General features: G+C 41.2%; 1 pseudogene; it reads right to left on the reverse strand.

Annotated features, from left to right (window-relative positions):
• Positions 1–14,776: 14,776 nt before the first annotated feature.
• On the reverse strand, positions 14,777–47,053 carry LOC127096409 (transcription factor bHLH139-like; annotated as a pseudogene).
• Positions 47,054–72,089: the final 25,036 nt, after the last annotated feature.

The raw sequence follows: 72,089 nt of genomic DNA on the forward strand, positions 1-72,089 counted from the left end.
TCTTATTTGTTTCAACTCAACAAATGTTTTGCATGTTTTAATTGATAAAGTATCATTGTTTTCAAAATAAACAAATTTTTCAAGATTTGTTCTTAAACAAGTGAACATTCACGATGATGGAAGGATACTTAGGAGACCCGCAGTGCTCTCCCGAGGGTGGTATGATTACCAACAGGTAAGACTTTTGTTCGTATCTCGAGCATAACTGTATCTTTCTCCTGTCGAACCTCTTATGGTTTCTCCTCAGCGAGGTTGCTCAGTGCAGTGTTGGTTGAAGTTGTTCATCTTCACGTTCCCGGCAGTACAACTTTCTTCCTCCAGGTCCCTGTGAGCCCTATTGTGGGGCATCTCCAGTAGAGGATTGTTCGAGCCCTACCGTGGGGCATTCCCAGCAAGGTTGCTTTTGGAATATTTTGTGGGGCAGTTCCCTAAGCAGAGCGTTTACTGAAGACTTTAACGTTCCTCTCTCCAGCAGAGCAGTCTTCATCTCCCCCCAGCATGGGTGCTTTTCTTGGAAGATTCAGTATTTGGAGGATCGACATCCCCGTAATCCGGCATTCCCTCAGATAGATCCCTCAGTGGAGTTGTTCGCGTAAGGAGCTTTATCAATGCTTTTGTATTTCTCATCAGAAATCTGGTTGCTTCTCGGTATCTCTGATTTTCATCACGAGTTGTTGTGGCGTGTCCGCCTGTATGTTGAACTCTTTTCTCCGGTTATGACTGACGATCCCTCCGGAAGCCTCTTGTGGCTCTTCCTCCCCTGCAGGATGATGACTTTGGTTTTCTCTCCGGACGGTTGATTCCCGGACCTGCGTGTTGAGCATGTCTGTTTGTCAGCATTCATCATACATTTTTAGATATACTGCATACATGCATAATCATAGCATTCAGATACTCATGTTGCAGCTGTTGCCGGGTATCTGTTGATTGTTACCTCCTGCTATTTGTTGATACAGATCTCTCCAGTAGATTTTCCTTAAGCAGATATGGGTGTGTCTGATCTCTCCATGTAGAGCCAACCCTTAAGCAGAAAGTGTCTATCCTTTCCTGCCATTTCCCCACTGAGATACATCCTCGTGGATGACGGTTGCTTCCGTTCCCTCCCTACACGGGATGGGTTTTCCCTATTGAGTTCTTTCCTCATTAGGATGAGTCTTGTTCAGTCTGCCTTTTTGGATCAATCCTAAATTGGCTTCCTGTTGGCTGTCTCCTGTACTTCCCTGGGGCATAAATGAATAGTTGCTCACTAACCGGCGCTCATTCATCTTATCCTCAGCGGAATTTGTTGGCTTCTACCTACGAACCGGTAGTTGTAAGTCCTATCTTTGTGGTTTTCTACCCACAGGCTGGTAGTTGTAAAATCCCACTTTCATCCCCTTGTTGGAATTAACCCTTTGTGCTCATCCCGATGATGACTGGTTACTTTTCCGTGGTTTTCTGCCTACAAACCGGTAGATGTAATCCCCTCTTTGCAGTTATCAGTATCCGCTTTGCGGTATTGATATTCTTTCCCCTTTGGATACTTGCCTTGATCAAGCAGTATTGTCCCCATTGGGTCTTCACCTTCTTTTTGGATACTTGCTCCGAGTTAACAACTTTATCCTCTTTTGATTGGTCATCTTTTGCATACCTAGTCCTGGTACCCTGATGCCTTTCTTTTCGGTCGATTATTCATTTAACAACCTACAATCCGGTTATGGATAATTTTCCATGCGAGTGTATTATCTACGTTTTGACGGCTATAGATAATATATCTCATGCACTCTTTGGTCAATCTTTCGATTGTTATCACCAGCAGAGTAAGATTCGTATTCCTTGTGGAATCGAATGTTCATCCTTTAATAAGTTTGCCTTCGCTCTCTTCAGGATGTTTTCGGTCGTTTGTCCATTTAACAACCTACAACCCGGTTATGGATAATCTTCCATGCGAGTGTATTATCTGCGTTTTGACGGCTATAGATAATATGTCTCATGTCTTTCCGGTATTCAGACCGAAGGAGTTTCCGACGATCAGGTCGATGTACTCATGGCACTCAGGCCAATTTTCCGGTATTCAGACCGAAGGAGTTTCCGACGATCAGGTCGATGTACTCATGGCACTCAGGCCAATTTTCCGGTATTCAGACCGAAGGAGTTTCCGACGATCAGGTTGATGTACTCATGGCACTCAGGCCAATTTTCCGGTATTCAGACCGAAGGAGTTTCCGACGATCAGGTCGATGTACTCATGGCACTCAGGCCAATTTTCCGGTATTCAGACCGAAGGAGTTTCCGACGATCAGGTCGATGTACTCATGGCACTCAGGCCAATTTTCCGGTATTCAGACCGAAGGAGTTTCCGACGATCAGGTCGATGTACTCATGGCACTCAGGCCAATTTTCCGGTATTCAGACCGAAGGAGTTTCCGACGATCAGGTCGATGTACTCATGGCACTCAGGCCAATTTTCCGGTATTCAGACCGAAGGAGTTTCCGACGATCAGGTCGATGTACTCATGGCACTCAGGCCAATTTTCCGGTATTCAGACCGAAGGAGTTTCCGACGATCAGGTCGATGTACTCATGGCACTCAGGCCAATTTTCCGGTATTCAGACCGAAGGAGTTTCCGACGATCAGGTCGATGTACTCATGGCACTCAGGCCAATTTTCCGGTTTTCAGACCGAAGGAGTTTCCGACGATCAGGTCGATGTACTCATGGCACTCAGGCCAATTTTCTGGTATTCAGACCGAAGGAGTTTCCGACGATCAGGTCGATGTACTCATGGCACTCAGGCCAATTTTCCGGTATTCAGACCGAAGTGGCGTTCAGGCCAATTTCCGATTTTCGAATCGAAGTAGAGTATTCCTCCTCTCCGTTGGTGTCGATAAACGTCGAGTTTTTCCCGATCATCCGTTGATGATTTGGTTGTGTCCTTCTTCCCTAGTGAAGTATTCCTCCTCTCCGTTGGTGTCGATAAACGTCGAGTTTTTCCTATTCGTCCTATGACGTCTAGTTGTACCTATCCGCATGTGGATTTACCTCTCCGTTGGTTTCGATAAACGTTGAGTTTTTCCCATTACGTCCGCTGACGTATGGTTGTATATCTCTTTCCATTCATCCGATGATGATTGGTTACCTCTCCGTTGGTTTCGATAAACGTCGAGTTTTTCCTATTCTTCCTATGACGTCTAGTTGTACCTATCCCCATGTGGATTTACCTCTCCGTTGGTTTCGATAAACGTCGAGTTTTTCCCGATCATCCGTTGATGATTTGGTTGTGTCCTTCTTCCCTAGTGAAGTATTCCTCCTCTCCGTTGGTGTCGATGAACGTCGAGTTTTTCCTATTCGTCCTATGACGTCTAGTTGTACCTATCCCCATGTGGATTTACCTCTCCGTTGGTCTTGGTAAACGTTGAGTTTTTCCCATTACGTCCGCTGACGTATGGTTGTATATCTCTTTCCATTCATCCGATGATGATTGGTTACCTCTCCGTTGGTCTTGGTAAACGTTGAGTTTTTCCCATTACGTCCGCTGACGTATGGTTGTATATCTCTTTCCATTCATCCGATGATGATTGGTTACCTCTCCGTTGGTCTTGGTAAACGTTGAGTTTTTCCCATTTCGTCCGTTGACGTATGGTTGTATCTCTTCCAGTCATTCATTAATGTCTGGTTACCTCTCCGTTGGTCTTGGTAAACGTTGAGTTTTTCCCATTTCGTCCGTTGACGTATGGTTGTATACCTTTTCCAGTCATTCATTAATGTCTGGTTACCTCTCCGTTGGTTCCGGTAAACGTTGAGTTTTTTCCTAGTTGTCCGTTGGCATCTAGTTGTGATTTCTTTTCCCATTCATCGTCGTTGCGATGTCTGGATGTGGCCGTACCCTTTGCAAAAAAAACAAAAAAATACCCAGTAATAAGTATCAAATCCCAGTGGACGTTTCCATTGGTGGATCCCAGTTGGTGCAAATTTCTACGGTTCTTTGGTATTCAATCCCTGTTTACCCTGAAAGTCTGACAGCCATTGCTATCATCCGTTCGGGTTCCCAGCTGATTGAATAGGGGAAGCTGTAGCACCTCAAATTTGCACCTATCATTGTACATACATTCTCATATTAGGTCATAACATAACATGGTCCACTGCATAGCATTGCATTGTCCCTTTGCCTCAAGTGCAAGCCAATCATCAGCCAATTAGGTCAAAGTCAGTCAAAATTAGGCATTGCAGTGGATGGTGGCCATTCTTGCAGAATTTGGGCACCATGATCAATAATCAAGAGTTCATACATGTTGTGATATCATTTGGGATCAATATCTCAAGGAATTAGGGTTTGGAATTCATCAGAAGGTGCTTCAGTCAGGCAAAACCCTAGAAAGTCAAACTTGGTCAACTGTCCATTTAATCAGTGATTTGGTGATGGGATTTGGTCTGGGAGGTCTCATTCATGCTTATACAAGCTTCATATATCATGTCAAGCATCCACAATGAAGAAAATAAAGTCAGGCAGGAAATTTCCAGAAATAGAAACTTGACCTGTAATTCAAATTTGCCAAAAATGGAAACTTCTTGATCTTAATCTTGCATCATGATACAAGCTCCAAATTAATTTTTGCCCAACATGAAAGTTGAAGATTTTGTTCTCCCATTTCCAAAAAGTCCAAGAACTCTCAATTCCCATGTATGGTTGGCAAGATATGATCAATTCATTATCACAAATTTTTGAACTTCAAAAGGCCATATCTCTCAAACCATTTGGCCAATTTTGGTGGGGTTTTTTCCTACAAGTCCTATTTGTTCCCCTCTTTCCAAAAATGCATTCATCATTCATCAAAACCACACCATGCAAAATGGCATTTTTGGACTTTCCTTAATTAATTTCAAGTATGTTGAAAAATTGACTTTTTGATTTAGCCATTTTTTACACATTTGGCCAATTGGAACTTGCTTGGAATGTTATTTGCAGCTTGCCCAAAGCCCAATTCGTGCAGAATTACACACCCCATGTGCAAGTGGATGAAATTTAGCAAATGGCAAAACCACTTCATTTGAGCTAATCATGTTTAGTACTCCATTAACCAATGTTAAACAGAAGTATTTAAACATATTTTCTGTCATTTCAACCCTAGCTGCAGCCTGATATCATACAGAAAACTCTCATTCTCTATCAATTTAGCATTTTCACAAATTGCAATTTCTGAGCAAAACCTTCAAAGGACTCAAGCTACCCTTTGCTGTTTCATCATCCATCATCAATATTGAGCTCATTTCAAGCATAAAGCACTAGCTGGAACAACATTTCCGTGTTCTGTTTTTCCAAGTTTCAACAATGGCAAATCACGATTTGGACTATTTCAAGGAGAGCTGAACTTTAAACCTTCCTTCATTCACCTCCTGGACACCTCTTGAACATCTGTTTGAGCTTACAACATCCAAACAACACTGTTTCATTGAGTTCTTCAAATCAAGTGAGTTTTTCGACTTCTTTATTTTTCCAAATCTTGCTATACATCATGTAGGTCTTACTTAGCTGGTTGTTTTAAGCTTTGAATCATGTCAAATGGTTGGCTATTTAGGAAGATATGCTGTTTGTAAGTTTGGTGTATGAACTTGTTCTTGCTCGATTTGCCTTGCTTGAAATGATTTAGTGAAATTGGATGCTACATTCTTGTTGTATGTTGTTTGCTGACTCTATTGGTATGGCTAATTTCAAATTCTGGGCGATTTAATTTTTCATGATTGAATGAAAGTGATGAAGTTATACTGTGGCTGTTGAAACCCTAAGAACCATTTTCCAAATTTCCTTTAAATCATGTTTGGTCTTTGCTTTGGAATGATGTTGCATGAATCTACTGTTTCATTGCCATGCTGTTTATGAAGTTCTGGTTGAAATTTGTTTTATGATGATTTGAATGAACAAGATGAAGGTGTTGTTCTAAAACCCTAAAGTTGCCCAGAATTCGTGAATGCTGTTGGCTGTTGTTGGTATCGTGTGTGCATGAAATCTACTGTTCCATTCGCATGAGACCATTCCCAGCGTGCCACATTACTAGACAATACTCACCGTTTCATTTAATTGGTAGCATATTTACCATATTGCCACCGTGCCTAATTGTTTTTAATTAATCATATGCTATTTCATTTATTTCTTTTTCAATAATCATTCATTTTATTACTCAACTTCTAAAAATCATAATTCACTCAATTCAATTCCAAAATTCATGAAAATTTTTGCATCATGTTCACATGAATGTCTATTATTTTATCATGATTTTTTGGATGGCTGGATTTTTAATGGCATTAGGGTTTTGCTCATGTATGCATGTTTTGTACATCTTGCCAATTCAATTGTGAAATGATGATGATATATCCATTTGATCTGAAATTTTTGTGCTTAATCTACACTCATTCATGTTTGTTTTGATGTAGAGTTTTTGAATTTATCATGTTTGGTTGTTGAGATATGATTTTTTGAAATAGGGTGTGACAATTTGTGTCACACCAATGATATGCAATTTCATGATTTTTGTTGACATGCTTCCTGGCCTCCAATTAATGTGAAATTTTGCATGAGCCTTCTCTCATATGTCTAGTTTATGTGTGAATTTTCTTGGATTTAATTATGCCATTTCCTATTTGTTTGAAGTTTTTATTCCCTGCCTAGTCAAATGTTGACTTTGTGTGACACATCTTGCCATTCCATTTGGGAAATTCTCATATCTTATTGGATGATCATGAAATTTTACATGTGCATACTAGACATCTTAAGCTTTGCATTGGTATTGATCCCATTCATTTCTCATCTGTTTTCATTTAGTTATGATTTTTTGAAGTTGATACATGTTTGTTTGACTTCTTTGTGCATGCTTGAAATTGTTTTGACTTCCTGATTTTAATTGACCATCTTCCCATGATCCAATTGAGCTGAAATTTTATATGCATGTCATGTTATGGATTGTGATTGAGCATGAATTATTTGATGATTTTTGGAAATGTTTATGTTTGGTTTTGAGCTAAGTCTTGCTGTTGACTTCTATGAGCTCTCATTTGCCTTGCTTTGACTCCTTTTGCTTATGAAATCATGATGATGAATGATATGAACATGAAATCAATTGGGTTTGCTTCTTAAATGTTTGAACTTGATTTTGGTTGACTTTCCTTTGCTGTTTTGACTTTCTCATTCATTTTTGACCCTAGGTTTGTCCTAGGGGTCTCCTGGCTTATGTTTGAGTTCATTGTTTCAGGTTGAGCAACCAATGCTTCAAAGAGATCATACAAATTTGATTAAGCTTGATTGTTTATCATGAGCTAACCTTTGTTTTGTAGGTGGCTTGACTCATGTGACTTGAGTCTTGTGCTTTGCACATTCATCTGATTATGATTGACTGTTAATTCTATTCTCATTTTTGCTTTGACTGTTGAACTGTGTACTGATTTGTTTGACTATTTCAGGTACCTTTAGTTGCTTAGTTCTTTGAACTTGCTTTGCTTTGCTATTTAGCAATTTGCTTTGAGGTATAATTCCTTTTTCTTCATGTAGTCTGGAAGACCTGGCCTGTTATTTGGCCAGGCAACTGTCTGAAGTCCTCCTTAAGAGGCAATGTTTGTGTATGTTTAATTTGTCCTTGTACAGAGTCAAAGACCTCCTAAGTGAAGAGGCAATGGGCAGAACCAAGGGATAAGCAACCTATCCCCTGCTATTCAGTGTGTCTTCTGTTTTGCTCACACCACTGTGTTGATGCATTACAGATAAAAACCCAAGATCTTGTGCAATTGCACAGTTGAGTCAGTATCAAATGTGTAGAAGGGTTCCCACTTTCTGAACCCACACATTCTTGTCAAATGCTCTCCCTGGCCAGGGATAAGAGCAATGAGGCACGCCCCTCATCTCCTTTCATCTGCTTCACCTTAGCCCTTCAATGGCAAGGTTAAGAGCACCATCACCCATTTCCAGAGGTTTGTTTGTTGAGGTTGATATGACCCCTCGACTAAAACCTAACCCTTGTGTGAGCCCCTTGTGTGTATATAGTGTGTGCTACCTGTGCTTGTATGTTTGCCCCAGCCTTGGGCATTACCAGCTTTAACCACTTCAACAGCATTAATCCCCTGCCCTCCATGGGCTGGCACCGGGTTTTGGATAACATTAGGCACCAGGGAAAAATTGATAGCCTGGGCATCTCTCAAATCTTGCACCTTTAGCTGGAGAGCCTTGCAATTATCTGTAGTATGGCCCGGTGCGTTGGAGTGAAAAGCACATCTGGCGTTGACATCATAACCTCTAGGCAAATTATTGGGATCGATTGGTGGGGCCAGAGTTCTCAACGTAACCAGATTCATGTCAATCAGCTTGGGAAGTAATACAAAATAAGGCATTGGGATTGGCTCAATGACCCGGTCCGTCTGCCTCGGATGTTGTTGATAGTGTCTTTGCTGACCCGGATTACCTCCTTGTTGTTGATTGTTGTACCTGGGTTGCTGTTGCGGATGATACTGCGGTTGGTGTTGCTGTTGAGGAACAAATGTTGGAATAGTGACTGCGGCCACTTGATCTTGATAATAATTAGGGCGTCCTCTGCCCCTGCCTCTGCCGGCATACACAACGCTTGTTTCACCTTCTCTTCTTCGCTGACCGTTACCAGCAAACGGTTTCTTGGAAGCACTATTGTCTTGAATTCGGCCCATCTTCAACAGACTCTCGATTCTTTCTCTAGCAATTACTATCTCTGCAAAGCTGATTAACGGGCAAGCAACCAATCTCTCAATATAATTGCCTTGAAGAGTGTTAATGAACATGTCCGCCATCTCCCTTTCAGACATAGGGGGTTGGACGGACACAACAATTTGTCTCCAACGCTGAGCATATTCTCTAAAGGTCTCCTTGGCAGTCTGAGACATTCCTTGCAACAAGGTCCGATTTGGAGCCATGTCCAAGTTGTATTGATATTGCTTGACAAAAGCCTCTGCCAAGTCTTTCCAGCTCTTGATGGTAGTACGAGACAAATGAGAATACCATTCACGAGAAGCTCCAGTTAGACTGTCTTCAAAATAGTACATCCACAACTTTTCATCTTCCGTGTGAGCTCCCAACCTTCCCAAATAAGATTGGAGATGAGTGCGTGGGCAAGAAGCCCCGTTGTATTTCTCAAAAGTAGGGGATTTGAACTTGTGAGGAATCCTCACTCCCTGAACCAGACCAAGATTTGTGACATCAAAACCTAAGGAATTTTGAGACTCCAAAGATTTGAGCTTCTCAGCAAGCTCATCCATACGGCGAGTGGTCTCGTGAGCTTCGTCGTGCAAAGAGAATTGATCATACTGATAATCTTCAGTAACGGGGCGCCCGTTAATCCGAATTCCTTGATTCACATTGTACCTTCCGCCAATACCATTTCCAACATTCCCTGTGTTGCCAACATCACCCGGGTTTCCATCAGCATTTGCGTTACCCGCGTTACCAGTGTTCACAGGGTTATCAGTGTTCCCAGGGTTACCATGGTTTCCCTCAGCATTTGGTATCTCCATCTCTGGATCGGGCCTCGGTTGCTCAACCAATTCCCTCAGCTTCTCCTGGCCTGCTGCCATACCAGTCATCAATGTCATGAACTGATCCATCCTTTCACGCATATCAGCCAACTCTTTCTGTACCTGGTTCATTTCTAGTCGTGGACGGTTTTCCTTTGTCGGGTACCTGTGGACTCGCTTGGGACCAATAATGCCCGAAACAGGGAACAAACTTTAGACACTACGGTGACACCTGCAAAACAAACAAGGGTTAATATGCATTGTATGCGATGCGCTGCTTATTCAATTTTAAGGCACCCCCCTTTTGAAAGGGAATACCCTGCAAATGAATAAGCATGAGATGTTGGATGCAAATATGCAGATGATGTTATGCAATGCAAAGGTATGTCAATCAGGATTGCCGTATCTGCTTGAACATCTGTCGGGTTGCACTGCCTGGAGAGAAACCCACTAAGGAATATAAAAGATCAAAAGTCTGCTCCAGAAAACCGGGTTGGTTGGAGGTTAAGGTTTCCTGAATTTAGCCCGCCCCTCACTGGTTGGTTCTAAGAATAGAAGTTTGTCAGCTTTGGCCCTTCAGTCGAGAATAATACGTTTACCACTGAAGGTTTGGCATTATTTCGGGATAAAAGACCTCCACTGACTCCCTTAAACGGGACATCCTAATAGCAAGTTCCTAGTCTCGGCGTCCTCGGATTGATCAGCGAGAATTCTCCCACCAGAGCTAACATAATCACGTCTCGGAGGAGAGGCCTCGACTGAGTTCTTGGGAAATGGTCACCAGAGTCGACGATTTCTAGAGGAACATCATGTCGTTACGGAACACCCGTAGGACAAAATATATCCAAAAGAAACCTCATTTGGATGTGGGTTTTCATGAACGACTTAATGTAGCAACACGCCACGCAAGCCTCATGACTATCCACTCTAAAACCTGTGTGTACACTCAAGCCTGGGTAATGGGCTTATCTCTCATAGAACATCCCATCCCACAAACAGAACCAGCAGATATAGTAATCATACGTACACAATGCAATAAGATAAAGCAGGTAAATAAATAACTGTACAAAAGCATGAACACCCAATAAACAAGCAACCTACAAAAGCTAGGAGGGACTCGCTTAGGGAAACCGGGTCCCCAGCAGAGTCGCCAGCTGTCGCAACCTACCTGCGAAAAAATAACCGGCGAAAAAGAAATGACAGAAGAGTCGCCACCGTGCGTTATTTATCCCAAAGGGGGGAAAGGAAACGCTCGAAGTAAACCTGGAAAAAGGAAAGGAAAAGAAAAGGTCTCGCAACCAAATCTCGGGTTCGGGAGTCGATTATGCGAAGGGAAGGTATTAGCACCCCTACGCATCCGTAGTACTCTACGGGATCCACTCTTGTAGTTCTTGTCTAAAGGGTGTGGGTTTACCTAATGTACTATTTAATAAAAAAAAGGGTCAAAAGGACATGACTCGCACGGATGTCGCATCCATTGCATACGTATCCCATCTGAATATGAGAATCAGAGTCTTCGTAGCTCGGCTGCCTAAGGGTTAGGGGGAGTGTGCTCGGTAAGACATCGCGTCTTATGCCTACGTATCTCATCTGGAATGAGAATCAGAGCAAGCCGTAGTTCGGCTAACTACGGGGTTAAGGGTGGTATTTGGGGATGAACGATGTTGCGTGCGCAATCTACCAGATGCTCGACCTTTGGAGACTTACTCGCCTGTAGTAGAAAGAGTAAACGTGTTCTTAGGAGAAGAAAAACCAATGGATTTGTTTGCGTTTTAGGAACGCGCATGCAAAAGGAGTCCTGGGCGAAGGAACCTGCGTAAAGTAAACACGCAAAAGCATTGCCTCCTATCGAGGTCTTCCAGCTAGGAAAGCGGTAAAAAGCGGGAAAGAGGTAAAAGTACCACACGGATAACGATCCGAAGTAACAGCAATTAAGGGGGTAAGAAACCCAGAGATCCTTCCAAGCTAACACCATCAAAGAAAGCCAGTCAGTACAGGTAATCGGAATAAACCTCCAGGGGGTATCCCACAAATAAAGTGGAAAACCACGCCAGCTATCTCTGCAAGAGTCATGTGAGCTCGCACAAAAACTCGACAAAAGGGTTAGAGCAACAGGATGGAATCAAAAGAAAACAATGCCATGGTGAACACACAACAGGTTAGAGCAAAACAGAACAAAAAGTCAATTACTGTCACGCTCGCGACTGCTTCGCCTAGCGAAGGCTTAGCGAAGCTTCGCTACAGGCTCGCCTAGCGAAGTGGCTAGCGAAGGCCTGCGGGTTTTGGATTCTTCCTTGATAACAGTTCGATCTCCATAATCCGAAACCCTGTGGTATCTATCTCAGAAACGAAACGATTAAACATTCAGGGTATTGCTACACATTCATGCATATTTGAACCCGTGGGCGAAACATACGTTCATGGAATTCAAATTGAGAGCATAAGAGTAATGAGAATAAGGGCAAACCTGATCGGAGAGATCGATTGAAATCGAAGGGCACGGTTGGGTTTGCAAAGCAGTGTTAGGGTTTGCGTGAGGATGGAGGTGAAAAAGTGTGTGAGTCCGAGTGAACCTTTCAGAGCTGTCTGAAGGTTGCTGCAGATTGGCTCGTAGGTCTTTCTCTCTCAAGCTTTTTCACCCTTTTCTCTAGTGAAACTCCAGGGTTTTTTCTCTACTGAAACTTTAGTATTTATAGACTGATTTTCGTGGGTGGTGGGCTCAAAATGAGGTCAGCTCAAGCCTATGACTTTCTATTATTTTCTGAAAATGCGTGGGCTTCGCCTAGCGAAGGATCTGCTCGCCTAGCGAGCATGACAGTTCCTTTCGCTAAGCGAACCAGTCTGCTCGCCTAGCGAGCATGACAGCCCAAGCTCTGCTTTTTGCTCCTTCAAGATTAGCGTTCTGAGCGATGAGTAGGCCCCATTTGAACCTGTTGGAGGTAACTCAAGTCTTTTCCTCGTGTTGACTGATCACCCGGATAGAACCCACAAAGTGTCTCGGATGATGTTCAAGCTTCTAGGATCTGATCATGATTGACATGATGAAATGCAATATGAAATGCTAAATGACCAAAAAATGAATGTATGAATGAGGAGGGCAAATTTTGGGGTGTTACACATTCCACCCAGGCAGTCTGTTTCTTTCCAATATTGCTAAGAAAATGATTCGAATATTTACGAATGTTTTGGAGGGAAGAGGAATATTTATGGCTTGCAAGATCTTACAGCTTGAGCCTAATATTCGGGATTATGATTGGATATTCCATCCAGGATAATCTTTTTCTTCATATTTTACTTAGAAAAAGATTTGAATATTGGAGTGTGGAAGAGAAGACGAATATTTACGGCTTGCGAGCTCTTACAGCTTGAGCCTAATATTCGGGATTATAACTGGATATTCCATCCAGGATAATCTTTTTCTTCACATTTTATTTAGAAAAAGATTTGAATATTGGAGTGGGGAAGAGAAGACAAATATTTACGGCTTGCAAGCTCTTACAGCTTGAGCCTAATATTCGGGATTATAATTGGATATTCCATCCAGGATAATCTTTTTCTTCACGTTTTATTTAGAAAAAGATTTGAATATTGGAGTATTAATGGAAGAAAGGCTTGAAATTGTATTTGAAGGTGTTGAGGAAATGAAATTGAATGTTGAAACTATGGAAAGTTAGTGAAATTAAAAATCGAAAATTTAGTGAATTTGAATGTGATTATTTACATGTGTAAAAGTATGGACACGGGTACTAATAACCTAACTAAATTAATTAACACACAAAAATCGACTAATCGAATAAAAAAACAATATCGGAAATTTGACCATTAATTAAATCTAAAAGGTAAATATTTAAAAATACAAACAACTAAATAACGATCAAATTAAATTGATAAAATTATAAAGATAAAATAAATAAGATATGAAAAAAATTAAATTAAATAGTAAGCATTAAAAACAAATATGGAGATATGCTACTCCCAAGTATCGACCCACCCCACTAAAGACAATGAAACTGCCCTCTCTCCACTAGACCACTTATGGTTATTTATTACTTCAGTAACAACTTGGATATATAAACCAGAATAGATTAAAATAAAAATTCAAATAAAAATTCAAATGAGGTGGTCTGTTAATGGACGATTAATCAAAATAATGGAGGAATCCCAAACGTGACCCTAGCCGCCTGGCTGTTGGGTTTGCAGAAAAACATTAATGGGTGGGGAACATAGCACAACATACTAACAGACTCTAATTAATAAAAAAAAATTGGAAGACTAAATAATAATAAGTTTTAAACTGCTTGGTTTTTAAAAAAAATAGATAAAAGAAATAGGAAATGTGAGAGAATACTTAGTAAATCCCAGAAGCTCATCCTCTACCTCACGAAGACCTCACTCTCACTCGTCCTCTCGATCGCTCATCTCCTCCAACCTTCGCGCCTCTCTCTCTCTCAAACGCTCGTTCCCAATCCGTCTCACTCTAAAACTTTCGCACCTCTCTCAATCGCTCGCGCTTCCCTCTCTCACTCTGAACATGCAAAAATCCATGGCATCAAAAGAGAATCAAGTAAGAAGCTCACCTTCGGCGGTGACGACGGCGACGGCGAGGTTTGAACCTTCCTTCTTTACCTCTTCAATCTAAGTTCTTTCGCCGTTTCTCACTTAGGGTTTTTCTTCTGTTTTCGAATTAGGGTTTCGTGGTGGTCGCCTCAGATTTTTTTCGTCCGTCCTCCCTCTTCTCAATCTCACCTTCCCTTTTATATTCAGCAATTAGGGTTTTAGGTTGGCTTATGGAGATCGAAACAGGTATCTCTGTGAAACCCTTTCGGTGTGCTCAGTTTGGATTGCCCTGTTTGATGCTTGTTCTGGAACGGTAATGTGAACCTACCCTTTCTCGCTCTAACTTTGTCTCAATTCCGTTTTGGGATATTTCTTGAAATTTTACTGCCTTGCTGATTTACCTTGCTTTCACTGCAGTGAAAATTGGAACATTCATGGGTAGCTTCGGCTTTCATGGCCTTGATGGTGCGACTCCATTATGAATTTGTTGCAGATGAATTCGTTATGTTGCTATTATGGCAGTGCAGGTTGGGTTCTCTTTGGCCATTATGGTGAAGCCAAATCCGTAGCAGTGAATGAAAAGAGAAAACAGGTTGCCTTGGTTCTGAAAAAAGGTTAGAGGTTAGTTACCGTAAGTTAGAACTTGTTATCCTCTGTGGTGTAGTCGTATTGATTGTTTTGAAGCTTGTTAATTCCCTGTGGTGTGCTGTTGCAGGAGTTAAGCCTTAATAGAGGGTTAAAAACTTGATGAGGGGTCGAAATTAGCTATATTTGCCATGACAGTTTGATTCGAGATGCTACCTTGTTCTGGAAAACTAAAACTAGGCGGCGCAAAACATTCATCATTTGCAGATGAGGCAATTGCGTTGACAGAATTGTGAAATCTAGTATTACCCTCATCAAGATTGAATAAATCGGTTTGAGAAAACGTCGTAGGTCACGATCCTCCTGATAGAGACAGCAGATGCAGGCTATAACCATTTCTTATCATTAACATCTGCAGAAATGATCACCAACATTGCACTTGAAGTTGAAGCTGCTTTAAATATTCTATAGCCTCATCAAGCATTGAAGCTTTGTCTGTCTTATTAGAATTCAGAATAAAATTCTGCAAAGCTTTCAATTTCTCATTAATCTTACTCCTCCTTCTCTTTTCAGATAAATTATGAAACTCTGCAGCTCTGCTTTTCTTTGATGAAGAACGTGATGGTGGGGTAGCTTTTGATGATGGCAACTCTGAAGCTTCATCATTCAATTCCTGTTATGGAACGAAAGGCGTCACCGTCATAGCTTATTGGAGAACTGTTTTGGAGTTGTTATAAGTTTAGGATGAGATTACTTGATGTCTTATTATTTGTTGGCTACTGCAGCTTGGATTAATGTGAATATGCCTGGGACTGATACAGGTTATTGGCCGTTGATGTTTGTGCAGGATCCTTTGGTTTGCACTTGCAGGTGTGATGCATAATTGGTTAATTACTGCAGAATTTTGGACATACTTGCTTCAGGAATGAATAGAAAGTCTGAAGGTTATTGGTTAGCTTGGGAATTGGTTGTAGTGTAGAAGTTAGTTGTAGGTTGAAGGTTCTATTAGGAATTGGAAAGTGATGTTGAAACCTTCTGTTATGATATTGATTTGTTATCATGTGTTGTTGAACTCTTTTTTTTTTGGAATGAATTATTGGAATGCTTGAATTTGGATTCTTGATGGAGCTTTGAGCGCATGGCTTGGCTTGTGAATGGAGCTTTGATTGTTCATTAGGATTGTACTTGTAGGGTTTATGTAATATGATGAACTTGTAAGAAAATGTTGTGAAATGTAATTTGGAACATGACTTTGTAATTTATGGAAATGTTGTAATGCTTGTGTAATGTCATGGTTTTGTGATTTATGTGCTTTGAGCGCAAATGTATTTTGGAATTGGAATGAAATTGGCAAATGCAATGGTTATCTAGTGTCGGAAACTTATGACATTTACATAAAAAAATGGTTGTAACAAACTTGGTTTGAATGAAATGAATTTGTGGTTATAGAAATGGATATGGATTTTAGAAATAATCTAAGACTCATCTAAATGTCAATTTAAAATAAAAAAAACCAATAAAACCAATTAAAATCAAATTAATCTATAATTTGTTAAAATTACTTTGATATCAATTCTAACATTTATTTGAAAATTAAAATCAATTAGAGTTTGAATCATTAGTAAAAAAACAATTAAGATTAAATTGAAATTTGGAATTAGACTTAATTTGAAATTAAAAATCAAATTGAAAATTAAAAAGTCAAATAATTAGAATCCATTTTGTAATTAAAAGCACCATGATCGAAAAGGCCTAGATAATGACCAATGTTTATCAAAATCGAGACAATATGGATTTGGGAATGGATGGTTGACTTTGGTCAACTAATTGACCAGAAAGTCAACGATTGACCTCAGACATGAATTAGTGTTTATATTAAAATGAATGCATGATGCATATTGGATGAATGCAGATGGATCTAAAATCGGGGTATGTGTTGATTCCTTAGGATTGGCATTAATTTTAGAAAACAAATAATGTAATCATCTCTGTTGTTTTAATATGTTGGGTTGAAGAAATTCAACATCTGGACCAACATGTCATGTACGATGTCACGACATCAGGTCTGTGACATCGCACATGTGTAGGAAACTGAATTAATTAATTCAGTATGTGTCATGGGATCAGCAAGGATATCTGGTGAATATCCTAACTCCTATGTGGAGGTCTTGAAGACTAAATCAGAATATATATAGGCTCTAAACATGGAGATATATATGGAGAGAGTTTAGGAACTTGAAGACCTTGTTTGTAGCAGAATTTTTCTGCTGAAGTTGCAACAGCAAAGAACAAGTCTGCTGCAATTTTCTGAAGGCCCAAATCCAGTTGGGTGATTAGGTTATAAATAGGTGATTGTAATCTAGTTTTTGTAAGCCTCTTAGAATGAATTTTTAGGGGTGTGTGTAAGGTAAACCTCCCAATCTGTGGGAAGGTTACCATGTGTTTCTCAGTGGTAAACCTGAGAGTGTTTGTTACTCAAAGCCTGTAGGCAAGAGTAATTATGTTCTTGAATGAAGCTGTGAAGCAAGTTCAAGGTGTTTGCACATTACATTGTATTTATAGTGATAGGAATGGAAACTGGAGGTTTCTATCTAGGAGTTCCTAGGTATAGATTGCATTGGGTAGGGATTAAGTGATGAGTTGTAAACGGGGGAGTTTAACTCTGAATTGATACTACTAATAGTGGATCTTCTTCCTGGCTTGGTAGCCCCCAGATGTAGGTCATGTTGGACTGAACTGGGTTAACAATTTCCTGTGTTTGTTTTCCTTCTGTATGATATAATCATGTCTGCCAAACTGAGCATGTAATTCAGTCTGTTCAGCAAGATAATAGCAGACCTGATACATAGCCTTCTGTTGGAATGTCAAGCAGAATGTTTTGACATTCATCAACAACAGCACATACTGTATAATAAGCTGAGGATCTCAGTTCAGTATGTAGTGAAGTCTGGATTTCAAAATCATCACAGACCTGGCCAAAAGATCATTGTGAAACTGTCAAACTGGGTGTCTTGACAGTTCGTCCAGTAAGCTGATACTGAAGTAAAGACTGGTTGGTCTTTTACAGTACAGCTAATTTAGCACAGTCTGTTTTCAGGAACCAAACAGACTTAGCATATGGTTCTGGACTTGGATGTCAAACGGAATGTTGTGACATTCACTCTTGACAGCATAGGCTAAATTGTTGGATGGTTAGTTTTTCTGTTTCAGGATTTTTCTCAGGCTATTCTTCAGGAATCCACCAGCTGATCTAAAATCTAGGAAACTAACAACTAAGCTACAATTAATGAACCTGGCAAATAATCTATTTGTTAGCTCCTTAATAAGTGGAGATTAGTTTAACTTGTTACAACCTTTAATTTAGGAAATACAAGTACATGACCAACAAACTGGAACAATGTAACAGATGATGCTCAAAACAGGATTGAGACATCGTGCTGATATCTGTGTAGGAAAACAACAGAAGAGAAGGTTATGGTGCACATAACTAAGTGTTCCTCCTTCCTAGGATGACATAGAAGGAGAGGTCGTGACACTGTGAAAAGGTGCTCATTAGTACAGAGTGTAATAACTGTCTTGCTGTAATAAGTACAATGTTAGATCAGATGTCATGACTTGGAGTAGAACATCTGAATACTGACTACGCCAGAATTTCAGTATGACACCACTCTTCGACCTGAAACCACTATGGACCCTAGATGTAGAGTCGAGTGCTTTATTGCTGATCCAACGTTGTCCGTAACTGGATAACCATAAAGACGGATGATGGGTACTCCACAAAGCATGCTGAGGGACATGAGTGACCTAGATGGAATTTGCCCATCCTGCATAACAGGATAAATGTCTATGGGCCCAATATTGAACTGGACAATGATGACACGGTCTATGCCTTGTGTTCAATATAGACATAAGGGCAAAAGGGTAATTATGCACATAAGTATTATCACAGAAGGAATTGTCAGATCACATGACATTTTCGTGTCTTGGGTAGCAGTGATGTGTTGCTAGATACTGCTCACTGTTTATTATGTTAAATGCGTGATTTAATATAATTGTCAACGTCACGAAAACCTACAGGGTCACACACAAAGGACGGATTGATGAGAGATAGAGTAACTAAGGAACACCGTAAGGTACGGTGCTCTTAAGTGAATTGTAGAACATCGTAAGGTACGGTGTACTTAAATAGAATACGAAATATGGTAAGGTATCATGGGCTTAAGTGATTTTGGGCATATTATAAGATATGGGCCAAAATACACTTAAGTGGGCTTTTTAGCTTGAAGCCCACACAAGTGGTTCTATAAATAGAACCCTTGTGCAGAAGCATTCATAGCGGTTGCATTATTTTCGTTTTCTCTCTCTCTCTCTCTCTCTCTCTCTCTCTCCCTCTCACTCAAAGCCTTCATTCGTACCAGCTAGCACTGAGATTGAAGGAATCCGTTCGTGTGGACTGAGTAGAGACGTTGTCATTGTTCAACGTTCGTGATCGTTCCGGGGATCTGCATCAAAGGTTTTGATCGGCACAAGAGATCTGCACCAAAGGTTTCAATCGTCACAAGAGGTAAATATTCTATCACTGATCATGACCATTCGTAAGGATCTCTAAAGGAGAAATTTTTAATTTCCGCTGCGTTTTGGACCGCAATTCTCCTTCAATTCCAATGCCAAACTGAAATCAGGCAAAGTCTTGGATGGGGGAGCTAAACACAGATAATATCTATCGTAGAAGCAACTCTACTGGGGAAATTATCCAGGGGAAAAATGAAACTCTGTGGGGAATAACCACCAAACAAAAGTTCCAAAGCCAACCTATTTCCTCGTACCGCTGGAGAAACAATCTCTGCCGAGGAGAAGAGAACCAACACTCTGTTGGGGATAGAAAAAATAAACCTTTTCAACACCCGCTCTGCTCAGGAGGAATCAACAAACAGGCTCTAATCAGACAATTTCACTGGGGAAACACTGCAGATGGCTGAACCGGGAACAACCTTTAGGCGATCAGCTGGGGATAACCTGCTGGTGACCGTACTGAGGAGTTTTAAATGGGATCAACCCTGCTGAGGATGAACAAAAGCCAATCCTGTTGGAGATTAATGTAGACGAGTCCATAGGGGATAAGTTACAAACTAAATTGTTGAGAATTCCACTCATGCTGGGGATTTCATGCTCACTCTGCGGGAGAATTCCGATCTGAATGAGGGAAGACCAACTTCCTCAAAAGGATAACATATCAATTTATCAATCTATAAGGGATTTTAGGTCAATCCACACAAGGGATGACAACCATATAATCGATAACACAAATGCTAGATCTGGCCTCAACTGGGGAGCCATAAAAACTGAGACCAAACTCCAGACTCTCTGGGGATTTGATGATGCTCAACTTTCTTCTGCGCTTTGTTGAAAAGTATATTTTTGGCAAATATTTTTATATCGTATCCACAGAGATTGGTTGTTATTACCGCCATTCTATAATCCAAATTGTTATAAGTTTAGAAAGTAACAAAGTTGTTTTGTTTGGAAAGTTATCTTATGAGTAAATGTCACTAAAAACAGTAAATTGGTTTTAATCAAATGTAAAAGCTTGGCAAGATTGGGGTTCACTATTCCAAGTGCTTATGATTCCTTATGATAACTATATAGATTTCAGATTATTGATGATGTTCAAGTATCCTCTCAAAGTCATTTATGTCTAAATGATATTGTGATAATCACTATATTGATCCTTAGACGATCTCTCCACCTAACTATCAATATAGCAATCTTTAACGGTTGATACAAAAGAAGAGTAATGAATAAATCTATCTCTACAACTTATTCACTACTTGAAAATCTATTTTATGTCAAGACTCAAATAATCTCTTTCCACAACTACTCAAATCTGATTTTCAACTTAGGGCAAAAATAGCATCCAATACATCAACAATCTTTTATCATATATATAAATCAAATGGAATACATAAACAAATGAGAATAGCTACTACCTCCAATCTTGACAAAATGGGATTTAGCTCCTCATCATCATTTTTCAAAGCAAAATGCAATGGAAGAAAACTCTGTTTTTCTCTCTTACACCATATCCAAGTATCAATGTATGAAAAATTAGAATGTTAGAATCTCATATCAATTTCCATTCTGAATTTCTAAAAGGGTTGACATTTCCTCATTTGATCATTTTTCATCTAAGGCAGAAAAGCTCCCCTAAGGCAGACACCAAAATGGCAAAACTAGCTGGCCTTGAAAACAACACTCTTGACCAAAATCAGCTTGCTGGATTCGCAGCCTTCGCGGCGCGAACTGAAGCTATCTCAGCTTCCTTGCTTTGCAAGCTTCAACCAAGGAGTCTTCCAAGTTAGGCTTCCAAAATTGGATTCAACACCTCTTCCAAATTATGATGTTTCATTCCAAAAGCTCTCTTATCCAAAAATTCTACAAAACTAACAAATATGTGAAATAACTATTCAAAACAAAATAAATTAAACCTAATTGAATTTATACAAACTAGTGAGAATAAAAGTGTGTAATTACATCAAAACTTGGTAAAAGGGACCAATAAAATGATATAAAAAGTAGTACTAATTGGTCCCTAACAACTCTCCCCAACTTAGCATTTTGTTTGTCCCTAAACAAAAGTTTCCACCCTCACAATCAAAGCAATTACACAAAAGGTTGAAGCAAGGATTTACCAAGGACATTCAAATGGTTCAAAAGTGTTTGGCAATTTCTCAATCCACCTATCTCAATTCTAGAAAAAACATGAATAAGAGAAATGGTTGAGTGCAAAAATCATTCCAAGGAATTCAAAGTCATATATGTCAAAATTGAATCAAACTTACACACACATCATAATAATGATGAATAATATGAAGGGTTACTTTCACTCATCCAAACAATTAAATCAACAACAATTCAAATCATGCGGTTATCACAACAAATACCAAATCATGTGAAAAATAAGAATCAAGAGGTCTTTCAAAGGTTATAATGTGGCTTAGGTTACAAGAAAGGATATGATTAAGAGAATTCAACAAAGTTGCCTATCCTAAGGGAGCATTCCCAAACATTCAACTCTACACAATTTCCCTTTCTTTTATCCCTATCTTTTTCTTTTTCTTTTTCTTTTTCTTTTCAAGTCCACACAACCATGAGCATTTTCTTTTCTTTTTTTCTTTGCTCTATGGTTTCAAGGGTGATTTCTTTTTCTTGTTTCTTTTCATATTTGTACCCTTTCATAAAAACTCACATTTCCAAGTTTCTAATCAACTTTTCACTTTACTCTCCCCAACTTTAGATTCCAAAACCAAATTTATTCAATACTGCTCCCTACTTAGACATAAGCAAAAGGCAAAATTTGCAAACAACTCGATTTGAGGTTTCAATTGATACGAAAGAAATTAGGATTCATTTATTCCAAAATTTTCAATTGATTTTACAATAATCAATCAAATGAATCCTAAAATAAGCTCAAAGGGGTTTAACTAAGGATTACTCCTCACAAGGTTAGTTGATTCAAACTTTTTGGTCAAGTGGTTTTTCTCACAAACAATGCCTCTATCATTTTCAAAATTTTCACACAAAAATGGATTGATGCATGATTTAGCATGATAAGAATGAGTTGAAATAATGCTCGGTTTCCCGCTTTTTAGTGTATAATGGAAAGCTTCCTCACAATTGGTTAAGTCCTATTTTGATTCAAAAATGACATATACTTCAATGAATTTATGATATGGAATTTGCACATACCATCAACTACTCATGTTAAGTCTAGAAAGCGATAAAGTGTACCTTGAATTGCCGACACTAATTCTTATCATCACCATTCGAAGTGTCCTATGCTTCTTTCTTTGCGATCATTTCTTGGTTGCTTTAAGCTTGACTTAAGAGTAAGAGCAATTAAACAAAAATGTTGGTAAGCCAATTTGATTGTAACACACTTAAATTTCAAAAAGTCTTCATGCAATTATCAAAACAACTAATCAAACCAAAGTTTTGGTGAACTAGAGCCACCCAAAAGTACATCAAAATTTTTCAAAGAAAAAAAACTCAACATAAAACAAGCTCCTCAAATTCACCAACTCCTCAATCCTCCTCCTCTTGGCCACCACCAACAGATCCAAGGACGTCCTCCATCTCATCATTCTGGTTTGCACCACCTCCTGCACCCCCCATAAAAGCCGGCCTGCCCTCAGGCCAATTAGCATAAGCCACATATTCCGCCTGTGAAGGAAATGTGCGGACTTCGGGTGCAAGGAACTGTAGCACCTCAAATTTGCACCTCTCATTTTGTACATACATTTTCATTTTAGGTCATTAACATTGCATTAACATTTGCATAGTCCATCACATGTCATCAGGCAAGACTGGTCAGGAGATTCAGTTGTGCAAGCAAGCAAGTGCATTTTCTATGGAATCAAAGCCCTAGGGTTGGTTCATTGAGTTCATATGACCTAGGGATCATTTTGAAGTGGTTTGGCCAAAGGTTGGATGTTCAAAGCTCATCAGTCAAGATGCAATTCATCTGAAACCCTAGAAAGTCAACCAAAGTCAACTGTCAATTCAATCATGGATTTGAAGGTGGGAGATGGTTAGAGAGGCCTCATTCATGTCCATACAAGTCTCATTTGACATTTCAAACACCAACAATGAAGAATTTGAGGTCAGTTGAAAAGTTTCCAAAAATAGTAAGTGACCTGTAATTTGGAATTGCCAAAAATGGAAAGGTTTTCTCCTCAAGATTACATCATCAAGGAAGCTTCAAATGAAATTTTGTCCAACATGAAAGTTGAAGATCTTGTTCTCCCATTTCCAAAAAGTCCAAGATCATGAATTTCTCATGTATGGTTGAAAAGATATGGATCAATCATGGCCAAGTGAATTTGAACTTCAAACATGCATAACTTTCACACCAAATGTCCAATTGGAGTGGCTCTTTTTGCAACATTCATGTCTTGACATGCACTATCCAATTCATGCATCATATGTCATGCATTTCCATCACAAAAATATTTGTATTTTCATTTGAATTTTGGAGGGAAATTCCAAATTTGAAAATTAAGCATTGTTTTTCATATTGTACCACTTGCACTTGGCTCCAAACAGAATTTGAATTGATTCCAAGGCAAATTTCGTGTACTGTTCCATTGAGCATTCATGCATAGAGGTGCATTTGCAAATTTGCATCCACACCTCATTCTCACTAATTACACTTGCATTTGTTAAGCATGATTAACAAAGATCATTAACAGATCATATATAAGCCAAATCATAACAGAAAATGGGATTAACACATCACAATTTCCAGATCTGAAACTTTCTTCACTTTGTTCTCTCAAACTTTTCATCAAAATTTTGCAAACACATTGTCTTTTTCTCGATTGATTCATCACCTATGAGTATAAGTGAGCATTGTTGAAGCAGGATTCGAAGGATTTCATGCAGATTTGAAGCTGTTGAAGCTTGCATCCATCCATGGCAGTTGGTAATTCAAGCAAGATCGTGCAAGATTAAGTCACAAACCTTCCTCCATTCATTCATCCAAGAGCTTAGGAAGATCTATTTCTGCTTTTCAAGACCTAAATCCATTGATTTCACTTCTGCATCTTCTTGAAGGTTAGAATTCGATTCCATCAATTCATGAAATGGTTATGTGCTTATTGTAGATCATGCATCCCTGAGAAATCTGAGCTTTGTTTCATTAATTTTCATGAAGAAATGAGTTAGATATGTTAGATTTAAGATTGATATGTGAAACTTCATGGCTTCGATTCATTCATAATATGAGGAATTAGGTTAAATTAGATAGGGATTAGTGATGTGTGATGTGAGAGGAACACGATGATATATTCATTTTGAATTTCTGTACACTTTTGTTCTTGAGCGTATGAACATGATGAATGTTGATGAAGCTGTTAGGGTTTTATTTCCAGAATCCTATTTGATCCATCCCAGCGCGTTTCTGCATGCGTTTAGTTGTTTCTGGACATGTACTGGTCCACGTGGCCTTGGCGTGGCACAATGATTGGACGATAACGCTTTGCCTTGCCACGTCGTTTAAGTGAAACGGCGCGTTTCACATGTTAGCGCCTCAATTCAAATCCAGCCTCCCTTTGATTCTGGCCTATAGCAAATGTTCCACATATTATTTTCTTTTCTCCATCCATTCATGTATATGCTTCATTCATGTTTTTTTAATTTTTCTTCCACTTAAAAAATCATAACTCAATAAATATTGATCCAAATCATGTGTGGATTTTTGAATCTTGCTCCTTGTTGTGTCTAGAATTTTTTGGTTATTTTTCCAGAATTTGTGCTCGGATGGAAATTAATTTGTCTTAGGGATTGTGAACATGTATGTGTATTTGTACCTTGCTTGCCATATGCTTTGTGAAATGATGAGTTTTAATCCAATGCTTTTGAAATTTTGTATGCCTAAACTAGACATCTTGATGAACATTTTGGTGTTGAGTTTGCATTTTTCTCATTTGTGGTTGTTGAGATATGCTCATGTTAAGGTAGGTGTGACAATGTGTGTCACACCTTTGCTTGCTCAATTTGATGAATTTCTTTTCCATGCCAAATAAATGCCAAATGATGTGATTTTTTGTATGATGCTTTGTCTGGATGTTGTGATTAATCCTGAATTTTCTTGGAATTTTTGGATCCATTTCTGATTTGTTTGAGATTTTTTCTTTCTGGATTGCCATTTGTGAGATTTTGAATAGTCTTGAACTTCCATGATTTGTGAAATGCTGGTTGTTTATCATATGGATATGGAATTTTGCACATTGTTTCTAGACATATTGAAGTTTATTGTGGCTTTGGTTTGAGGTCTTTTTCATTTGCCAATTCTGTTTTAGGCTTGTGCTAAGTTGATGTATCAAATTGTGTCCTATTTGAGCTTGTTTGTGCTTACCTTGCCTTATGGAATTTGGTTACCATGCTTAAACTTGTCCAAGTGCCTTGATTTTTGGTGTGTTGATCATATTTTGTGTGCTCTTTAGCCATGATTTTTCTTGAGATTAATTGACCCATTTTTGAATTAATATGGATTTGTTCATTCTGTTGCCTCAATGTGCTTCCAACTTGCATGCCTTGCCATGATTGATTTGTAAAATGAATTTGGTTGATGATATTGACATGAGACCTTTTGGATTGTGTTCTTAATTGGTTGAGTTTGATTCATGTCAATTTTCATGTTCTGTTTTGAATTATTTCTCCCTCTTTGACCCTAGGCCTTGTCCTAGTGGTTTGTGCTTATGTTTGAGCTTTGTTTTCAGGATAAGAAGCATATGGCCATGAGGGGATTGATTCACATTGCTTGAGTTGGATTATTTGGTTGATATTGACTAACCTTGACTTGTTTTGTAGGTTGGTGTTAGCTCATTTGAGTTGAGCTTGTGCATTGCACACTGTTGCATTGCTTGTTTGACTGTGCACTGTTGACTGTTGACTATTAACTGTCTGTTTAGTTCATTTGAGTTGTATACTGACTGAGTTAGATTGTTTTCAGGTACATAAGTTGCTTAAGTTCTTTTGAACTTGCTTTTGGCTTTGCTTGGTTGCTTAACCATCTGAGGTATAACTCTCTGACTGCATGTAGTCTGGAAGACCTGTCCTGTTACTTGGGCAGGCACCTGTCTGAAGTCCTCCTTAAGAGGCAATGCTTGTGTTTGTTTATCTTTGTCCCCTGTACATATCAAAGACCTCCTAAGTGAAGAGGCATTGGCAGATACAAGAGATGTGTAGTCCATCTCCTGCTACTCAGTGTGTCATCCCTTTGCTCACACACCTTGTGTTGATGCATTGTGGATATTAACCCAAGATCTTTGTTGTGTCAGTCATATGTGGATAGAAGAGTTCCAACTTTCTGAACTCCCACACTTTCATACTTTCATTTGTTTGAAGCTCTCCCAGACCAGGGATAAGAGCTGTGAGGTCTTATCCTCACTTCCCATTTCATCTGCTTCACCCTAACTCTCAATGTTAGGGTTAAGAGCTAACATCACCCTGTTACAGTGGCTTGTTTGTCGAGGTTGACATGACCCCTTGACTAAAGTCTAACCCTGTGTGAGCCCACTTTGTTTGTATATAGTGTGTGCTAACTGTATGTATGCTTGCTCTTGTGTTTGCCTGTGCTGTTTAAGATAGCTTGCTCCCTATGCAAGTTAGCTAGAAACCTTAACCTAGGACCATGGTGAATTTGCATGATAACTATTAGGCTCGAGTCAGGATCCCTTCTAGTTTGTCATTTCCCAGTCTCTGGTTAGGTTAGGAGTTCTTTCCCTGCGTAGGGGAACTACGTCGCCCTGATCCTCATACCAGATGAGGTACGTAGGCAGGAGATGAGCTGATCTCTCCGGGCGCCCTTTTTCTTTTGCAACCCCTCTTGTGTGTGTTTGGAGTCTGACATAAGTCCAGCGATTGGCCGTCGGTTTCCTGTGTCTTGTTTGCTTGTTGGAGTCTGACGTAAGTCCAGCGATTGGCAGTCGGTTTCCAGTGTGTGTTTGTTGGTTCGGAGTCTGATGTAAGTCCAACGATTGGCATTCGGTCTCCAGGTTTGCCTGTTTGTGTGGAGTCTGACGTAAGTCCAGCGATTGGCAGTCAGTTTCCTGTGTGGTCTTGTTTGGCGTGCGTTAGCCGAGCTACGAGTGCTCTGATTCTTCTCTAGTCAGAGAAGATACGTATGCATAGGATGCGACATCCTAGCGAGCACATTCCCCCTGTCCCGAACTACGTCGACTCTGATGTCTGTGTTTGACAGACTACGTAGGCCCAGGATGCGATGTCCTGCCGAGTTAGTTTCGCTTGTTTTCCTGTGTTTCCTTCCAGCCTTGTGTGATGTCTGAGCAGTTTCTAGCAACCTTATTCTTCCTTTTGTGCGTGGATCCCGTCGAGTACGACGGATGCGTAGGGGTGCTAATACCTTCCCTTCGCATAACCGACTCCCGATCCCATCTCCCTCTGGTCGCGAGACCATGTCTTTTCCAGGTTTACTTCGAGCGTTTCCTTTCCCTCTTTTGGGATAAATAACGCACGGTGGCGGCTCTGTTGTTTTCGTTTCCCGCAGGTTTTTCGCGTAATGCGACAGCTGGCGACTCTGCTGGGGATAAGAGAAGTTGACCTCTTGCTGGTCCATCTTCCCTATGCGAGTCTCTCCTAGCGCTCTCTAGGATAGGGTTTAGGTTGCTTGTGCTGCTCTATTTATTGCATTTATGATTATTATGTTGTATATATTTGCATATGTGTTTGCATGCATCATACTATCATTTTGTTGTCCTCTGTACAGGTGGTTTCTCTGATTTGGGGTGGGTGTTCTGAGTGAGGCCCAATACCCAGGCCTGAGCATACACCTAGGATTAGCGTGGTCTCATGTTTCTTCACATGTTGTACGACATGATGAGGAGACGTGTCACCACAGCCGGACGAGGTTCATTTGAGAGGGTCCTTCCGGGTGGAGTTATTCCGCTTAGGTTGGATTATCTCTTTTGGGCTATTGACTTCGGTGACCGTTCTTTCCCGGATCTTTGATTTAGACGATCTTAAGAGAGCTACAACGGCACACCCGAAAGGGCAAACCCGTTGAGTATCTTTGCCCGATTGTCGAGACCATTATCCGCCTTAGGATGACCTTGTTAGAATTCACCTGTGAGGGGAGGGTTTGATTCTTGCAAGTACAGGTTTCTGCCAGTGATGCAGTGTTCTTTATTTCTGGACGCCGGAGGTTTGACCCTGGTATTGATCAGAGGGTTCCGTTTATTTCAGATCCCGGGGCTGAATTTGAGGGTACTTGCTCAGATGGTGATTTGGTTCAGAAGTATGGGTTCAGATGACTTTGGGTTTCAGATGAATTTGTGGTTCCGAGTTCAAGTCGAAGCTTTGATCCTGTGCTCCGAGATACACAGCCAGCCAGTCTTGCCTGCATGCATTTGCATCATGCCCATTTCGCATTCATCTGCATCTAACCCATGTCTATCTGTACTCAGGGTCAATTTTTGATTGAGATTCTGGTCGAGAGACATCCGTATGTCAGAATGTTGTTGTTGAAGTATTATCCGTCTCAATGAAGCTAGAATCAAAGGACATTCCTAGTACGGATAGACATTGCATGTGTGAGTCATACTAACCTATTTGCTGTTTTGTAGGTGTCAGTGTCTAACTGGTGCACATAGCTCTTCCGTTCAGATATCTCAGACTAATGGATCCGCCCAATGCCGACATTCTCGAATTGAAAGAGATAATAGGGGAGTTGTTCAAAGTCGTGCAAGGGCTCGCCTCGGGACAGAAAGCAATTGCTGAGAGGTTGGAGAGGATTGAAAGCTGGATGACAAAAGAGAAAGTTCAGGGAAAGGCTTCGTCATCCGTGGTACAGAAACCCTCTGGCAATGCTCAGCTCAAGAAGGAGGTTGAGTCAAGTGGTGTGCAGGCCAAAAAAGAATGCGGTAAGGATCGTTACCACCCTTATGCTGCCACTATAACCACTCCTGTTGGTAATCCACCTGTACCACAGCAACAACCGCTACCTCAACAGAAAGCGCGGAAAGCTAAGAGCCAGGTGAAGAAGGGGACGGATCGTCAGTTTGATAAGCCACCCGTGACTTATGCTCTTCTGTTCAAGAGATTGAGGGATATTGGGTTAGTTCGGCCAAGGATATTGGTTCCTGTAGAACTGCGTCAGAGGCCTGCAAACTATGATGAGAATGCCAGGTGCGAGTTCCATTCTGGGGCATCAGGACATAACATTGAGGGTTGTAGAGCTTTCAAGCACGTCGTCCAGGACATGGTGGATTCTAAGGCCATCAGTTTGGCGCCAACACTGAATGTTAACCCTAACCTCGTGCCAGGTCCCGTGGGGGTGAAGGTAATGTCCAAGGACAAGAGAGGAATGGAGGTGACTGATGGGGATCAGTTAAAAACTTCAGTGTCTGTGGTCTCAAAACATATGATGAAGAGTGGAGCTTTCCCTAGTATTGATAACTGTTGTGCGGCTGTCGCCATAAATGGGTGTGCAATGATGAGGGAGACGACTCAGAAGATGTCGGAAGCAGAAATGGACGGTGGAAAATCTGAAACACTAAATCAGGCAGTTGAAACCGTCAAGGTGGAGAACGCCGTCTGTGCTGAGAAAGAGAAGAAGTTGTCCATTTCTTCTTACAAACAAGCCATGGAAGTGGTGAAGAACGGAGAAGCTCTAGGCTGGGGTAAGATCATAGACATTGTGGTGAAAGCGGATATGTTCGGGGTTGGCTATCGGCCAGATCAAGAGTCGTCTAGACAAAACAGAGGACGTCGTCCACCGTTCACGTTCGTCAGTGCCGGAATGCTGGATCCAGGTCACGCCTGTATAGTGGGTTAAGAGATTGACCATGACCGCGAGCTTGAGTTGTGGATAAAATCGTGCGTACCAGGGAACTAGAAGGCCTCAAAGATCGCCACTGTCACTCATCCTGAAGAGTAGTATTTCTGTGTTTCAATTTCTGTTTGCATGAAAGCCATACATTTTGCCCGAAACGTAATGGTCCATTGTAAGGGCCATCTCATGTGTTTCATTGTGCAACATTTTGCATCATTAATAAATGGATGTTTTTGTGATTAAAAGCGGTGTTCCCTGTCTTTCATTTATTTTTGCAGTTTATAAAAAAAATAAAATGGCAATGTTTATTTTCATTTTTCTTTCCTTTTGATTTGTCTTGTTCCGACCTCAAAAGTGACTATTCTCCTGGTCTCATTGATAACAATTCGGTTACACCTCTGTATGACTTCGACAATCCGATCTATCATGCCGAAGAATAAGGCGAAGAAGATTGTGATCTGCTGGAATTAGCTAGGTTGTTAAGACAAGAGGAGAAGGTGATTCAACCGCACGAGGAGCGATTCAAGATTGTTATTCCAAGCACCGCCGAGGTCAGAAAGGAAGTGAAAGTTGGGGCCGCTTCAGAGGCGAGTCGAGAGCAGAATGGTAGCCCTGTTGAAAGAGCATGTGGATACCTTCGCCTGGTCGTGTCAGGATATGCCAGGGTTGGATACCGATGTCGTTGGGCACAAGCTACCATGGAGAGAAGACTGTCCTCTAGTGAAGCAGAACGCCGGTGCCACGTATCAGAGTGACTTTATTTCATGATATGATTCATTGTGTAATCAAATGCTATGTTGATGACATGATAGCAAAGTCCCAAGCAGAAGAGGGACATCAGGTGGATCCGGGACAAGTTGTTTGACCGGATCAAGACAACTCAGACTGAGGTTGAGTCCGAATCAGTGCACTTGTGGAGCGCTGTCCGGTAAACTGCTGAGGTTTATTATGAGCGGATAAGAGGAATCGAGGTCGATCCTGCAAAAAAAAAGAAGAAAGAAAGAAAAGAAAAGAAAAGGAAAAAGCAATACAAAGAAACGCCTGAACCGAAAACAAAAAGAGATCAAATGGTCAGGTGGATAATGGTTGCCAAGGGGCATTGAAAGATAAAAAAATAAGTTGCAGGAACCTCTGATTCTGATGCCCCACGTGGAAGGAACAACTGTTAATCTGGTACTTGACAGCCCTCGAGGAGTCTATGAGGTGCGTATTGTGTCAGCATGACGAGTCTGGTCGAAAAGAGTATGCAATTTACCTTAGCAAAAAGTTTATTGACTGTGAAACAATACATTCACTGCTCGAGAAAACTTGCTGTACTTTGGCATAGGCTGCTCGCCGATTGAGACAGTATATGCTGGTTCATACCACTTTGTGGATTTCTAAGATGGATCTGATCAAGTATATGTTCGAGAAGCTAGCATCGACCAGACGGGTTGCGAGATGGAAAATAATTCTAACTGATTCGTGATATACAGTAACCCATTGAGGATTATCAACCAAGGAAGTTTGAGTTCCCTGATGAGGACATCTCGAGGTGCTCAAATCGAAAGATTGTGAGGAACCGATCCCGGAGGAGGGGCCTGACCCTGAATCCGAACGGATTCTGATGTCTGATGGGGGAGAGGTTAACGTGGATGAGTTAGTGCCGTGTTGGTTACGCCAAAAAGATCCCACATTCCTTCGTTGCCCGGATAACATGTGAATGCACTAACAATGGTGGCTGAGTACGAAGCTTGTATCCTGGGCATCAATCTTCGGTGCGTACGTCTACTGGGGCAACGCCGCGCTCGCTCGTGTATGGGATAGAAGTGGTATTACCTACTGAAGCCTAGATTCCATTGTGGAGAGTCCTGATGGATGAGAAATTAGAGAAGGCTGAGTGGGTAAGGACTCGGTATGACGCGTTGAGCCTGACTGAGGAAAAGAGGCGGTTACTTGTCATGGGGCCGTTGTACCCAGTGAATGAAGCGTGTTGTTAACCGAGAAGTGCGACCTCGTGCGTACCACGTGGGAGGGCTGGTATTGAAAAGGATCATTCCTCCTTAAGACGATCGTGGGGCAAGTGGATATACAGTTATGGATCCCATTCGTGGTCAAACAGGTTTTCTCTGGCAGAGCCTTGTTGTATACGACCACGGATGACGAAGATGTTCCATCCCCTGTGAATGCGGACGCAGTTAGAAGATACTTCGTAAAAGAGACCCGCTGGACGAAAAGAACAAAATAGTCCATGCAAAAAAGGGCATCTCGGCGAACCAAAAAAAAAAGAAAAGGTTCGGGCAAAAGTTAGGGATAAAAGAATGAAAAGAATTTGTACACCCGGCAAGTCGAAAACCCCACAAGGGCGGTCCAGGCAAAAGACGGAATGAAACGAACAACTGCGTCCAGCATGATCGTTTGTGCTTGAGACATGACTTGGATAATCCCCGACAGAGATCGATCGGAAGCGTCTTGTTCAGAAGACAGAAAGTGCGGAAAGTCTTGAGGGCATAGGGGGTGTAACCGAGTTGAAACCCGATGAGATCACGGTTTCACATTGCCATTAGGGTAGATTTTTTTCCTTTTGTGTGCGATCACCTCTTTTCAGGGATTGCTTCCTGTATGTTGCTCGGTTTTGAGCCACTTTTCTTTTTCAGTCAATAAATGCGTGTTCAGTCAAATAGTTTTGTTTTTGTTTTTCATTACCGCTTTGATTGCAAAAACATCTGTTTATTTTTGATAAGAATACTTGCATTTTGTAACATAGAGGTCCCTTCCGATGCATGCTTATAAGGTTGGAATCTGGAAATCTTATTCGGAAGTTTGAGTGACCTAGGTGTTGAAATTTTGGCACGCCTGGGGCGCGCTTTTATCTAACGATCTCTTTTGCAGGTGCTGTTAGCTATGTTCACTCACTTGCAGGTTGTGATGTGAAATCCTTTTGACAAAAGATCCTCGCAGAGTCCAATCAGGGGCAAGGGATAGAAAGACGGCGAAAGAGGGACGACGATCCTAGAGGGTAATCAAGAAGACTCTTCAAAGTCTGAGGACTGGAAAGTTTGTATGAATCCCAGGAGTTCGATCTCCGTGGAGTACGGAGAAGTCGTGAATACAAGGTGATGAATCAGAAAAGTCCAGACGAGTCTGGGAGTTCTCAAAAGTGGAAAGTCAACGCGGTGGTTGGATGATGAACACCAGTGTTCGACGAATCGACGGGCGGTCTGTGTCCAATAGGATGTATTTCCCCAATGGGTTTGAGAGTGTTATCTCCCTAGCAGAGTCGAGATCGGCATCTCCTTAGCAAGTCTGAAGGTTACGGTTTTCCCAGCGGAGTTCGTGTTGATAGTTTTCCCCCAGCAAGGTCCCCAAGCGGATCGGGTCCGGTGAAATTATCCCCAGTAGAGATAAGCATTGTTTGCTCCCCTTAGCAGAGTAATCCCCAAGCAGTTCGGGTTCGATGGAGGTCATCCCCTGCAAGGGTTGTCTTTCCCAAGCAGGGTGTAAATTGACGTGGTATTGAAATCCTCAGCATAGTTCCTGGAGCTCTACGGTGTTGTCTCTGAAGGAGATGTGTTTTTATGCATTCATCATTTAGATAAGCATAGCATATTGCATCATTAGTGCGTAGCATTTCCATGATCATGGGGCATTGCGCTAAAAAAAAACTCATGCATCAGCATTGCAAACATATCCATTAACCCTAAGCCGTGGTGACCAAGAATGGGTGTTGAAAAGATTTTAGCATCGCGCCATTGGATTGATTTCAGAATTGGGTTCCCCAGCAGGGTAGAAAGGTGTTTTCCCAACAAGTGACTCCGTAGTTGAGCGGGTATCCCCAGCAAGGCTACTCCCCCAAAACTGGGTAGCATCTGGCAAGCTTGGTTTGCTCCCCTAGCAGATGTGGGTGTGTCTGATCTCTCCATATAGAGTCGACCCCTTAGGTAGAAAGTGTCTGTCATTTTCCTTCTGTGCTCCCCACTGAGTTCTATCCTCGTGGATGACGGTTGTTTCCGCTCTCTCCCTACACACATAATGGGATGGGTTTTCCCTATTGAGTTCTTTCCTCATTAGGACGAGTCTTGATTCAGTTTTCCTTTTTGGATCGATCCTAAATTGGCTTCCTTGTGGCTGTCTCTTGTGCTTCCCTGTGGTATAAATGAATAGTTGCTCATTAACCGGCACTCATTCATCTTATCCTCAGCGGAATTGTTGGCTTCTACCTACGAACCGGTAGTTGTAAGTCCTATCTTTGTGGTCTTCTACCTACCAACCGGTAGATGTAAACTCCCTTGTTCTCCCCTTGGTGGAGTGAACCCTTTGTGCTCATCCTAGTCGATGACGGTTACCTTTTCTGTGGTTTTCTACCTACTAACCGGTAGATGTAATCCCCTCTTTGTGGTTATCATTATCCCGTTTTGGTATTGATATTCCCTTTCCCCTTTCGGATATTTTCTTTGATTAAGCAATATTATCCCCAGCGGGTCTTCCCCTTCTTTGTGGGTAATTGCTCCAAGTAAGCAACTTTATCCTCAGCGGGTCCTCTTTCATTCGCCGTTTGCCGGTAATGTTTGTTGTTTCCCCTTTTGATTGGTCATCTTTGCATACCTAGTCTTGGTATCCCGTTGCCTTTCTTTTCGGTTGATCTATCCATTTAACAACCTACAACCCGGTTATGGATAATCTTCCATGCGAGTATGTTATCTACGTTTTGACGGCTATAGATAATATATCTCATGCGCTCTTTGGTTGAACCCTTTGTTTGTTTCCCAACTGAGTAAGATTCGTATTCCTTGTGGAATCGAATGTCCATCCTTTAACAAGTTTGCCTTCTCTCTCTTCAGGATGGTGAGTGTTTTGGAATACACACCAATTCACGATTTCGGTCGATTTATTCATTTAACAACCTACAACCCGGTTATGGATAATCTTCCATGCGAGTATGTTATCTACGTTTTGACGGCTATAGATAATATATCTCATGCGCTCTTTGGTTGAACCCTTTGTTTGTTTCCCAACTGAGTAAGATTCGTATTCCTTGTGGAATCGAATGTCCGTCCTCTAACAAGATTGCTTTTCTAGCCCTCTTCAGGATGATGAGTGTTTTGGAACACAAACCAATTCACGCTTTGGTCAGTCACCTGTTTTGTGCCTACAACCCGGTATCCTTGGTGTTCCTTCCTGTCTGCTCCCTGTCGTGACCTTGATCCCCAGTGAGCTACCTCTCCGTTGGTTTCGATAAACGTCGAGTTTTTCCTAGTTGTCCGTTGACGTATAGTTGTATTCCTTCCCTAGTGAAGTATTTCTCCTCTCCGTTGGTGTCGATAAACGTCGAGTTTTTCCTATTCGTCCGTTGACGTATAGTTGTATTCCTTCCCCAGTGAAGTATTTCTCCTCTCCGTTGGTGTCGATAAACGTCGAGTTTTTCCTAGTTGTCTGTTGACATCTAGATGTTTTTTTCCCCAAGAGTTCTCCTCTCTGTTGGTGTCGATAAACGTCGAGTTTTTCCTAGTTGTCCGTTGACATCTAGTTGTATTTTCCCCACAGGTCATCCGTTGATGTCTGTTCTCCTCTCCGTTGGTGTCGATAAATGTCGAGCTTCTCCTCTCCGTTGGTGTCGATAAACGTCGAGCTTCTCCTTCTCAGTTGGTGTCGATAAACGTCGAGCTTCTCCTTCTCCGTTGGTGTCGATAAACGTCAAGCTTCTCCTTCTCCGTCGGTGTCGATAAACGTTGAGCTTCTCCCGTTCGTCCGTTGACGTCTGGTCGAGTCTTTCCCATTCATCCGTTGATGTCTGGTTACCTCTCTGTTGGTGTCGATAAACGTTGAGCTTCTCCCGTTCGTCCGTTGACGTCTGGTCGAGTCTTTCCCATTCATCCGTTGATGTCTAGTTACCTCTCCGTTGGTTTCGATAAACGTCGAGCTTCTCCCGTTTGTCTGTTGACGTCTGGTCGAGTCTTTCCCATTCATCCGTTGATGTCTGGTTACCTCTCCGTTGGTTTCGATAAACGTCGAGTTTTTCCTAGTTGTCCGTTGACATCTAGATGTATTTCTTTTTCCATTCATCCGTTGATGTCTGGTTACCTCTCCGTTGGTTTCGATAAACGTTGAGTTTTTCCCATTCGTCCGATGACGTTTGGTTGTATCCCTTTTTTTCCATTCATCCGCTGATGTCTAGTTACCTCTCCGTTGGTTTCGATAAACGTTGAGTTTTTCCCATTCGTCCGATGAACGTCTGGTTGTATCCCTTTCTTCCCAGGTCATCCGTTGATGTCTGGTTACCTTTCCGTTGGTTTCGATAAACGTCGAGTTTTTCCTGGTCGTCCGTTGACGTCTAGTTGTGATTTCTGTTCCCATTCATCATTTTTCGATGTCTGGATGTGACTGTACCTCTGAGAAAAATCAAAATCCCCAGTTATAAACATCAGATCCCAGTGAAGGTTGTCCTTGGTGAATTTTCCTTCTTGGATCCCCGCAGAGTGCAAATTTCTACGGTTCTTTGGTATTAAATCCCTGTTTACCCTGAAAGTCTGACAGCCATTGCTCTCATCCGTTCGGGTTCCCAACTGATTCAATAGGGGCAGCTGTAGAAAATCCCTGTTTACCCTCAAATTTGCACCTCTCATTTTGTACATACATTTTCATTTTAGGTCATTAACATTGCATTAACATTTGCATAGTCCATCACATGTCATCAGGCAAGACTGGTCAGGAGATTCAGTTGTGCAAGCAAGCAAGTGCATTTTCTATGGAATCAAAGCCCTAGGGTTGGTTCATTGAGTTCATATGACCTAGGGATCATTTTGAAGTGGTTTGGCCAAAGGTTGGATGTTCAAAGCTCATCAGTCAAGATGCAATTCATCTGAAACCCTAGAAAGTCAACCAAAGTCAACTGTCAATTCAATCATGGATTTGGAGGTGGGAGATGGTTAGAGAGGCCTCATTCATGTCCATACAAGTCTCATTTGACATTTCAAACACCAACAATGAAGAATTTGAGGTCAGTTGAAAAGTTTCCAAAAATAGTAAGTGACCTGTAATTTGGAATTGCCAAAAATGGAAAGGTTTTCTCCTCAAGATTACATCATCAAGGAAGCTTCAAATGAAATTTTGTCCAACATGAAAGTTGAAGATCTTGTTCTCCCATTTCCAAAAAGTCCAAGATCATGAATTTCTCATGTATGGTTGAAAAGATATGGATCAATCATGGCCAAGTGAATTTGAACTTCAAACATGCATAACTTTCACACCAAATGTCCAATTGGAGTGGCTCTTTTTGCAACATTCATGTCTTGACATGCACTATCCAATTCATGCATCATATGTCATGCATTTCCATCACAAAAATATTTGTATTTTCATTTGAATTTTGGAGGGAAATTCCAAATTTGAAAATTAAGCATTGTTTTTCATATTGTACCACTTGCACTTGGCTCCAAACAGAATTTGAATTGATTCCAAGGAAAATTTCGTGTACTGTTCCATTGAGCATTCATGCATAGAGGTGCATTTGCAAATTTGCATCCACACCTCATTCTCACTAATTACACTTGCATTGGTTAAGCATGATTAACAAAGATCATTAACAGATCATATATAAGCCAAATCATAACAGAAAATGGGATTAAAACATCACAATTTCCAGATCTGAAACTTTCTTCACTTTGTTCTCTCAAACTTTTCATCAAAATTTTGCAAACACATTGTCTTTTTCTCGATTGATTCATCACCTATGAGTATAAGTGAGCATTGTTGAAGCAGGATTCGAAGGATTTCATGCAGATTTGAAGTTGTTGAAGCTTGCATCCATCCATGGCAGTTGGTAATTCAAGCAAGATCGTGCAAGATTAAGTCACAAACCTTCCTCCATTCATTCATCCAAGAGCTTAGGAAGATCTATTTCTGCTTTTCAAGACCTAAATCCATTGATTTCACTTCTGCATCTTCTTGAAGGTTAGAATTCGATTCCATCAATTCATGAAATGGTTATGTGCTTATTGTAGATCATGCATCCCTGAGAAATCTGAGCTTTGTTTCATTAATTTTCATGAAGAAATGAGTTAGATATGTTAGATTTAAGATTGATATGTGAAACTTCATGGCTTCGATTCATTCATAATATGAGGAATTAGGTTAAATTAGATAGGGATTAGTGATGTGTGATGTGAGAGGAACACGATGATATATTCATTTTGAATTTCTGTACACTTTTGTTCTTGAGCGTATGAACATGATGAATGTTGATGAAGCTGTTAGGGTTTTATTTCCAGAATCCTATTTGATCCATCCCAGCGCGTTTCTGCATGCGTTTAGTTGTTTCTGGACATGTACTGGTCCACGTGGCCTTGGCGTGGCACAATGATTGGACGATAACGCTTTGCCTTGCCACGCCGTTTAAGTGAAACGGCGCGTTTCACATGTTAGCGCCTCAATTCAAATCCAGCCTCCCTTCGATTCTGGCCTATAGCAAATGTTCCACATATTATTTTCTTTTCTCCATCCATTCGTGTATATGCTTCATTCATGTTTTTTCTATTTTTCTTCCACTTAAAAAATCATAACTCAATAAATATTGATCCAAATCATGTGTGGATTTTTTCATCTTGCTCCTTGTTGTGTCTAGTATTGTTTGGTTATTTTTCCAGAAATTGTGCTCGGATGGAAATTAATTTGTCTTAGGGATTGTGAACATGTATGTGTATTTGTACCTTGCTTGCCATATGCTTTGTGAAATGATGAGTTTTAATCCAATGCTTTTGAAATTTTGTATGCCTAAACTAGACATCTTGATAAACATTTTGGTGTTGAGTTTGCATTTTTCTCATTTGTGGTTGTTGAGATATGCTCATGTTAAGGTAGGTGTGACAATGTGTGTCACACCTTTGCTTGCTCAATTTGATGAATTTCTTTTCCATTCCAAATAAATGCCAAATGATGTGATTTTTTGTATGATGCTTCTTCTGGATGTTGTGATTAATCATGAATTTTCTTGGAATTTTTGGATTCATTTCTGATTTGTTTGAGACTTTTTCTTTTTGGATTGCCATTTGTGAGCTTTTGAATAGTCTTGAACTTCCATGATTTGTGAAATGCTGGTTGTTTATCATATGGATGTGGAATTTTGCACATTGTTTCTAGACATATTGAAGTTTATTGTGGCTTTTGTTTGAGGTCTTTTTCAATTGGCAATTCTGTTTTATGCTTGTGCTAATTTGATGTATCAAATTGTGTCCTATTTGAGCTTGTTTGTGCTTACCTTGCCTTATGGAATTTTGTTACCATGCTTAAGCTTGTCCAAATGCCTTGATTTTTGGTGTGTTGATCATATTGTGTGTGCTGTTTAGCCATGATTTTTCTTGAGATTAATTGAGCCATTTTTGAATTAATATGGATTTGTTCATTCTGTTGCCTCAATGTGCTTCCATCTTGCATGCCTTGCCATGATTGATTTGTAAAATGAATTTGGTTGATGATATTGACATGTGACATTTTGGATTATGTTCTTAATTGGTTGAGTTTGATTCATGTCAATTTTCATGTTCTGTTTTGAATTATTTCTCCCTCTTTGACCCTAGGCCTTGTCCTAGTGGTTTGTGCTTATGTTTGAGCTTTGTTTTCAGGATAAGAAGCATATGGCCATGAGGGGATTGATTCACATTGCTTGAGTTGGATTATTTGGTTGATATTGACTAACCTTGACTTGTTTTGTAGGTTGGTGTTAGCTCATTTGAGTTGAGCTTGTGCATTGCACACTGTTGCATTGCTTGTTTGACTGTGCACTGTTGACTGTTGACTATTAACTGTCTGTTTAGTTCATTTGAGTTGTATACTGACTGAGTTAGATTGTTTTCAGGTACATAAGTTGCTTAAGTTCTTTTGAACTTGCTTTTGGCTTTGCTTGGTTGCTTAACCATCTGAGGTATAACTCTCTGACTGCATGTAGTCTGGAAGACCTGTTCTGTTACTTGGGCAGGCACCTGTCTGATGTCCTCCTTAAGAGGCAATGCTTGTGTTTGTTTATCTTTGTCCCCTGTACATATCAAAGACCTCCTAAGTGAAGAGGCATTGGCAGATACAAGAGATGTGTAGTCCATCTCCTGCTACTCAGTGTGTCATCCCTTTGCTCACACACCTTGTGTTGATGCATTGTGGATATTAACCCAAGATCTTTGTTGTGTCAGTCATATGTGGATAGAAGAGTTCCAACTTTCTGAACTCCCACACTTTCATACTTTCATTTGTTTAAGGCTCTCCCAGACCAGGGATAAGAGCTGTGAGGTCTTATCCTCACTTCCCATTTCAGTTGCTTCACCCTAACTCTCAATGTTAGGGTTAAGAGCTAACATCACCCTGTTACAGTGGCTTGTTTGTCGAGGTTGACATGACCCCTTGACTAAAGCCTAACCCTGTGTGAGCCCACTTTGTTTGTATATAGTCTGTGCTAACTTTGTGTATGCTTGCTCTTGTGTTTGCATGTGCTGTTTAAGATAGCTTGCTCCCTGTGCAAGTTAGCTAGAAACCTTAACGTAGGACCATGGTGAATTTGCATGATAACTATTAGGCTCGAGTCAGGCTCCCTTCTAGTTTGTCATTTCCCAGTCTCTGGTTAGGTTAGGAGTTCTTTCCCTGCGTAGGGGAACTACGTCGCCCTGATCCTCATACCAGATGAGGTACGTAGGCAGGAGATGAGCTGATCTCTCCGGGCGCCCTTTTTCTTTTGCAACCCCTCTTGTGTGTGTTTGGAGTCTGACATAAGTCCAGCGATTGGCCGTCGGTTTCCTGTGTCTTGTTTGCTTGTTGGAGTCTGACGTAAGTCCAGCGATTGGCAGTCGGTTTCCAGTGTGTGTTTGTTGGTTCGGAGTCTGATGTAAGTCCAGCGATTGGCATTCGGTCTCCAGGTTTGCCTGTTTGTGTGGAGTCTGACGTAAGTCCAGCGATTGACAGTCAGTTTCCTGTGTGGTCTTGTTTGGCGTGCGTTAGCCGAGCTACGAGTGCTCTGATTCTTCTCTAGTCAGAGAAGATACGTATGCATAGGATGCGACATCCTAGCGAGCACATTCCCCTTGTCCCGAACTACGTCGACTCTGATGTCTGTGTTTGACAGACTACGTAGGCCCAGGATGCGATGTCCTGCCGAGTTAGTTTCTCTTGTTTTCCTGTGTTTCCTTCCAGCCTTGTGTGATGTCTGAGCAGTTTCTAGCAACCTTATTCTTCCTTTTGTGCATGGATCCCGTCGAGTACGACGGATGCGTAGGGGTGTTAATACCTTCCCTTCGCAAAACCGACTCCCGATCCCATATCTCTCTGGTCGCGAGACCATGTCTTTTCCAGGTTTACTTCGAGCGTTTCCTTTCCCCTCTTTTGGGATAAATAACGCACGGTGGCGGCTCTGTTGTTTTCGTTTCCCGTCGGTTTTTCGCGTAATGCGACAGGAACGTGTTCTGGAATTGTTGCTGCATAGCATCAAAGATAAATGATTGAGACCTCCTAGAGGCCTCAAAGCTCTCACAGTCATAATTGGCAAACGCCATCTGGTCGAAGACTGGAGTAGTGCGGGGTCGGGGTCTGGATGACGAAGTCCCAGCTCCTTCGGTTCTATCCATTTGGCTTTGGCAGAACCTATTCAGATAGGCATCGTTAATCACACTAGTGATAGAGAAGTGTACTTCATCCGGAATGACAACATTCGCCCGACGGCAAAGTCCCATGATCAACCCCGGGTATGCAAGCACACCTGCTTTACCACCAAATTTGGTTCCACTTATAGCCATCTTCCTCATTTCTCCCGCTATGATTGATGCTACATCCACAGATTTGCCGATCATAATGTAGTACAACAAACACCATACATCTAGAGGAATCGTGGTTGTGTGGCTCCTTGGCCGAATGTTGCTCAACAACAGCACCAGAAATGCCCTTGCTTCCAGATTTAGATTTTCTCTTTTCCAAGATTTTGAAAGTCCTTGATCATTTAGGTCAAATGATTTTCCTTTAAGGCACAGGGTACGATACTCGCACCGCTCGTTCTCTCCCAGGGTTAGAGGATTACCAAGATATAAGTTAATAGCATCTCAGCCAAAAGAAATAATCCTGCCTCTTACCCTTGTTTGGTAGTTGAAAGCTACTCCCTCTTCAAGGTGCATAGCATTTGCATAGAACTCCCGAACAATATCATAATTGATCGTCACTTCTGGTTCACACAGTTTGGTCCACCTTCGTCTCTCAAAATTTGAAACCATATTCCGATAAGTCCCACCCGGTAATAAATGGATGAACCTTTCCGGTTGGATGGTTCTCTTGATTAGGTTTTCGAATCGTTCTTCGTGCTCGTCACTTGTGAACCTTCTTAAAGAGCGGGGTTGAACGGAAGCCGTGGTTTTGGTTCTCTTAGACATCTGCAATAAACATCAGAACAACCACACAACAAAACATGAAGAGAGTTAGCAATCAACAGCATAAAAACATGGCCCTGGAATTTCCCAGTTCGCGGTGCGAAGGCCCGTTTGCGGCGCGAACCCTGCGAACCAGGAAATCTCCAGGAGCCTGCTAGGGTTCCAAAGATTTGAGGGTTTTTACTTTCAACAGTTAAAATCACAACTCTACCTAATCCTAATCTGAACCCACATTAGACATGCAAGGTTGTTTCAAGTGTCAATTTCAATTTTCTACAAAAACCCAACCTTACCTAAATGAGAACCTAAAAGGAATGGAGAAGAGAACATGAAAAGAACACTTACCTTAGTGAAGTGCTTGATTCTTGTTAACAAATGGGGATTTGGGAGTTGGGGAAGGAAGATTTTTAGTTTTGGGAAGTTTTTGGGAGTGGGAGTGCAAAAGAGGGAAATTTGATGTGTTTTGAAAATGAAATAGAATAAATAGGAAAAATAACCTAAACAGAACTTAAGTGGTTCTGCCACGCACCGTTCGCGGCGCGAACTGAAGCTTTGCATTTAGTTCGCTGGGCGAACGATGGTCGCGGGGCGAACGGCAGTGGACATAACACAATTTCACAGAATTTCACATAGTAGAAAATCAACACAGCAGAATTGAGAAAATGTAAAATGCAGACTTACAATGTTGGATTGCCTCCCAACAAGCGCTTTGTTTAACGTCGTTTAGAGCTCGACGGTCCAATGATTAGCCCGGTCCGGATAGAGAAATGACACACACATCCCGATTTACATCGCCACTATGGTAGACTTTGAGTCTTTGGCCATTTACAGACCAGCTCTCTTGTGACTTTGGATCCTCGATCACAATGACCTCATAATTGTGCACCTCTTTGACAACAAACGGTCCTGACCACTTTGACTTCAGCTTACCAGGGAATGACTACAACCTTGAGTTGAAAAGCAATACCATTTGTCCAACATGAAACTCCTTATGACGGACCTTTCCATCATGGTATGCCTTTACCTTTTCCTTGTAAAGTTTATTCGAATGGTAAGCGTTATTCCTTGATTCCTCCAATTCATGGAGTTGCCCTTTTCTTTTTTCTCCAGCTAAAGTGGAGTCGAAGTTCAAGAATTTAAGAGCCCATAATGCCCTATGCTCCATTTCCATTGGAAGATGACAAGTCTTCCCATACACCATTTGAAACGGAGTTAGCCCAATAGGTGCTTTGTAGGCGGTACGATACGCCCATAAAGCTTCATCCAGTTTTAAAGACCAATCTTTTCTTGAATTCGAGACTGTTTTCTCAAGGATCCGCTTGACTTCCCGATTAGAAACCTTCGTCTGACCATTCGCTTGTGGGTGGTAGGGAGTGGTCACCTTGTGCTTTACACCATAATGTTGCAAAACTTTTTCTAGAGGTGTATTGCAAAAGTGTGATCCTCCATCACTTATCAACACCCTAGGCGCACCAAAACGTGAAAATATGTTTTTCTTTAAAAATTTAATCACTGTTTTGGCATCGGCCTTAGGTGAAGCAATTGCTTCTACCCACTTCGAGACATAGTCAACGGCCACTAGTATGTACTCATTTGAGAAAGAAGAGGGGAATGGGCCAACGAAATCAATACCCCAACAATCAAAAACTTCTACTTCTAGCATGTTGGTTAGAGGCATTTCGTCCCGTTTTCCTATTCCTCCACTCCGTTGGCATGTATCACAACTCTTCGCATGTTCATGTGCATCTTTAAATAAAGATGGCCAATAAAAGCCCGATTGGAGCACTTTAGTGGCTGTTCTCAAACCGCTATAGTGACCTCCATATGGAGAGTTGTGACAATGCCAAAGGATGTCTCTTGACTCCTCAATTGTTACACACCTTCTCAAAATATTGTCTACACCCACTTTAAAAAGATAAGGATCATCCCAAACATAATATTTTGCATCCGCCAAGAATTTCCGTTTTTGATTACCAGTGAGGTCTTCCGGTGTTAAACCGGTTGCTTTGTAATTAGCAAAATCAACAAACCAGGCCTCACTTGAATCGCATACAGTTTTTCATTCGGAAATTCTTCTCTCACTTCCTCTTCTTTGTTGGTGATGTCTACATTGACCAAACAAGACAAATGATCCGCAACCAAATTTTCGGAACCTTTTTTATCCCGGATTTCCAAATCAAACTCTTGCAGTAAGAGAATCCAGCGCGTGGTTAATGTAGACTACAACTTTTAACCCAATCAAGTAATCTCTAAACTTTTCCAATGCGTACACTATGGCTAGTAACTCTTTTTCAGTTGTCGCATAATTGACTTGTGCTTCATTTAACACTTTACTAGCATAGTGGATAGCATGAAAAACTTTATCTCTTCTTTGACCCAACACCGCACCAACCGCATAATCGCTTGCGTCACACATAAGTTCAAAATCAAGTATCCAAATTGGTGCCACGATTTTTGGTGCGGTGACTAACTTTTCTTTTAAATCAAGGAAAGCTTTGAGACATGACTCATCGAAAAGAAAATGCGTACCTTTGTTGAGCAAGTTGCTCAATGGCTTTGCTATCTTTGAAAAATCTTTGATGAATCTCCGGTAGAAACCGGCATGTCCGAGAAAGCTCCTTATTCCTTTTATATTTGTTGGAGGTGGTAGTTTCTCGATAACTTCCACCTTAGCTTTGTCAACCTCTAATCCTTCGGAGGAGATCTTATGACCGAGTACAACACCTTCGGTGACCATGAAGTTGCATTTTTCCCAATTGAGCACTAAGTTGGTCTCCACGCATCTTCCCAAAACCACATCAAGGTGTTTTAAGCACAAATCAAAAGATGATCCGTACACGGAGAAATCATCCATGAACACCTCAATGCATTCTTCTATTAAGTCCGAGAATATAGCTTGCATACACCGTTGAAATGTGGTCGGTGCATTACATAACCCGAAAGGCATTCTTCGGTAAGCAAAGATGCCTAAAGGACATGTAAAAGTTGTCTTCTCATGATCCGCCGGATTGACCGAATTTTGGTTGTATCCCGAATACCCGTCCTAGAAACAGTAGAAATTTTTGCCGGCTAACCTTTCCAACATTTGATCCATGAAAGGTAGTGGGAAGTGATCTTTCCTTGTAGCTTGGTTCAACCTTCTATAGTCAATACACATCCTCCACCCGGTTACCGTTCTTGTCGGAATCAACTCATTTTTATCATTCTTGATAACCGTCATGCCACCTTTCTTGGGAACTACTTGCACCGGACTCACCCATGCACTATCGGAGATAGGATAAATCATTCCGGCTTCCAAGAGTTTGACAACTTCTTTCCGAACTACTTCTTTCATCGATGGATTTAGACGCCTTTGAGGTTGTGCAACGGGTTTGAAATTCTATTCCATCATGATCTTATGCATACAATAGGCCGGACTAATACCCTTCAAGTCGGATAACACCCACCCTATTGCACCTTCATTCTTTTTCAGCACTTGTATCAATTTGTATTCCTCTTTTGTGGACAAAGTGTTGCTTATAATCACCGGCTTGGTACACTCGTCACCAAGGAACACATACTTCAAGTGTGAAGGTAGCATTTTCATCTCTAATTTTGGTTCTTCAGTTTTCTTCGTTGCATCCAAGTCTTCCTTTATTTCTTCTTGATAAGTAAGCTCGCCACAAAACTCTAACTCATGCAACATTGCTTCAATCTCTTTTTCTTCATTTTCGGTCAACATATTGTAGGCTCCGATAAGATCTCTCTCTAGAGGATTAGAAATATGAACTTGGTTTGCGACCTCCACTACTTCCTCTTTGATTGCATCGATTCGGAAATAATCATGCTTGTCTTTTTGATGCTTCATGGCTTCAAAAAGATTAAAGGTCACCTCTTCGCCTTGCACTCTCACCTTCATTAGTCCATCATCAATGTCAATCATCATCCGGACTATTTTCATGAATGGTCTTCCAAGAATTAGAGGCACATCACGATCTTCATCCATCTCTACTATCACGAAATCTACCGGAAACAAGAGTTTATCCACCTTTACTAACATGTCTTGAGCAATTCCATATGGTGAAGTGGTAGATTTGTCAGCTAGTTGTAAAGTCATCCTTGTCGATTTGATCTCATCATTTCCCAATCTTTTAACAATGGAGAGAGGGATTAAATTGATGCTAGACCCCAAGTCAATCAAGCCATTACCAATGTATGTGCTTCCGATGGTCACCGGTAAAACGACTCGGCCCGGATCGGATTCCTTCCTTGGGAGAGTCTTTTGAATGATGGCACTACAACGTGCATCAAGCAAGATGGTTTCGTCTTCCACGTGTCTCCTTTTCTTTGTAAGAATGTCCTTCATGAACTTTTCATACCGTGGCATTTGCTCTAATGCATCGGCAAATGGGATATTGATTTGAAGTTGTTTGAATATGTCCATGAACCGTACATAATGCCTGGCATTGTCCTTCTTCGATGGAGCATGCGGATAAGGTAGATATTGGGTTGGAATGACACTCACACCTTTCTCTCCTTTCTTCTTCTTTCTTGGTTCAGCATCCTTTTTCACCTCCAATTCAGTCTTTTTCTCAGTTGGCAAATCCTGCTCTTTTTGCGGCGCGAAGGTGGTTCGCGGCGCGAACTGAAAAGTTCCAGCCACTTTCTCCCTTCCACCAACCATGTCCTCTTTTTCCAGCATTTCATCCATATCATTCTCTACTGTAATTTCCTCACTTTTTTCACTTGTCAACTCTTTACCTCTCCTCGTGACAATTGCTTTACAATGCTCCTTTGGATTGGTTTGAGTGTTAGCGGAAAAGGAAGATCATGCGTTTTGTTCCGACAGTTGCTTCGCAAGTTGGCCTACTTGATTTTCCAGATTCTTAATTGCTGCTTCGTTACTCTTCTGATTTACCATGGAAGCTTGCATGAATTGTTGAAGAGTGTCCTCTAGCTTGGAATTTCCTCCTTGCAACTGTTGGCCTTGAGAGTTTGGGTGTTGATAGGGACTTTGTTGCTGAAAATTTTGATTGTTGAACCTTGATGGTTGATAGCCTTGATTGTTTCTTGGTTGATAACCTTGATTGTTAGGAGGTTGTCTTTGATAGCCTTGATTTTGGTTGTTCACATAACTCACTTCTTCTAGTGAAGGACAAAAACCAGTAGGATGATCTCCTTGACATAATTCGCAACATGCTACTTGATGCCGAACTTGAGACCCTTGAATTTCCTTCATTTGCTGTGGAAGCTTGGCCATTTGTTGAGTATGCAACTCCACTTGTTGAGAGAGTAGCTTATTTTGAGCAAGAATGACGTCATTGGTATTTAACTCAAGAACTCCCGGTTTACGTTGTGAAGGGCTACGGTCATGTTGACTTTGGCGATCATTGAGTGACATCCGGTCGATAATGACTTTAGCTTCTTCCGCATTCTTTGACATAAGAGAACCACCCGCGGTAGCATCCAAAAGTGTCTTGTGAGTTGATTGGAGCCCATTTAGAAAAATATGGATTTGAGAGAGCTCATCAAAACCATGACCCTTGCATTTTCTCAACATTGACTTGAATCTTTCCCAAGCCTCATTTAGAGACTCGTTGCTTCCTTGAGTGAATACCGCAATAGCCGTTTTGGCTTCCATGAATCGGGATTGAGGGAAATATCTTTCTAGGAACTTTTCTTCTAGCAAATTCCAATCCATCATCACTCTCGGTGCTTGATCAAGGTACCACTCCTTTGCCTTTCCCACTAAGGAATGTGGGAATATCCTTTTGAATAATGCCTCTTCACCCGTCTCATCAATTCCCGTAGAACCCGCAATCTCATAAAATTTGATGAGATGGGTATACGGATCTTCATGGTCCATTCCGGTGAATGGATTTGCATAGAGAAGTTAGAGGATTCTGGTCTTCATCTCTGTGTTTCTTCCTCCACGGGCAAATTGAGCATTCCTTCTTGGACTATTAGCGGACATTTCGGTACGATTGTCATCCGCCATGTTTCCGTCACAAGCTTCTACAACCACTTCCTCGATTTGAACAAGTGCGGAAGTAGATGCTTCTTCTCTCCGGTTCCTCTCTTTGGCTAGTTTCCTTCTTCTTCGTGTTTTGCTATTGAGCTTCCGAAGTGTTCTTTCAATTTCGGGATCGAATTGAAATTGCTCCTCGGTAGCTTTTTCTCGCATGCACTAGAATCTACAAAACTAACAAACCAAGTGACACACAAGAGGGATAATAATAAAAGTAACAAAACTTAAAATAATGAATTATTGCAATGCTTGTAATATCGAACACCAATCCCCGACAACGGCGCCAATTTGTTGAAAAGTATATTTTCGGCAAATATTTTTATATCGTATCCACAGAGATTGGTTGTTATTACCGTCGTTCTATAATCCAAATTGTTATAAGTTTAGAAAGTAACAAAGTTGTTTTGTTTGGAAAGTTATCTTATGAGTAAATGTCACTAAAAACAGTAAATTGGTTTTAATCAAATGTAAAAGCTTGGCAAGATTGGGGTTCACTATTCCAAGTGCTTATGATTCCTTATGATAACTATATAGATTTCAGATTATTGATGATGTTCAAGTATCCTCTCAAAGTCATTTATGCCTAAATGATATTGTGATAATCACTATATTGATCCTTAGACGATCTCTCCACCTAACTATCAATATAGCAATCTTTAACGGTTGATACAAAAGAAGAGTAATGAATAAATCTATCTCTACAACTTATTCACTACTTGAAAATCTATTTTATGTCAAGACTCAAATAATCTCTTTCAACAACTACTCAAATCTGATTTTCAACTTAGGGCAAAAATAGCATTCAATACATCAACAATCTTTTATCATATATATATAAATCAAATGGAATACATAAACAAATGATAATAGCTACTACCTCTAATCTTGACAAAATGGGATTTAGCTCCTCCTCATCATTTTTCAAAGCAAAATGCAACGTGTAACACCTAAAAATTTGCCCTCCTCTCTTGGGACTAGCTTAGCATATTGCATTTCATTTTTTAGGACATTAGTCATTGCATCTTTGCATATCATGTGGAAACAATGAGCAAGTCATCCTCCTAGGTCTTTATCAGAAGATGGAAAGGTTAAGAGATGCAAGCTTGAGGGTCTCATGAATTGATCACTAGCCATCTGAGGGTTTGTGCTTCAATAAGGGTTTCTTGGTTCCTCAAGGAGATTGATCATTATCTTGGTTGGAATGGTACATCATCATCATCATCATTCGTTATTCCTGATCAGATTCCTTGGGATTAGGGTTTTGACCTCTGGTCAACCCTAATCAGCTGCATTATGCCAATCAGGGTTTTTCAAGGAGATGAGGTCTTCATTGAGATGGGGATCATCACATGATTTTATTGAGCTTGTATAAGCTAGGGTTTCATTTTGGAGCCATTTCACCAAGAGATTGAGGCTCAAATTCATCTGTGCATGACCAAGTCACCTATCAACTGTCAAGTCAACTGTTGGATTTGGAGGTGGAAAGTGGTTAGAAATACTTCATTCATGTTCAAACAAGTCTCATTTGACATTTCAAACATCAACATTGAAGAAAATAAAGTCAGGACAAAACTTTCCAAAAATAGAAAGTGACTTGTAATTTGAAATTGCCAAAAATGGAAAGGTTTTCAACTCAAGATTACATCATCAATAATGCTTCAAATGAAATTTTGTTGAACATGAAAGTTGTAGATCTTTCTCTCCCATTTCCAAAAAGTCCAAGATCATCAATTTCTCATGTGTGGTTAAGGAGATATGATCAAAACTTGGCCAAGTGAACATTGAACTTCAAATGGGCATAACTTCTTCACCAAAAGTCCAAATGGAGTGGTTCTTTTTGCATTGTTCATGTCTTGACATGTACTATCCAAAACATACATAACATGCCATGTATTCCATTCACATAAATATTTGAAAATTCAATTGATTTTTGGAGGGAAAAAAGGAATTTGAAATGTGTGCATTATTTGAACATGGTACTACTTCCATTGGTTTTAAAATGATATTTTGAGTGCATTTCAATCCCAAATTCGTACTGTTCACATGCCATGTCCATGCATAAGGGTGAAATCCCAATTTTGCAAAACACCTCCAAATTTAATTAATTTTCATTAGCACTTGGTTTAGGTTAATTAAACATGATTAGTGAAGCATATATAACACAAATCATAACAGAATTCATAACATTTCCCAATTCTAGATCTAGAACTCTCAAAGTCTCTCAAAATTCTCTCTCATTTTTTCTCCAAATTTCTTCATATCTCTTGCATTTTTTTTGGATCAATTCATCATCTAGTATCATCATGGAGCATGTTTGAACCAAGATCCAAGTGAATTCGTGCAATTTGAAGCAGCTCAAGCTTGAAGTTCATCAATGGTGAAATCCAAATTCTGTTGAATCAAGATCAATTGGACCTCAAGCCTTCATCCAAACACTTGTACAAGCTTGCTAGAGGAAGATTAAAGCATTGCAAAGCTGCACTTCAAGAGGTCAGTTTTTCGACCTCTTTAATTCATGAAATTTTTATGCTATACTTGTAGATCTTGCAATGCTTGTGATTCTGAGCTTTGAACCACTAAATTCCATGCATTATTGAACAAGTTATGGTGATTTAAAGTTTCGTGTGCAAAACTTGTTGGCTTCGATTCTCATTGTTTATGATGTTTTAGGCTTAGTTATTAATTGATTCTTGATCTATGATGGAAGATCTATCCATACCTGTGCTCAATTTTAAAAACTGGAACAAAAGTTCTTGATGATTGTTGAAGATTACTGTTCACATGAAGAACACGTGAAGAAGATGAAGTTGGACTTTTGGCAACGGTTTTGTGAATTGCATGGCCACGCTTTGATTCATGAGAAAACCGTTCCCTTAGGCTACGCTAGGGTTGCAACCTGATTGGTTGCATGAAATTTCCATGAAAGCGCGCCATTTCCATTTCAAAATTGCACCGAGTTCGAACCTTGGCCGTGTACACTTTCCATTGCTTCATTTCATTTTCTCCTTCATCATGTACATTGCTCCACATGCATTTTTTTTATAGTGTGTGTGCTTGCTCTTGTGTTTGTATTGCTTTGCTTGTGTTGTTTAGGATAGCTTGCTGCCTGTGCAAGTTAGATAGAAACTTCAACCTAGGACCATGGTGAATTTACATGATAACTATTAGGCTAGAGTCAGACTCCCTTCTAGTTTGTCATTTCCCAGTCTCTGGTTAGGTTAGAAGTTCTTTCCCTGTTAAGGGGAACTACGTCGCCCTGATCCTCATACCAGATGAGGTACGTAGGCAGGAGATCGTACGAGGTCTCTCCGGGCACCCTTTTCCTTTTTGTGTGTGTTTGCTTGACAGCTAGCAGGCTCGAGTACCAGACTCCCTGTTAGTTTGTTTGTTCAACTTCTTTGTTGCTTTTGACGACTCAGCGTCCGGTTAACCCTTTTGTGTGCGTTTGGAGTCCGACATAAGTCCAACGATTGGCAGTTGGTTTCCTGAGTGTGTTTGTTGGTTCGGAGTCTGATGTAAGTCCAGCGATTGGCATTCGGTTTCCCGGTTTGCCTGTTTGTGTGGAGTCTGACGTAAGCCCAGCGATTGGCAGTCGGTTTCCTGTGTTGGTTTTGTTTCGGCGTGCGTGAGCCGAACTACGGTAGCTCTGAGTCTCATTCCAGATGAGATACGTAGGCATAGGATGCGATATCCTAGCGAGCCCGTTCCCCTCTTATTCCATCTGTGTTTCCTTCCTGTGTGTGTGTGCAGCTTGTGAGCAGTGTTTAGCAACCTTTCTTCTATTCTTTTGAGCGTGGATCCCGTCGAGTACGACGGATGCGTAGGGGTGCTAATACCTTCCCTTCGCATAACCGACTCCCGATCCCATCTCTCTCTGGTCGCGAGACCATGTCTTTTCTAGGTTTACTTCGAGCGTTTCCTTTCCCTCTTTTGGGATAAATAACGCACGGTGGCGGCTCTGTTTGTTTTGTTTTTTCCCGCCGGTTATTTTTCGCGGATGCGACAGTTGGCGACTCTGCTGGGGAATAATAGAAGTTGACCTCTTGCTGGTCCATCTTCCCTAAGCGAGTCTCTCCTAGCGCTCTCTAGGATAGTTTAGGTTGCTTGTGTTGCTCTATTTATTGCATTTATGATTATTATGTTGTGTATATATTTACATAAATGTTTGCATGCATCATACTATCATTGTGTTGTTTTCTGTACAGGTGGTTCCTCTGATTTGGGGGGGGGGGGGGGTGTTCTGAGTGGGGCTAAAACCCAGGCCCGAGTATACACCTAGGATTAGTGTGGTCTCACGTTTCCTCACTTGCTTTATCAGCATGTTGTTGCGACGTGACATACCACAAGCCGGACGAGGTTCTTCTGAGTGAGCTCTTCCTTAGTGGGGTATTCCACTTTGGTTGGGTTATCTCTTTTGAGCTATTGACTTCGGTGACCGTGCTTTCCCGGATCTTTGGTTTAGACGGTCTTAAGAGAGCTGCAACGGCACACCCGAAAGGGCAAACCCGTTGAGTATCTTTGCCCGATTGTCGAGACCATTATCCGCCTTAGGATGACCTGATTAGAATTCACCTGTGAGGGGAGGGTTGATTCTTACAGATGCATGTTCTGATGGTGACTTTGATGGTGACTAATGGTTCAGCTGTTGATCAGAGTCCTATTTATAAGTCGGATTTATGGACATTTATTTCCGAGACGCCGGAGTTTCGTCCGTGGTATTTATCAGTGGGGATCCGTTTATTTCAGGATTCCCTGGGCTGGTTCAGAGGATCTGGTGGTTGTCTGTTCAGAGGACTTCCTGGTGATGATGGTGATGTATCCTCCGTTTCGTTTATTTCGGAACCCTGAATGGGATTTGTGGTTACGTATTCCTTCAGATGGTTGTGATCAGTTCAGAGGCCGTAACTCAGTTGATGATTAGATGACTTGGAGGATGGCACAGTGACTCTTGCATTCATGCATCAGCATCATCCACATTTTGCATTCATCTGCATATAACCCATGTCTATCCATACTCAGGGTACATTCTCGATTGAGATTCTGGTTGAGAGACATCCTGATGTCAGAATGTTATTGTCGAATTTTTTATCCGTCTCGATGAAGCCAGAATCGAAGGGCAGAGTGTTCTTCATACGGATAGACATTGCATTCATGCGTGAGTCATAATAACCTGTCTTCTGTTTTGCAGGTGTTAGTTTCTAACGTGTTTGGGTTTACTCAGGAATCATTGCCCGCGCACGTAGAATCGTTCCCTTGCACGTAGCACGTCCGCACAGATACCCTACCAGGCGCAACAGATCCAAACTGATGGATACTTCTAACCTAGACATTCTCGAGCTGAAAGAGAAGATGGGAGAGCTGATCAATATTATGCAAGGGTTCGCCTTGGGGCAGAAGGCATTGGTTGAGAAAGTGGAAAAGCTCGAGCGGGCTTCGGCTGCCAACAGTGGTAATAACCTAGAGGGTGTCTCCAACAACGGTCTTGGTGGTTCTAGGGACGGTGGTGATCCCAGAAGAAAGACCGTTGCTGATGTGGTGATCAACAATGGTGGTGGGTTTGGTTTCGCTGCAGGTGGTGGACCGGATCTTGTGGGTAATAATTTGAAGGATGATCAGTTTCCTCCTTTCCTTGAAGTCTTGGAAGATAAAGAAGCGGATCAGTTCTCCATGCTGAATGAGCAATTTGGTCAGTACGGTGTTCCACCGCCAAGCAAGGAGATTCAGGCACTGGCAGAGAAGATAAGGGTTCTGGAAAGCCATGCTACTCCAGGGGTTGTCAACATGTCGAACATGGGGCTAGTTGAGGGGATTGTGATCCCGCAAAAGTTTAAAGCGCCTACGTTTGACAAATACAATGGGAGTTCTTGCCCAGAAACTCATCTCCAGGCATTTGTCCGTAAGATTTCTACCTATACAATGGATCAGAAGCTCTGGATGTGCTTCTTCCAAGACAGTCTATCTGGGGGGTCTCTTGAATGGTATACCAAGCTGAGATCATCAGATGTCAAGAGCTGGCAGGATCTTGGAGATGCCTTCTTTAAACAATATCAATTCAATGCTGACATGGCTCCTAGTCGTACCCAGCTGCAGGGTATGTCTCAGAAGCCGAATGAAGGGTTTAAAGAATATGCACAAAGGTGGAGGGAGTTGGCTGCCAGAGTTCAACCTCCGCTGGTGGATCGGGAGATGTCTGATCTATTCATGGGTACCCTACAGAGGGTTTTTGCTAAAAGGATGGTGGGTTGTCCCGTCACTGGCTTTGCAGACATAGTAGTGGCTGGTGAGAGAATTGAAAGTTGGCTGAGAATGGGGAAAATACAGGGAAATGCTCCGTCATCTGGAGTAAATAAGCCATTTGGGAACGGTCAGCGCAAGAATGAGGGTGAATCGAGTGTTGTGTATGCCCAGAGGGGACACGGTAGGGATCGTTACTACCAGCACACTGTTGCGGTAACAATTCCTGCTGGTAATCAGTCGGTACCACAACAGCGTCAGCCACTCCAACAGAGAGCACAGAGAGATGGGTACCAAGTGAGAGGAAAGGGGATTGATCGTCAGTTCGATAAGTCGCCCGTGACATATGCTGTTCTGTTTAAGAAGTTGATGGATCTTGGGTTGGTTCAGCCAAGGACGATGGCTCCAGTAAGATCAGATCAGAGGCCTCCTAATTATGATGAGAACGCCAAGTGTGAATTCCATTCTGGTACACCAGGGCGTAATATTGAGGGCTGTAGAGCTTTTAAGCATGTTGTCCAAGACTTGGTAGACTCCAAGGCCATCAATTTTGCACCATCTCCGAATGTTAATGCTAATCCCATGCCGGCGCATGGTCAGGCGATGGTGGGTGCAATTGCTGAAGATTCAGGTCACGTCTGTGCGGTGGCTGAAGAGGCTGACAGTGACTGCGAGTTTGATGGTTGGATAAAACCGTGCGTACCAGGGATGGAAGTCCAGAACTAGAAGGCCTAAAAGATCATCACTGTCACTCTGCGTGAAGAGTATTATTTCTGTTTTCAATACTGTTTGCATGAAAGCCATACGTTTTGCCCGAAACGTAATGGTTCATTGTAAGGGCCACCTCATGTGTTTCATTTTGCAACATTTTGCATCATTAATAAATGGATGTTTTTCACATTAAAAGCGGTGTTCCCTGTTTTTCATTTATTTTTGCAGTTTTAAAAATAAAAATGGCAATGTTTATTTTCGTTTTTCTTTCCTTTTGATTCGTCTTGTTCCGACCTCAAAAGTGACTATCCTCCGGATCTCATTGATAACAATCCTGTTACACCCTCATATGACTTCGACAATCCGATCTATCATGCCGAAGAAGAAGGAAAAGAAGATCGTGATCTGCTGGGAGATTAGCCAGGTTGTTGAGACAAGAGGAGAAGGTGATTCAACCACACGAGGAACGAGTTAAGATTGTCAATCCAAGCACTGAGGAGGTCAAAAAGTGCAAGTTGGGGCCGCTTCAGAGGCAAATGTCAAGAGCAGAATGGTAGCACTGTTGAAAGAGTGCGTTGATATTCTCGCTTGGTCTTATCAGAATATACCAGGGTCGGATACCGGTGTCGTTATGCACCAGCTACCATTGAGAGAAGACTGTCCTCTAGTGAAGCAGAACGCCGGTGTCACGTATCAAAGAGTTATGGTGACTTTGTTTCATGATATGATTCATCATGAAATTGAATGCTATGTTGATGACATGATGGCAAAGGCCCAAACAGAAGAAGGGCATCTGGTAGATTTGGCCAAGCTGAGTGGACCAGTTGAGACAACTCAGACTGAGGTTAAATCCGAATAAGTGCACTATCAGAGTGCGGTCCGGTAAGTTGCCGAGGCTTATTTTGAACGAAAGAGGAATCGAGGTCGATCCTGCTAAAAAAAAGAAAGAAAAGAAAAGAAAAGGAAAAAGCAATGCAAGAAATGCCCGAACCGAAAACAAAAAAAAAGATCGAACGGTCAGGTGAAATAATGATTGCCAAGGGGCATTTGAAAAGATAAAAGAGTATTTGCAGGAGCCTCCGATTCTGATGCCTCCTGTGGAGGGACGACCGTTAATCTGGTACTTGACAGGCCTCGAGGGGTCTATGGGGTGTGTACTGGGGCAACATGACGAGTCTGGTCGAAAAGAGCATGCAATTTACCTTAGCAAAAAGTTTACCGACTGTGAAACAATACATTCACTGCTCGATAAAACTTGTTGTACTTTGGCATAGGCTGCTCGCCGACCGAGACAGTATATGCTGGTTCGTACCACTTTGTGGATTTCCAAGATGGATCCGATCAGGTATGTATTTGGGGAAGCCAATATTGAGAAGCCAGCATCGACCGGACGGGTTGCGAGAGGGCAAATGATTTTGATTGAATACGATATTCGGTACACCTCTTAGAAAGCAATCAAGGGGAGTGTATTGTCTGATTATCTCGCCCAGTAACCCATTGAGGGTTATCAACCGATGAAGTTTGAGTTCCCTGATGAGGACATCGAGGTTCTCAAATCGAAAGATTGTGAGGAACCAATCCCGGAGGAGGGGCCTGACCCTGAATCTGAACGGATTCTGATGTTTGATGGGGCCATTAACATGAATGGAAGCGGAGTTGGTGCTGCTTTGGGATCCCACGTTCTTTTTGTTACCCGGCTAACGGTCGAATGCACCAACAATGGTGGCTGAGTATAAAGCTTGTATCTTGGGTATCGATCTTCGGTGCGTACGTCTACTAGGGGCAACGCCGCGCTCGCTCATGTATGGAATAGAAGTGGTATTACTTACAGAAGCCTAGATCCCATTGTGGAGAGTCCCAATGGACGTAAAATTGCAAGAGGCTGAATGGGTAAGGACTCGGTATGAAGAGTTGAGCCTGATTGAGGAAAAGAGGCTGGCGGCTATTTGTCATGGGCAGTTATACCAGCAGAGGATGAAGCGTGCTTTTGACCGAAAGGTGCGACCTCGTGTATATCACGTGGGTGATATGGTGTTGAAAAGGATCCTTCCTCCTCAGAACGATTGTAGGGGAAAATGGACACCCAATTATGAAGGTCCATTCGTGGTCAAGAAGGTTTTCTCTGGCGGAGCCTTGTCGTTGACGACCATGGATGGTGAGGATTTTCTGTCCCCTGTGAATGCGGACGCAGTTAAAAATACTTCGTATAAAGAGACCCGCTGGACGAAAAGAATAAAATAGTCCAGGAAAAAATGGGCATCCCGGCGAACCAAAAAAAAAATGGAAAAGGTTCGGGCAAAAATTAGGGATAAAAAGGAAAAATGTACACCCGGCAAGTCGAAAACCTGGAAAGGCGGCTTGGGCAAAAAAGGGTATCCCGGTGGACTGAAAACCCGAAAGGGCGGTCCAAGCAAAAGAGGGATTGAAACGAGCAACTGCGTCTGGCATGATCGTTTACTTTGGATATGACATGGATAATCCTCGGTAGGGAGCAGTCGGAAGCGTCTTGTTCAGAAGGCAGAAAGCACGGAGAGTCTGAGGACATACGGGGTGTAACCGAGTTGGAACTCGATGAGATCGCGGTTTCACATTGCCATTAGGATAGATTTTTCCTTTTGTGCGCAATTACCTCTTTTCAAGAATTGCTTCCTTTGTATTGCTCAATTTTTGAGCCAGACTGTTTCAATCAATAAAATGCATATTCAGTCAAATAATTTTGTTTTTGTTTTCATTACCGCTTTGATTGCAAAAACATCCGTTTATTTTGATAAAGAATCTTTGCATTTTAAAACATGGAGATCCCTTCCAATGCATGTTTATAAGATTGAAAATTTGAAATCTTATTCGGAAGGTTGAGTGGCCCAAGTGTTGAATCTCGACATGCCTGGGGCACGTTTTTGTCTAACGATCTTTTTTGCAGATGCTGTTAGATATTTTCACTCACTTGCAGGTTGTGACGTGAAGCCTTTTTGACAAAAGATCCCCGTGGAGTCCAATCAGGGACGAATGAATGGAGGAATGGTGGAAAGACGACGAAAGACGTACGACGATCCTTGAGAATTAATCAAGAAGACTCTTTAAAGTCTGAGGACCGTGAAGTTTGTATGAATTCAAAGAGTTCGATCTCCGTCGAGTACGGAGGAGTCGGGAATACAAGGTGATGAATCAGAAAAGTCCAGACGAGTATGGGAGTTCTCAAATTTGGAAGATTGACAGTGGATTTAGATAGTGAATGCCATGGTTCGACGAGTCGACGGGTGTTCTGCGCCAGACTTTCCTGGTTTCCCCAAGCAGAGTTGGGATTGTTACCTCCTCAGCAGATTCAAGGTCTGTGTTTTCCCTAGCAGGGTCGGGATGGTTATCCCCTCAGCGGGTTTGAGATCGGTGTTTCCTCAGTAGCCAGGCCTGAAGGTTGTTATTTCCCTAGCGGAGGTGTCTGTGGGTAGTTGTTTCCCCTAGCATGGCGGAGCTTGTTAATTCCCCAGCAAGTCGAGGATTGTTGTTTTCCACACAGAGTGCGTTGGTGGTTTATTCCCCAGCGAAGTCCCCAGGCGGGTTGGGTTCAAAGAAGGTTATCCCTAGTAAGGGTGGTCCTTTCTCCAGTAGCAGTGCTATTCCCCAGCGGGGTGGAGATTGGAGTGTTGTCGAGTTCCTCTGCAGAGTGCCTCGAGCTCCCCAGAAGAGTCCCTTGAGGGGGATACTTTTTATGCATGCATCATTTAAGAGATCATAGCATATTGCATAATAAATTGCGTATCATTTCCATAATTATGGAGCATTGCGCTAAAAAACCATGCATTATCATTGCAAGCATCAGCTAGTCTCAAGCCGTGGTTACCGTTTGAGATTTGGTTTCGCCAGTGGGTGAAGATGCTACTCAAGCCGTGGTTACCGTTTGAGGAGTGGTTTCGCTAGTTGGGAAATCAGCATCAGCATTGCAATCATCAGTTACTCGAGCCGTGGTTACCGCTTGAGATTTGGTTTTGCCGGAAGTTTGAAGATGTTACTCTGAGGAGTTTAGCATTGTGACGTTGGGTCAATGGTATTTCCCCCCGGTAGTGCGATATTGGAGGAAGATTTCTGTCGTGCGAGATGGAAGTTGGAAGGTGTTACTCTGAGGAGTTCAGCATCGTAATTTTGGAGCAACAGTATTCCCCAGTTAGTCCCCGGCAAGCGTCTGCCTGGTTTTAACATATGTGGATTTCATCCTTGCGATACCAGTAAGTGTCGTGTCGATCCCTGTAATATCCTTTCTTTGGTGTCAGTAAACATCATTGTTCGATGTCAGTAAACGTCGAGTTCCCTCCCAGTCATTGGTCAATGTCTGGTCGAGTTTTCTTTGGTGTCAGTAAACATCATTGTTCGATGTCAGTAAACGTCGAGTTCCCTCCCAGTCATTGGTCAATGTCTGGTCGAGTTTTCTTTGGTGTCAATAAACATCATTGTTCGATGTCAGTAAATGTCGAGTTCCCTCCTAGTCATTGGTCAATGTCTGGTCGAGTTTTCTTTGGTGTCAGTAAACATCATTGTTCGATGTCAGTAAACGTCGAGTTCCCTCCCAGTCATTGGTCAATGTCTGGTCGAGTTTTCTTTGGTGTCAGTAAACATCATTGTTCGATGTCAGTAAACGTCGAGTTCCCTCCCAGTCATTGGTCAATGTCTGCTCGAGTTTTCTTTGGTGTCAGTAAACATCATTGTTCGATGTTAGTAAACGTCGAGTTCCCTCCCAGTCATTGGTCAATGTCTGGTCGAGTTTTCTTTGGTGTCAATAAACATCATTGTTCGATGTCAGTAAATGTCGAGTTCCCTCCCAGTCATTGGTCAATGTCTGGTCGAGTTTTCTTTGGTGTCAGTAAACATCATTGTTCGATGTCAGTAAACGTCGAGTTCCCTCCCAGTCATTGGTCAATGTCTGGTCGAGTTTTCTTTGGTGTCAGTAAACATCATTGTTCGATGTCAGTAAACGTCGAGTTCCCTCCCAGTCATTGGTCAATGTCTGCTCGAGTTTTCTTTGGTGTCAGTAAACATCATTGTTCGATGTCAGTAAACGTCGAGTTCCCTCCCAGTCATTGGTCAATGTCTGGTCGAGTTTTCTTTGGTGTCAGTAAACATCATTGTTCGATGTCAGTAAATGTCGAGTTCCCTCCCAGTCATTGGTCAATGTCTTGTCGAGTTTTCTTTGGTGTCAGTTAACATCATTGTTCGATGTCCGTAAATGTCGAGTTCCCTCCCAGTCATTGGTCAATGTCTGGTCGAGTTTTCTTTGATGTCAGTAAACATCATTGTTCGATGCCAGTAAACGTCAAGTTCCCTCCCAGTCATTGGTCAATGTCTGGTCGAGTTTTGTTCGATGTCAGTAAACATCATTGTTCGATGTCAGTAAACGTCGAGTTTCCTCCCAGTCATTGGTCAATGTCTGGTCGAGTTTTCTTTGGTGTCAGTAAACATCATTGTTCGATGTCAGTAAACGTCGAGTTCCCTCCCAGTCATTGGTCAATGTCTGGTCGAGTTTTCTTTGGTGTCAGTAAACATCATTGTTCGATGTCAGTAAACGTCGAGTTCCCTCCCAGTCATTGGTCAATGGCTGGTCGAGTTTTCTTTGGTGTCAGTAAACATCATTGTTCGATGTCAGTAAATGTCGAGTTCCCTCCCAGTCATTGGTCAATGTCTGGTCGAGTTTTCTTTGGTGTCAGTAAACATCATTGTTCGATGTCAATAAATGTCGAGTTCCCTCCCAGTCATTGGTCAATGTCTTGTCGAGTTTTCTTTGGTGTCAGTAAACATCATTGTTCGATGTCCGTAAATGTCAAGTTCCCTCCCAGTCATTGGTCAATGTCTGGTCGAGTTTTCTTTGATGTCAGTAAACATCATTGTTCGATGCCAGTAAACGTCAAGTTCCCTCTCAGTCATTGGTCAATGTCTGGTCGAGTTTTGTTCGATGTCAGTAAACATCATTGTTCGATGTCAGTAAACGTCGAGTTTCCTCCCAGTCATTGGTCAATGTCTGGTCGAGTTTTCTTTGGTGTCAGTAAACATCATTGTTCGATGTCAGTAAACGTCGAGTTCCCTCCCAGTCATTGGTCAATGTCTGGTCGAGTTTTCTTTGGTGTCAGTAAACATCATTGTTCGATGTCAGTAAATGTCGAGTTCCCTCCCAGTCATTGGTCAATGTCTGGTCGAGTTTTCTTTGGTGTCAGTAAACATCATTGTTCGATGTCAGTGAACGTCGAGTTCCCTCCCAGTCATTGGTCAATGTCTGGTCGAGTTTTCTTTGGTGTCAGTAAACATCATTGTTCGATGTCAGTAAACGTCGAGTTCCCTCCCAGTCATTGGTCAATGTCTGGTCGAGTTTTCTTTGGTGTCAGTAAACATCATTGTTCGATGTCAGTAAATGTCGAGTTCCCTCCCAGTCATTGGTCAATGTCTGGTCGAGTTTTCTTTGGTGTCAGTAAACATCATTGTTCGATGTCAGTAAATGTCGAGTTCCCTCCCAGTCATTGGTCAATGTCTGGTCGAGTTTTCTTTGGTGTCAGTAAACATCATTGTTCGATGTCAATAAACGTCGAGTTCCTTCCCAGTCATTGGTAAATGTCTGGTCGAATACCCTCTGATATGTCGCCATCAGAGTGGTGGTTGGTGTTATTTCCGACGTTGCCAGCAGAATTATCACAAGTTTCTGGAGAGCGGGGTTCAAATGGAGAAAAGGAAGTGTTGAGGCATTTTCTGGAGAACGGGGTTCAAATGGAGAAAGGGAGACACAGGGTGTTTTCTGGAGAACGGGGTTCACAATGGCGATCACAAGTTATCGTCAGGCGACTGGGGTTCAAATGGAGAGTGGGGTTCATTATTTGGCAAACGAGACTACTATGAATTTGTCGGGGTTCAACTGCGGTGATCCGGGATCATTCGCGCAAAAGGAAATATTTGTTCGGGGTTCAAGAAAATGAAAAAAAAGGAAATCAATTAGAAAGTTTCGGGGTTCAAGAAAAGTAAAAAAAAAGTAGTAATAATCCCTAGCGGATACACGGTGTTCAGGCCATGGTTATCCCTGTGTTACCATCTATTTTGGTATACAGGTCAAATTTCTGTTTCGGTGTTCAGGCCGACCTTTCTCGGTACCAGACGGATTCTTCTTTAGAGATTGCATCTTTGCCGATTCTGACAAGCATTGTTAATTCTTTCCCATCAGAGTGCAAATTGTTCGTCTGTTCTTGGTATTCAATCACTCTTCATCCTGATCATCTGAAAGCCGAGGCTGTTCATATCGACAGGTTCACAGTGGATTGAATAGGGGCAGCTGTAACACCTCAAAATTTGTCCTCCTCTCTTGGGACTAGCTTAGCATATTGCATTTCATTTTTTAGGACATTAGTCATTGCATCTTTGCATATCATGTGGAAACAATGAGCAAGTCATCCTCCTAGGTCTTTATCAGAAGATGGAAAGGTTAAGAGATGCAAGCTTGAGGGTCTCATGAATTGATCACTAGCCATCTGAGGGTTTGTGCTTCAATAAGGGTTTCTTGGTTCCTCAAGAAGATTGATCATTATCTTGGTTGGAATGGTACATCATCATCATCATGATTCGTTATTCCTGATCAGATTCCTTGGGATTAGGGTTTTGACCTCTGGTCAACCCTAATCAGCTACATTATGCCAATCAGGGTTTTTCAAGGAGATGAGGTCTTTATTGAGATGGGGATCATCACATGATTTTATTGAGCTTGTATAAGCTAGGGTTTCATTTTGGAGCCATTTCACCAAGAGATTGAGGCTCAAATTCATCTGTGCATGACCAAGTCATCTATCAACTACAAAAGTCAACTGTCAAGTCAACTGTTGGATTTGGAGGTGGGAAGTGGTTAGAAATACTTCATTCATGTTCAAACAAGTCTTATTTGACATTTCAAACATCAACATTGAAGAAAATAAAGTCAGGACAAAACTTTCCAAAAATAGAAAGTGACTTGTAATTTGAAATTGCCAAAAATGGAAAGGTTTTCAACTCAAGATTGCATCATCAAGAATGCTTCAAATGAAATTTTGTTGAACATTAAAGTTGTAGATCTTTCTCTCCCATTTCCAAAAAGTCCAAGATCATCAATTTCTCATGTGTGGTTAAGGAGATATGATCAAAACTTGGCCAAGTGAACATTGAACTTCAAATGGGCATAACTTCTTCACCAAAAGTCCAAATGGAGTGGTTCTTTTTGCATTGTTCATGTCTTGACATGTACTATCCAAAACATACATCACATGCCATGCATTCCATTCACATAAATATTTGAAAATTCAATTGATTTTTGGAGGGAAAAAAGGAATTTGAAATGTGTGCATTATTTGAACATGGTACCACTTCCATTGGTTTTAAAATGATATTTTGAGTGCATTTCAATCCCAAATTCGTACTGTTCACATGCCATGTCCATGCATAAGGGTGAAATCCCAATTTTGCAAAACACCTCCAAATTTAATTAATTTTCATTAGCACTTGGTTTAGGTTAATTAAACATGATTAGTGAAGCATATATAACACAAATCATAACAGAATTCATCACATTTCCCAATTCTAGATCTAGAATTCTCAAAGTCTCTCAAAATTCTCTCTCATTTTTTCTCCAAATTTCTTCACATCTCTTGCATTTTTTTGGATCAATTCATCATCTAGTATCATCATGGAGCATGTTTGAACCAAGATCCAAGTGAATTCGTGCAATTTGAAGCAGCTCAAGCTTGAAGTTCATCAATGGTGAAATCCAAATTCTGTTGAATCAAGACCAATTGGACCTCAAGCCTTCATCCAAACACTTGTACAAGCTTGCTAGAGGAAGATTAAAGCATTGCACGGCCTGGAAAACGCGAAATTGCAAAGCTGCACTTCAAGAGGTCACTTTTTCGACCTCTTTAATTCATGAAATTTTTATGCTATACTTGTAGATCTTGCAATGCTTGTGATTCTGAGCTTTGAACCACTAAATTCCATGCATTATTGAACAAGTTATGGTGATTTAAAGTTTAGTGTGCAAAACTTGTTGGCTTTGATTCTCATTGTTTATGATGTTTTAGGCTTAGTTATTAATTGATTCTTGATCTATGATGGAAGATCTATCCATACCTGTGCTCAATTTTAAAAACTGGAACAAAAGTTCTTGATGATTGTTGAAGATTACTGTTCACATGAAGAACACGTGAAGAAGATGAAGTTGGACTTTTGGCAACGGTTTTGTGAATTGCATGGCCACGCTTTGATTCATGAGAAAACCGTTCCCTTAGGCTACGCTAGGGTTGCAACCTGATTGGTTGCATGAAATTTCCATGAAAGCGCGCCATTTCCATTTCAAAATTGCACCGAGTTCGAACCTTGGCCGTGTACACTTTCCATTGCTTCATTTCATTTTCTCCTTCATCATGTACATTGCTCCACATGCATTTTTTTTATTTTTCTTCACCTTTAAAAAATCAAAACAAAATAAATAATGATCCAAAAATTGTGTGGTTATTTGCATTATGTCACATTTTTTGTCTAGTTTTTTTTTTTAATATTGTTTTGCAAATTGTGCATGGCTGGTTTATTTTTTGCCCTAGGGTTTGTGTACATGTATCATGTTTTGACCTTGCCTTGATCATTCATTTGTGAAAGGCTCAATTTTAATCCAATGCTCATGAAATTTTACATGTAGAAACTAGACATCTTGCTGGACATTTTGGTGTTGAGTTTGTATTTTTATCATGTGCCATTGCTGAGTTATGATTTTTCTAAGTTAGGTGTGACAATTTGTGTCACACCTTGTGAGGTCCAACTTGATTAATTTGTTTGCCATGCCAAATGAATTCCAATTGTTCTGATTTTTTGTGTGATGCTTGATATGAATGTTGTGAATGCTCATGGTGTTTTCTGGAATTTTTGGATTGATTTCTGATTTGATTGAGATTTTTCTTTCTGGATGGTCATTTTTGAGCTTTTGAAGTGTCTTGATCTTCATGTGATTGTGAAATGCTTGTTCTTTATCCAATGGATGTGAAATTTTGCACACTAATTCTAGACATGTTAAAGGTTGTTTTGACTTTGGTTTGAGGTTTTTACCATGATTCATTTCTATTTTAGGCTTGTGCTAAGTTGGTGTGCTAAGTTGTGTCACATATGTGCTTGATTGTGCTTGCCTTGGCTTATGCAATTTGATTACCATGCCTAGTCTTGTCCAAATGCCCTAATTTTTGGTGTGATGATCATGTTGTATGTTCTGTTTACCCATGAATTTTTCCAAAATTGTTTGAACCATTTTTGATTTAATGTGCATTTGTTTGTTTTGATGTCACAATGTGGTTACAACTTGCATACCTTGCCATGATTGGTTTGTGAAATGAATTTGGTAAATGATATTGACATGAGACCTTTTGGAGTGTGTTCTTAATTGATTGAGGTTGATTCATGTGAAATTTCATGTTCTGTTTTGGATTTTTTCTCCATCTTTGACCCTAGGCTTTGACCTAGTGGTTTGCCTCTCATGTTTGAGCTTTGATTTCAGGTTGGACATCCAAGTTATATGGTTCATGATGCTCTATCACTTGAGCCTTTGATGTTTACTTTTGACTACTAACCTTGTGTGTTTTGTAGGGTTGCTAACTCATTTGAGTTTGACTTGTTGGCTTATGCCTTTGCTCATTGGGTTTGATTGTTTGATATTCATGATTGTCTGTTTGTCTGTATAGTTGAACTGACTTGTGTGATGTTTCAACAGGTACATAAGTTGCTTAAGTTCAATTTGTACTTGCTTTTGCTTGGTTGCTTAACCACATAGGTATAACCCTCTGACTTCATGTAGTCTGGAAGACCTGTCCTGTTACTTGGGCAGGCACCTGTCTGAAGCCCTCCTTAAGAGGCAATGCTTGTGTTTGTTTATCTTTGTGCCAAGCAGGAAAAGTCCTTTGATAAGGCAATTGGCAGATAAAAGAGATGCGTAATCCATCTCCTGCTATTCAGTGTGTCATCCACTTTGCTCACACACCTTGTGTTGATGCATTGTGGATATTAACCCAAGATCCATGTTGTGTCAGTCTTGTGGAGAAGAGTTCCTACTTTCTGAACTCCCGCACTTTCATTTGTCTGAAGCTCTCCCAGGCCAAGGATAAGAGCTGTGAGGCACACCCCTCACTTCCCATTTCATCTGCTTCACCCTAACTCTCAATGTTAGGGTTAAGAGCTAACATCACCCTGATATAGTGGCTTGTTTGTCGAGGTTGATATGACCCCTTGACTAAAGCCTAACCTTGTGTGAGCCCATCTGTTTGTATATAGTGTGTGTGCTTGCTCTTGTGTTTGTATTGCTTTGCTTGTGTTGTTTAGGATAACTTGCTGCCTGTGCAAGTTAGATAGAAACTTCAACCTAGGACCATGGTGAATTTACATGATAACTATTAGGCTAGAGTTAGACTCCCTTCTAGTTTGTCATTTCCCAGTGTCGCATCGCGCGAAAAACCGGCGGGAAAATAAGAACAACAGAGCCGCCACCGTGCGTTATTTATCCCAAAAGAGGGAAAGGAAACGCTCGAAGTAAACCTAGGAAAGAACATGGTCTCACGACCAAAGAGAATGGGTTCGGGAGTCGGTTATGCGAAGGGAAGGTATTAGCACCCCTACGCATCCGTAGTACTCTACGGGATCCACGCACAAAAGGAAAGAAAATTGGTTGCTAAACACTGCTCAAATACTCACACACACTGGCTGAAAGAAACGCAAGAGACTGACTGAAACTGACTCGGCAGGATGTCGCATCCTGGGCCTACTTAGTCTATCAGGCATAGACATCAGAGTCGAAGTAGTTCGGACTGGGGAAACGACACATGCTCGCTAGGATATCGCATCCTATGCATACGTATCTTCTCGGACGAGAGAAGAATCAGAGCATTCGTAGCTCGGCTGACACGCACACAAACAAACACAGGCAAAGGCAAACATGGAGCCCAAATGCCAATCACTGGACTTACATTGACATCCGAACCTAAACACACGCACACTGGAACCCAAATGCCACTCGATGGACTTACATCGGCTTCCAAGCACACAACAACACAACAGGTTGATAGGGAGTCGGGGACTCAGCCTACAACTGTTAAGCACACACACACAAACAGACAGACAGCACATGCTAAGGAGTCAGGGACTCGAGCCTAACATAGGTCAGACAACACACACAAAAGAAAAAAAAGGGCGCCCGGAGAGATCAGCTCAATCTCCTGCCTACATACTTCATCTGGTATGAAGATCAGGGCGATGTAGTTCCCCTACAGAGGGATAAAGGACTAGCCTAACCAGATAACAGAGGGAGACACAACACTAGGGAGACTACGACTCGAGCCTAGATGTTATCATGCAAAATCATCCCTAAGTTAAGGTTTCTAGCTAAATGGCACAAGGGCCAACCTATCCTAAGTATGGCTCACACAGGAAGCAAGCCACACACACTTAACTTGCACAGGAAGCAAGCCAAGCAAAACCTAACTTGCACAGGAAGCAAGTCTAAACTAATCCTGACTTGCACAGGAAGCAAGTCAAACTATCCTAACTTGCACAGGAAGCAAGTCAAACAAATCCTAACTTGCACAGGAAGCAAGTCAAACTATCCTAACTTGCACAGGAAGCAAGTCAAACAATCCTACAAGCACAGATAGCACACGCTATACACAAACAAGTGGCTCAAACAAGGGTTTGGTTTTAGTCAAGGGGTCATATCAACCTCAACAAACAAACCTCTGGAACTGGGTGAATGTTGCTCTTAACCTTGCCATTGAGGGGCTAAGGTGAAGCAGATGAAAGGATGAAGTGAGGATGAGACCTCACAGCTCTTATCCCTGGCCTGGGAGAGCTCAAGACAAGAATGTGTGGGTTCAGAAAGTGGGAACCCTTCTACACATTAAAACTGACTCAACTGTACAGTTGTACAAGATCTTGGGTTTGTATCTGCAATGCATCAACACAGTGGTGTGAGCAAGGCAGATGACACACTGAATAATGGGGGATAGATTGTATATCCCTACCTTCCACCAATTGCCTCTTCACTTAGGAGGACTTTGACTCTATGCAAGGACAAAATTAAACAATCACAAACATTGCCTCTTAAGGAGGACTTCAGACAGTTGCCTGGCCAAGTAACAGGCCAGGTCTTCCAGGCTACATGAAGTAGGAGAGACATACCTCAATGCAAATTGCTTATACAAGCAAAGCAAAGCAAAAAGTTCACAAGGAACTAAGCAACTAAAGCACCTGAAACAGTCAAGCAGATGTTAGTATGCAACTTCAAACAAAACAAACAGAAACAGACAACAACAGTCCATTATAGGCACATGGATGTGCAAGGCACAAGGCTTAGGGCATGTGAGCCAAGCCACCTACAAAACAAATAGGTTAGACAATGATACTTGAGTAAGCTCAATCAAAAGAATTGGTCTTAATGGCCATTTGATAGTCAACCTGAAATCACAAACTCAAAGGTGAGTAACAGGACCACTAGGGCAAGCCTAGGGTCAAAAGGTGAATGAGAAAGTCAAGACAGCAAGGGTCAAGTATCCAAAATCATGTTCAAACAATTAGGAAACAAAACCAATTGGGTTCACACTCATATCAATCATCATCATCATTTCATGAACCCTTTAGGTCAAAACATGGCAAACAGAAGCTCATAGAAGTCAACAGCAAGACTTGCATCAAAAGCAATCTAAACCTTTTCCAAAAATCATCAAATAAACCATGATCAAAACTAACACATAGCATGGTAAGCATGTCAAATTTCATCCCATTTAGACAAGTGGAAGGCAGTCAATGAAAATCAGAAAGTCGAAGCCAATTTGAACATGCTCAAAGAAAGTCAACAAGCATGGGTCAACTTCAAAAAATCATATCAAATTGAAAACAGATGAGAAATGAATGAGATTAACACCAATTCCAAGCTTGAGATGTCTAGTTATCACATATCAAATTTCATGTCCATCTAATAAAGTATGAGAATTTCACAAATGAAATGGGAACATGTGTCACACAAAGTCAACAATTGACTGGGCAGGGGAGAAAATCTCAAACAAATGGAAAATAGCTCAAATAAATCCAAGAAAATTCACATGTAAACTAGACATACAAGAGTAGGCTCATGCAAAAAATCAAGTCATTTGGAGGTCAAGAAGCATGGTAATGAAATTAGGGAAAATGCATGATCATGTTGTGACACCAAATGTACACTTCAACTTCAAAAAATCATAACTCTCAATCCACACATGATAAATGCACAAACTTTATATAGAAATGAAGGTCAAGGTGTCTAGTTTCACCACAAAAAATTCCAAGCTCATTGGACACAACAGGAGCATTTCACAATTGAAATGGCTCAAAGTATCATTCATGCACACATGTTGGGAAATCATTTATCAATTAAAATCCAGCCAACCAAAAATTAATTAAAAATCATGATTAAATAATAGACATCTTTGTGATCATCATGCAAAAAAAATCATAATTTTTGGAGTTGACATGGATGAGGAATTAATTGTTGAAGATGAGGAAATAATTGAAGCAAGATGAACAAAATAGCATGGCAATGGGTCAACATTGGTCAACTGAATGGCATTGCTGTAATTCTGCAGTCACTTATTGAAGTGCTGCGTTTTGGCCCTACAAAACGAAATGTTTTGATTGGCTCTCAGCCAATCAAACAGTAACCCGGCCAATAACATTCAAATTTTCTGAGTTTTCTAAACCCTAGGGTTTAAGCATGGCTTGGCAACTTCAAACTCATGTTCATGAACAACAATCACAGCATCAAAGATTAATCATGGCACGGAACAACATCATTGGGCAACATTAACTAACAACAGACCAAACAAAATCTTGAGAAAATTCTGGATGGAAGTTAAAGTTGTGAAAACAACAGCAAGCATCATCATCTCTAATAAACAAAATTTGAAACAAGGCATCATTCAAAAGCAGGGCATTAGACATGAAGTTGTCATACAACCAGAACAAAAGTAGCAGTCAATACACATGCATCTATGAAGCTGGATTTTCTGCTGGAAATAATGACAGAGTTCGTCATAGCAGGGTTTAGCAGCATGGTTTATGTTCCAACTTCATGGTTCATCAACCAATCGAAATCAAACAATCATGGGAATGAGATAATAATGATCATGCAACAACAGTCAAACAAATACCCTAAACACAATCCATGTAAATGTGCTGGAAAAACAAATAGGGTTCATAACAGCAGCTTGCCTTCTTCATCAACATGAACTCAAAAATTCGAAATAACCAGAAACAAGAGATAAGCATATCAATGTGATCCTCATGCATCATACATACCTAATCAAGTCATGATTTTCATGGAAACCCCAGCATCACAGCAAATCGAAGAAAAATACATTTAAGCATGAAAAATGAAATCCTTATTTCTTTCAGCATAGTTGATCATTTCAAGCAAACTAATGTTCATTGGAATCAGCATACAACAAACTATCTAAAACATATCATGGCATGGTAAAAGGAGGAGGTCGATTCACTTACTTATTTTTGAAGAAAATGTGAAACAGTGTTGCTTTGATTGGTTCGAGCTCAAACAATTGCTTCTTTTGGCCTTTCAATGATGGAGAATGAAGTATGTTAGCTCAGCACCTCTTGAAAACTTCCAACACTTGACCTTGAGTTTTGACAGCTTTTGTGTAAAATGCCAAGATGAGCTTGAGAGAATTGTCAAGTTATGTTGGTTCTGTTGTGGCTAGCAGGGTTCATCATGACAGGAAAGTGCAGTTTGGATTGAGAAATAGAAGTGCCAAGCCAAGTCAAATGGATGAGTGAAGCTCTTGGTCTTGTTGGTTTTGTTGCTCAAGTCTGCTGTGGGATGTTGCTGCTGTCTTGACTGTGACAACCCAAGCCAGGCTTTTGTTCTTTGTGTGTTTAGAAGTGGTGAGAAGCAATGGCAGGTTTAAGTTATTTGGAAACTTGCAAAGTAGCAGGTGAATCTCAATGAATCAGTTTTTGTCATGAGTGAGTTTTTTGGTCTGCTCTGTTTCTGCAAGGCAGTATCTCCCTACTGTTGAGTTTGACAGATAATTTTGAATGCCAAAGCTAGGTGGATCATATCATCTTTTGCTGCAATGTCCCTTTTTGCTTGTGGCTGCCATGAACAGGTGAGAGTGTGTTGGTTTTGTTATGACAGGAAAAGGGAATGCAAGGCAAGGTTGGGTTTGGAACTATTGCTGTTTCATGACAGAAAACAGGATGGTGGACTGCTGCTAGGTTGTTGTGACAGGTTTTTGGAGTTTGGCCAAAGGTTGTGTTCTTTTTGTTGTAGCAGATTTTGGCAAGGTTTGTGAGGTGATGCTTGTTCTGCTGTTTTGAGTTGGCAATGTTCATGTCATTTTGAAGTCTTTGGCAGCAGAACATAAATGCATAGCAAGAGTGAGGTTGGAGAGAAGTGTGTGAGGGCAAGTTGCAAGGGTTGTGGCAGGGTTGTGAAGGCAAGGCCAAGTCTGAGTTGGTTGTGGGGGACAAGGTTTTTTTGCAGGAAAAATGCACAAGCAAGGTTAGGTTTTTAGAATTAGTGAAAGTGTTGTGTTTGTTGTAGGGTTTTTGATTTTTTTAACCATTGCCAAGGTTTTGTTTTGCCTGCTGCAGTATTGTGCTTGTGTGCTGCGGATTAGCAGGGCCTATGAGATGGTGTTTGAGGGAGTCAGTTGTATTTTGCTACTGCTAATGCTATTCCTTTGACAGCAGAAAAAGATGGATGAAAAGTCTG

Source organism: Lathyrus oleraceus, chromosome 6, assembly GCF_024323335.1.
Source record: "Lathyrus oleraceus cultivar Zhongwan6 chromosome 6, CAAS_Psat_ZW6_1.0, whole genome shotgun sequence".
Classification (NCBI taxonomy): Eukaryota; Viridiplantae; Streptophyta; class Magnoliopsida; order Fabales; family Fabaceae; genus Lathyrus; species Lathyrus oleraceus.